Source organism: Helianthus annuus, chromosome 15, assembly GCF_002127325.2.
Source record: "Helianthus annuus cultivar XRQ/B chromosome 15, HanXRQr2.0-SUNRISE, whole genome shotgun sequence".
NCBI classification, from domain to species: Eukaryota; Viridiplantae; Streptophyta; class Magnoliopsida; order Asterales; family Asteraceae; genus Helianthus; species Helianthus annuus.
The window spans coordinates 98,328,938-98,401,026 of NC_035447.2; the positions used below are offsets into that span (position 1 = coordinate 98,328,938).

Here is a 72,089-nt window from a genome sequence, read left to right on the forward strand (position 1 = left end):
TGAGTCGTTTTTGGTTTTTTCGTGTTTTGGTCTTGTCTACTTTGTTTCTTGATGTAAAGTAGGCTAGGTTATGGGTTGTCTTAGAGTTTTTGGTTTTTTGTTTGGTTTACATATACGAGGCATGTTCTGTATATGAATTAGTGTGGAACACATCATCACTACTTGTACTTTATTGCGGTTGTTTTAATAGAATCACCGGGGTAACCCTTTACCCAAAAAAATGGGAAAACCCACTTTGGGAACCCCATGTAATCGGCCATAGGGCCTCATTTTTCAACCAATGAAAAATTTTCCTTTTAAAATTTATGTCTTGTATTAATTTATAACTTATATAAATTAAACATTAAATGTTTACAAGACTTTATTTAACAAATCATAACCTTTTATAATGTTATTTAACCCATTAAATAACATGATAAAATATTCTCTCAAAATAAATTATCCATATAATTTATTAGTTTCTCAAGTGCAATTATTTAGAAACTCAATTTCTAAATATTCTAAGTGTTAATATTTATTTATTTTATCATATCATAAATAAATATTATAGGTGTTTGTCTAGCTTGTTATTGGGTATGACCCGACTTGGATCATAACGTACTAGCCACATCAATTTAATATGTGTCTTGGGCATACAGAGTCCAACAATCTCCCACTTGCACAAGATACATAGAAGATTGATGCAAGTAGTAAATGATGCCCAACAACAGTTTACTACCCCTAATACGTATGACGAAGTGCCATTCAATAACATCATCCCCTTCAAGTCCCTTACTTGAACATGATTTAGGTGAATCTATCATTTATCCTTTCGTTACAGATGTCATGTCAAATCCAGAGACATAGTGTGATCATTCTCTGTTGATTTAACTTTAGCAGGCCTTAGACATCTTACTCTCAACGAATAAGAGGAACAAATCCCTTCTTGACTACATACGTCTCTCACAATCACCTCGTACCACACCTGAGCTTAGCCTTATGTACTGTCTTATTACAGACAGCGAAGAACGAAGTCAAGGTATAATATTTGGTGAATATCAAGACCCAATATGTATCTCAGGTCAGAGGATACTATGATATTCGCCTTTGCTCAAATTTACTTATGATCAATCACAAATGATTCCATGCAGTAACAATTGAGAGCGGGTCAGTCCAATATTTGTGTCCCACAAATATCTATGAACTTTGGCAGCATCACTTTGCTCTATATTCATACCTAATGTGTGACACCTGTGTCACTTCAGCCAACAAACAAATACCAAACCAATGAAAAATTGTATTTCATACTTGGGATTTGTATAAACATGTGTATCATTTGCACATATCAACTCTTGTTCGATTTCAGGCTTTAGATCGCTTTCTGGAGGGTTATAAGCGCACTCTGGCAGACGTCTATCTTAAGGAAGTAGTTTCGAGGCACGGTGTGCCAACTTCCATCATTTCTGATCGTGATCCACGTTTTACATCTGATTTGTGGTAGGCGATGCACAAATCCTTTGGCTCGCGTCTAGACATGAGCACAACCTACCATCCGCAGACGGATGGGCAGATTGAACGCAACATCCAAACCCTTGAAGACATGCTTCAAGCATGTGTAATCGACTTTGGTAATGGCTGGGAAAGGCATCTACCTTTGGTGGAGTTTTCGTACAACAACAGCTACCACTCCAGCATCCAGGTTGCTCCGTTCGAGGCTTTGTACGGACGAAAATGCCGATCACCTCTTTTATCACACCCCCAAAATCCACCTGCGGAGTATCACCGCTTGGGAGCGTGACTGACCAGGATCAAGCCACCAATCATATTGAACATGTAATTAATATATAAAAGTAAATGCCATTCAACCACCAATATGAAAGGTGTTCAAAATATAAGTATGTTATCACTGTTTAGCGGAAGCGTATAAATAAAACCCAACATAATAAAGTATCAAATGTCATAAAGTGTTTAACGAAACAATCACGATCCAAGCCCACAACGACCAGCTCCTCCCTGTGCAAGCTCCATGTACCTAACGACCTGCAAGGCATGTAACAGAGGATCAACAACTAGTTGAGCGAGTTCACAGAAAGTAAATGTGTAATAGTAAGTTCGTTTGTAACATGTGGCTCTACTGGGCCGATAGTACGTTCTATTGGTGGGGGCTTCCCATGTTGTATATCCACTAGACTATTCGTAACCATAAGTGTTCTGCACAACCGAGAACAGTAGTACGTACAAGCTTTACGTAGGTTTTACGTAAGTGTCCTTCCTGACTCCGGAAGACCGTAGCATATTCCTGTTTACGTAGGTTTTACGTAAGTGTCCTGCTTAACCCGAGGACCATGGTAGATAGTCTAGTAACCGTGTATGTACGCGTAATTGTTCAATTCCATCATTCAACCCATTCCCTATCCCCGGGAATCCCATGCCTTGGTAAAGAGTGTGAACTCACCTTGGTTTGCTCGGTATGTTATTGCTTCTAGAGTTAATTAATGTTTAAGTCCGTTACTCACGACCTATGGTACATTGCACATAAATTCAAGATAAGTGTTTACATTCAATTAGGGTTTGCAAGTCATTGATGTCTAAGTAATTGTGATTCGTGTGATGGTTGTGTACAGAATGACATCACATAGAATGTTCATACATACAGTAGCGTGCAGTTTTACGCAGTGATATACAGTATCATGTCATACAGTAACATGCAGTGACATGCATACAGTGGCATACGATGATATATTCAGTAACACGCTTAACATGCAGGGTTAACCACTTAACAGCTTAACATACAACAAAACCTCAGACCTCCATAAGCATAAACTCGGACTACAAACCCTTACCCTTCAAAAGTCGGACATCCCAACCCTAATATAAAACTTGGACATAGCATCATCAACAAAGTCGGACCATGGAACATGAAACTCGGACCAAAGGGACTTTCCCTTACAAAACTCGGACAAAAGGGGCTCCCCTTCAGAAATTCGGACCAAGGGGGGGGGGGGGGGGGAGCTTCCCTGCTTAAAAGTTCGGACAAGGGGGCCGCCCCTTCTAAAACTCGGACCCCCCCCCCCTCTTTTGCTCTCAAAAGATCGGACAGGGCTTCAAGCCCAAAAACTCGGACCCCTTAACACATAAGAAACTCGGACAAGGTGTTAGTGAGGAAGGTCGGACCTATATCCATGCAATAAAAGTCGGACAAGGTTTCAACTTCATAAAATCAGACAACATAGCTTATTAAAGGTCGGACTAGCATGCATGATCAAAACTCGGTCCTTCTTCATTGCATAAAAGTCGGACCCTTTGATCCCTAAAAGAATTCGGACATCATACATATCTAAAGAATTCGGACCTTTTAATATGAATAATATTCGGACATAACATGTTAATAAACTCAGATCAATCAAGCATGGCTAAAGCTCGGACTTTGTTATTTCACAAAAAACCCTGACACAATTCTGAGTTATCGAATATGCGTGAATTTCAAACCCTACTACAGAATCGATGTAACAGTTACACTTACGATCCAGAAACCCTAATCTCATACAATTGTACTGCAATAATCAAATCATCAATCAAGCGTTCTATCATAACAGGCATCTTAACATTCAGCAAGTAATTACACACTGATTATAAACCATTTTACAATAATCAGAATCAATCAAACACAGAACCATTACATGTAGAACTAGGGTTTACATGAATCACACTAATCAAGAATTGATAGAAACAAACAATCATTAACAATTACCTTGGATTGATTCTAAATAAAGTGTGGAATCAAGAGTGAAGGAAAGCTTGTGCCAATGATGAGGATGATGATTGCCAGAGAAAATCAGAGAATATGAAAGTACGTGCTTTGTTTCTTTGGTGATGATTAGTGAAAGGGATTAGGGTTAAGAATGATTTAAGTTTCACTATTAGCACTAAGCACCCCTAAGTATTGTCTATTACATATTACATGCACAAAATACATAATTTACATTTTCATCACCACAATCAAGTATTTGACAATCCATTCATAAACCTTATCAAATCCAAAACGTATACAGTTACAAGGCAAACCAATTGTGCAAGTAAATACTAAACAAGCAGTGAATGTGCAATAAACGTGAAAGTGGAATCTTGGAAACTCGAGTTGTCACATCTTTGTTGGGCAGAAGTTGGCGACAGCCAAATCACTGGCCCAGAACTCGTCATTGACACAACTGAAAAGATTACCCAAATACGTCAACGAATGGCGGCAACTCGTGATCGTCAGAAAAGCTACGCTGATAAGCGCAGGAAACCGCTCGAGTTCCAGGTTAGGGATCGAGTGCTTCTCAGAGTCTCACCTTGGAAAGGTGTGGTTCGCTTTGGTAAGCGGGGTAAGCTGAATCCACGTTATGTTGGACCTTTCCAAATCACTGAGAAAATCGGCAAAGTGGCGTATAGACTGAATCTACCCGAAGAACTCAGTGGAGTTCACAACGTATTCCTTGTGTCAAATCTAAAGAAGTGTCTGTCAGGTGAGACCCTTATAATTCCTTTCAAGGAACTCACTATCGACAGACAGTTGCGATTCGTCGAGGAACTAGTAGAAATTACGGACCGGGAAGTTAAGACTCTCAAGCGTATCGAGATACCCATTGTTCGAGTTCGTTGGAACTCCCGTCGTGGCCCAGAGTTTATCCGGGAACGAGAAGACCAAATGAAACACAAGTATCCCCAGTTCTTCGAGAAAGGTGAAACCATTACTGAGGCTGAAGCTATTGCGGAATTTCGGGACGAAATTTCAAACCAACGGGGGAATGATGTGACACCCCAGGAAAACCAAGAAACCACGCAACCTAACTAGCTTCCTCAGTAACTACGTGCTAAATTTCAGGACGAAATTTCTTTCAACTTGGGGATGATGTGACAACTCGTATTTCAGAACCTATCTTTGTGGTGGATGTAATTTGTATGAACATTATGTGATTATTTGATATGTGATTTTAATGAGATGTTAGGAATTTGAATGTGATGTGTATGTAATTGTATTGTAAGGTGTTTGTATATTACCTAAGTTGGACCGCACAACACACTTGGGCCGCACACCATAAATCCAACTGCACAACATCCTTTCGACCCACACTCTTGTTTATATGATTGACCCAAAGGGGCAGCCCATGAACGGTTCGGCCCACTCTCTTATTTCGAATAACATCAAGGGGTGTGTGACAACTCAAGTTTCCAAGATTCCATCTTCGCATTTAATTGCACGTAATTGTTTAAGTTGTTTGTTTAAACGGCTTCTTTGTTTCACAACGGTACACGTTTATAATATGTTATATCGTATTGTGGTTGTTATGATATATACGGTGTGCCTTATAAGTGAGTATGTTAATATATGGTTTGTATTGATATGGTTGTATAATTAACAAAATGGAACTTTGTCTAATACCCGAAACACCCACCTACTATTCTAAAATTATATGTTTCATAAAGTTAGTTAACGAAATCCCTCTACTCACGAAAACACTTTTGGATGAAAACACTTCATGTGTTTTTGTCCACCATGAGCCCAACGAAAATAACAGTGGGCTTGGCCCAGTATCGATTACATAGGGTTTTGGTTATAACCTGTACGCGTATTGAGTATTCGACAGAAACCCTAATCGCACCTCCTATCTCTCTCGATATCTTGTGTAACCGACGGCAGTTCCACTTCCTGAAGCTTTATCGCCACACACACACAATCCTTGGACTATCCTTTGAATCGGACTTGATTGATAAACGTGAGCACATAACTTAGCATACCGAGCAAACCAAGGTGAGTTCACACTCTTACCAAGGCATGGGATTCCCGGGGTAGGGAATGGGATTGGATGATTATCTGTACTTACGTTGTTATTGGGAATTATGAATTACTGACCTCGGTTGGGAAAGGTCACTTATAGATACTGCTAGACTAGTGATACATGGGGAAGCCCCCACTACTCTTCGCACACATGCCTGTAATGGTCGCGATACTGATACTGATCTTCGCACACATGCCTGGAATGGCCGCGATACTGATGCTAAACTTCGCACACATGCCTGGAGGGCCGCGATACAAATAAAACTAGTCTACAATACATGGGAAACCCCCACTAATCTTCGCAAACATGCCTGAAGGGTCGTGATGTAATTATAAACGATATATGGGTTACTAAACAAGCAAACGTTTTACGAAATGAATACTGTTACTAAACAACCCACTGTGAACTCGCTCAACTAGTTGTTGACTCTCTGTTACATGCCTTGCAGGTCGTTAGGTACACTTGGAGCTTGCACTGGGAGGCGCGGTCGTTGTGGACAAGGATCGTGAATGCGTTGTTAAACGTCTATGACATTTCATACTTATACCTATGTTGGGTTTACTTATATGCTTCCGCTAAACGTTGATACTATACTTATGTTTTGAACACCTTTCATATTGTTGGTTGAATTACATTTACTGTTTACTATTTTACATTGTTCAACATGATTGGTGGCTTGATCCTTGTCAGTCACGCCTCCAAGCGGTGATACTCCGCGGGTGGATTTGGGGGTGTGACAGATTGGTATCAGAGCCATTGGTTATAGAGAACTTGGTTTTAATAAGGGTGAAAACGTTTTTATTAAAAACTAGACTATAACCAGAACAGTGCACAACGATCCACAACGACGCTTCGCTCCACGTGCAAGACTTGACACCATAGGTACTACTATTCATGTTTACATTGCCTACTTGCTAGATTACATAGAACTTTGCTCGTGTTATGCTTAGATTACATTGCCTACTATTCATTATTGCTTGAGAACACTTGTGTGCTTACTCTCTTCTGTCATCGCACTGTTCGCGAACCTCTCTCACTTATGTTACATTTGTTATGAAGATCATGGCTGGACGCATTAACTTGACACAAGCCCAGTTGACGGCTCTCATTAACGAACAAGTTGTTGCGGCACTGGCAACCGCACAAGCATGAGGTATACCCTGCAGTCGTAACTCACACTAAGATCTTTAGATCCTACGCTTCTAGACCAACTCTTGTGTTTAACCTTATCCTGTTCTTATTTATACAACAGGTCAACACGCTCAGCCACCTGTTTGCACTTTCAAGAATTTCATGGACTGTCGTCCTAGCACATTCAGTGGCACGAAGGGAGCAGTTGGACCCCTCCATTGGTTTGAAAAGCTCGAGTCGGTGTTTGAGATGTGTGAATGCCCTGAGGCTCGCAGGGTGAAATATGCCACTGGTACTCTAGAAGGAATTGCGCTGACTTGGTGGAATGCGCAAGTTCAGATATTAGGGCTGGCAGCTGCTAACGCCACCCCTTGGAATGATTTCAAGGAACTGATTAAACGGGAATACTGCACACATGATGACATCCACAAGCTAGAAGTGGAGTTCTTTCATTTGAAAATGACGGGATCGGAAATTGAGGCATATACTAAACGGTCAAACGAACTGGCTGTCCTGTGTCCAACTATGGTGGACCCCCTATCAAGCGTATAGAGTTGTATCTCAGAGGGCTAGCACCAGAAATCCAAAGTCACGTGACATCGGCCAACCTTGATAATATCCAGGATATTCAACGTCTTGCTCATCGCCTCACAGATCAGGCAGTGGAACAGAACAGGTTGTCTAAACGTATCAGTGCTACCGGTACTACTACTACTACTTCCGCTACTCCCAGTGATAACACGCGGAAATGGGATGGGGATTCCAGCAAAGGTTCAGCTACAACTCAGTCTCAGGTTCAGCAGCGCAAGACTGATAACTACCAGAGCCCTGGTCATCAAACTTCGGGTAGTCAGAGACAGGGTGGATATCGAGGAAACCTTCCAAGGTGCAATACTTGTAACAAGCACCACAACGGCCAGTGCAACAAGGGTCGTTGTCAGCGATGCCTCAAGTTTGGTCATGAGGCTAAAGATTGCAGGAGCTCACGACCTGCGAATCAGAATCAACAACAACAACCACCTGCTCCACGAAACCAGCAGCAGCAACAGCAGTGAGGCAACAGGGGATGCTATCAATGTGGCGCTGAAGGCCACTTCAAATGTGACTGCCCCCAGTTAAACCAGAACCAGAACAATAACAACAACAATAATCAGGGCAATGGGAACAACAACGGGGGAAACAATGATGGAAACAACGGCGCTAGGGGTCGTGCATTTGTGTTGGGTCAGGGTGACGCAAGGAACGATCCTAATGTGGTTATGGGTAAGTTTCTTCTCGATGACTTTTATGTTACTGTACTATTTGATTCGGGTGCGGATACCAGTTATATGTCTCTGAAAGTTAGTAAAATGCTCAAGCGCACACCCACACTTCTGAACACTAAACATGTCGTAGAGTTAGCTAACGGTAAAAGCCAAGAGGCCACACACATAGTTCAGGGTTGTAATCTTATCCTCGCTGGTCAGACTTTCTCTATCGATCTCATTCCCATAGCTCTGGGTAGTTTCGACATCGTCATTGGTATGGATTGGTTGTCCCAACAGCAAGCAGAGATCTTATGCAAGGAGAAGATAGTTCGTATTCCCCGTTCTGGTAAAGAACCTCTCGAAGTCCAAGGCGACAAAAGTGGTGCCGTGGTTGGCATCATTTCCTTCCTGAAGGCCCAGAAGTGTTTGCGAAAGGGCCACACTGCCATCTTGGCACTCGTTACAGACGCGTCAACGAAAGAGAAGAGATTAGAAGATATTCTAGTTGTACGCGATTTTCCTCAAGTGTTTCCTGAAGGTTTACCTGGGCTACCGCCTCATCGCCAGGTCGAATTTCAGATTGAACTAGCTCCAAGAGCAGCACCAATAGCTCGTGCACCGTATCGTTTAGCTCCAACTGAACTGGAAGAACTGTTAAAGCAACTACAAGAGCTCTTGGATAAGGGCTTTATTCATCCTAGCTCTTCTCCTTGGGGAGCTCCAGTACTATTTGTGAAGAAGAAAGACGGTACCTTCCGTATGTGCATAGATTACCGCGAACTGAACAAGGTGACCGTGAAGAATTGTTATCCTCTTCCACGTATTGACCGTGAAGAATTGTTACCATCAACTGAGAGTCCGGGATGAGGACGTCTCCAAAACAGCCTTCAGAACTCGCTACGGACGCTACGAGTTTCTTGTCATGCCCTTCGGATTAACGAACGCGCCGGCAGTCTTCATGGATCTTATGAACAGAGTGTGCAAGCCTTACTTAGACAAGTTTGTGATCGTTTTCATCGACGACATCCTGATCTATTCCAAGAGTCAGGAGGAACACGAACAGCACTTGCGACTCATTTTGGAACTTCTTCGAACGGAACAACTGTACGCCAAGTTTTCAAAATGCGACTTCTGGCTTCGTGAAGTCCACTTTCTAGGCCATGTGGTAAACAAGGATGGGATTCATGTTGATCCATCCAAGGTAGACTCGATCAGGAACTGGCCTGCACCACGTACACCAACGGAGATACGCCAATTCTTGGGTTTGGCGGGTTATTACAGACGGTTTATCAAGGATTTCTCAAAGATTGCGCAGCCGCTTACACTGCTGACACAGAAAGGTGTTACTTATCGTTGGGGTAATACACAGGAAACAGCTTTCCAACACTTAAAGGATAGATTATGCAACGCACCTATTCTTTCATTGCCAGAAGGCACAGATGATTTTGTGGTCTACTGCGACGCGTCGATTCAGGGTCTTGGTTGTGTATTGATGCAAAGGGATAAAGTCATTGCCTACGCTTCATGGAAACTTAAAGTTCATGAACGGAACTATACGACACACGATTTAGAGCTGGGAGCTGTTGTTTTCGCGCTTAAGATATGGCGACACTACCTGTACGGTACCAAGTGCACTATCTACACCGATCACAGGAGTCTTGAGCATATCTTCAAGCAGAAGGAATTGAACATGCGACAACGTCGATGGGTTGAGCTACTTAACGATTACGAATGCGCCATTAAGTACCATCCAGGCAAAGCCAATGTTGTGGCTGACGCCCTCAGTCGCAAAGATACTACACCTAGGCGTGTACGAGCATTGCAGCTCACTATTCGGTCTAGTCTCCCTACACAGATACGAAATGCTCAGGTAGAAGCATTGAAACCAGAAAACGTCAGGGCCGAAGCCATACGCGGTTCAAGGCAGCGATTGGAACAAAAGGAAGACGGCGCTTACTATGTAACGGGGCGTATTTGGGTCCCACTATATGGCGGTTTACGAGAACTTGTGATGGATGAAGCACACAAGTCTCGCTACTCGGTACATCCAGGTTCGGATAAAATGTACCACGATATCAGAACAACGTATTGGTGGCCTAGCATGAAAGCTCACATCGCAACTTACGTCGGCAAGTGTATGACCTGCGCGAGGGTCAAGACGGAATATCAGAAACCATCAGGCCTACTTCAGCAACCAAGGATACCACAATGGAAATGGGAGAAAATTTCCATGGATTTCGTTACTGGCCTGCCTAGATCTCAACGTGGGAATGATACCATTTGGGTGATCGTGGATCGACTCACAAAGTCTGCTCACTTCTTGGCTATCAAGGAAACAGACAAATTCTCTACTTTAGCATACGTTTACTTGAAGGAAATTGTTTCGAGACATGGGGTGCCAACCTCTATTATTTCGGATCGTGATGCACGATTCACTTCAGAACTGTGGCAAGCAATGCACAAATCTTTTGGCTCTCGATTAGACATGAGCACAGCTTATCACCCTCAGACGGATGGGCAGTCTGAGCGCACTATTCAGACCCTAGAAGACATGCTTCGGGCATGTGTTATCGACTTCGGCAACAGCTGGGAAAAACATCTCCCGTTAGTGGAGTTCTCGTATAATAACAGTTACCACACCAGCATTCAAGCTGCTCCATTCGAGGCATTGTACGGACGTAAATGCCGGTCACCTCTCTGTTGGGCAGAGGTGGGCGATAGTCAGATCACAGGTCCATAAATGGTTGTTGATGCTACTGAACGGATTGCACAAATACGGCAACGCATGGCGGCGGCTCGTGACCGTCAGAAAAGCTACGCTGATAAGCACAGGAAACCGCTCGAGTTCCAGGTTGGCGATCGAGTGCTACTCAAAGTCTCGCCCTGGAAGGGTGTAGTTCGTTTTGGCAAATGAGGCAAGCTCAATCCACGTTACGTCGGACCATTCGAAATCATAGAAAGAATAGGCAAAGTGGCCCTATAAACTGAACTTACCAGCAGAACTCGGTGCAGTTCACAACGTTTTTCACGTGTCGAATCTGAAGAAGTGTCTATCAGATGAGACCCTCATAGTTCCTTTGAAGGAGCTCATTATCGACGAACAGTTGCATTTCGTCGAGGAACCAGTTGAAATCACGGACCGGGATGTTAAGGTCCTCAAAAACACCAGAATACCTCTTGTTTGAGTTCGTTGGAACTCACGCCGTGGCCCAGAGTATACCTGGGAACGAGAAGACGAAATGGAACTCAAATATCCCCAGTTATTTCAGAACAATGCAACTACTACTGAGGCTGAAGCTACTACAGAATTTCGGGACGAAATTCCAAATCAACGGGGGGATGATGTGACACCCCAGGAAAACCAGTAAACGACACAACACAACTAGCTTCCTCAGTAACTATGTACTAAATTTCAGGACGAAATTTCTTTCAAGTTGGGGATAATGTGACAACTCGAGTTTCCAAGATTCCATCTTCGCATTTAATTGCACGTAATTGTTTAAGATGTTTGTTTAAACGGCTTGTTTGTTTCACAAAGGTACACGTTTATAATACGCTAAATCGTATTGTGGTTGTTATGATATATACGGTGTGCCTTATAAGTGAGTATGTTAATATATGGTTTGTATTGATATGGTTGTATAATTAACAAAATGGAACTTTGTCTAATACCCGAAACACCCATCTACTATTCTAAAATTATATGTTTCATAAAGTTAGTTAACGAAATCCCTCTCCTCACGAAAACACTTTTGGATGAAAACACTTCATGTGTTTTCGTCCACCATGAGCCCAACGAAAATAACAGTGGGCTTGGCCCAGTATCGATTACATAGGGTTTTGGTTATAACTTGTACGTGTATTGAGTATTCGACAGAAACCCTAATCGCACCTCCTATCTCTCTCTCGATATCTTGTGTAACCGACGGCAGTTCCACTTCCTGAAGCTTTATCGCCACATACACACAATCCTTGGACTATCCTTTGAATCGGACTTGATTGATTAACGTGAGCACATTTTGCAATTTCTGGAAAGTCTCAGACCTGCAAGGTCCTTACGGACCGTATGGGAATGGTCTTACGGTCCGTAAGCAGGTCCCAGACATCAGAATGTGTTTTCCAGCTTGTTCCAGCTGTTGCACACCTTTGCACCTGGTTTCTTTGATTCTATGTGCTTGTTTTTTATGCCCATGGTTTCTCAAAACAGTGGGTATGAGGTGTACGGACTAGATCGAAGCTCGTTTCCCGATAAACGATCCTAACGGTTCTAGCATTCCTATAAATACCCACCTTGTCTTGATCATTTTCCTCACATTTGAATCTGATTCTACACTAGTGGAAGTATATGCTTCCTACCTGAGAGTGAATCGGGTTCGAATCTTGCGGGGACCTTCTGTAAGTATTCTTTCGCGTTTTTCGTTCATTTTAGCGTTAAAGTCAAACTGTGTTTGACTTTCTGCATTGACCAGTTTATGGTCAACGTGAAGTTCGTTTGAACTTCATAACGTGAGCGTAATCACGATGGTTATAGTCCCTAGTGACTATACCTACTGATTACCACGTTATCTAGGCTCAGTGACGAGTCGTAGTTTCGGCCAAAATGCGTTTTCTCGCGTATTTTGTAACAAAACTACTCTAAGGTATTAAAACCGTTTGTTTGACTAAACATGTTCTAGCATGTTTAGCTCGTTGCTTTTAGATTTGTGCTTATTTAGGGTCGTAAAGGTAAGCGATCTAATCAATCGCTTATGCTTTCGAACCCGACCCATTTGGTCGATCATTAGGATCCGACCAAACACTTTAGGGTGACCATAGTTGTATAGGGAATAACCTTCCGAGGTTATACCTTATGGTCACGTCGTTTAAATAGTTGTATGATAAGTAGTTCTTATGCCTTAGGAAAATTACCAAAATACCCTTTTGCGCTAAAATCCATTTTAAGCCTATGTAACATAATTTTTGACATCTAAATTGATTTAGCAACAATATTAAGCATGTTAAGGCATATCTTGCTTATCATAGGACTAGTTAGGCATTCCGAACGCGTTTTACGCGAACGACGCGTTAAAGTAGCATAAGCTACCTAAGCGGGTCGTAACGGGTCAAAAGCACTTAGGATAGGTTTCATTTTAGTATGTAGGCTTTGTTAAACCATATTACATAAGTTCCCACACTTATTTGGTTTACGAACCCTCGTACTACCTGATCCTCCGAAAGGTCCGTTTATTAATGTAGATACCTATATTAGGTGCCGTTTGAATCCGTGTTCTTCTAGCTTGCTTGGTGGATATCTAAAAGTCTATTGAACAATCTCAAATGAGTACATAGTCCCCTCTTTTACTGTTTTCAAACCGTTTTGGGGTGAAACACATGTGCCTACTTGTTACTTTTGTGCTTTCTTGTTTTCACATCATATGCTTGCTATGTTCTTTAGTACACTTATAGTACTTGATTTCATTACATTGTTTTGCTACATATGTTTACTTGGCATATTACCACATCGTTTTACATAACGTTTTTGCTATGTATGTTTACTGAGCATGCTAGCACATTGATTTACATGACTTTTCTGCTTTGTATGTTAACTTAGCATACTTAATACATTGTCTTCATATAACATGTTTACATTTGGTATAACATTTGGTCTGTATTAACGGAACTTATATACATTCATTAACATTAGCTACGCCGCTCAGTAGTAAGTAATGGTACCATAGGACTTGACAAATCCCGTTCCTGACATCCTAGGTTTGTTTGGATGAAAGGAATGACTGAATCCGATAACATTTCTTTTGATAACCTTTACTTAGGGTTATCCGTCTATCTCAAGGCTTGAATGTATGCGTTAACTTACCTCATAAATGTTTATATCATTTAAAACATGCTTTTACTTTGCAAAACATAACTTTTTGATATTCTCAAAATACCTTGTTTTGTACATTTTTACATTTGGTTTAAGTGAATACATTTTACTTAACATACATAACATTTGTTACACATACATGACTACATTTTTGGACTTTTAAACATTTGACATTGGTTTATACATGAACATTTAATGATTGGACTAAACATGAACATTATACTTTGGTGGTTTATTTGAGTAACTTAAGTAACGGGACGTGTGTAGTATGATACAAGCATGGTGGATACGCCGCTGGTACTTCCTATATATAAGTGCTTGTATTATATTACATGTCGTAGCGTTACTTAAATCATTTAGTTTGGACTTATACATTTTAAGCAAATAACATATTTTTCTCAAGACTTCGTTTTACAAAAACAGTTTGTTTTATTACAACTTATTTCTACTTGGTTATTTATTTAACCATACTTTATTCTTTATTTATACATATCCACTGATTTTTATCGCTTTTCAATTGATTTACAAAACCAAACAACCTACAAGGTTCATGACTAACTTTTATTAAACATTTTCTTAAACTTAAGTCATGAATCTTATTTTCACAAAACCTATGTTACTCACAGGCATTTTTATGCTGACGTACCAATTTTCACATGTGTTTTCAGGAGTTGTTGCTTAGGATGATGTTCATGACACTAGGGCGGACCTGTGCCTTAGAGACTTAAAATGAAGATAGACTTAGTTTAATTTATGTGATGTACTCTTGTATCTTTTGTTTAAGATAATGAAACTCGTTTGTTTGATGAATAAAATATAACTTTGTATGCCATGGTTGTTAAACAATAATTCTGTTACAACACTCCCCGACGTTTCCGCCACGATTTGATGTTTTACGTGGTCGGGGTGTGACAGAAGAGTTGCTATCAGAGCCAATGGTTATAGGGAATTAGGTTATTAGTAATGCTTTGATCTAGACTATAACCTTTCTAGGACCCCAACACAAGTTGTCTTCTGTTTAGATCTTAAAACATGCACTTCACCTATCCTTAGGTGATCACCAAAACAAGAACCCAGTTTTCTAAAATGATTTTTTGAAAAACAATCTTTTGTTTTTAAATGATTTATTATATGGTTTTGAACCCCTTTTGATTTTTCAAATTGATTTTGAAAATTTTATCATTTGTTTTTGAATGACTCTTTTGGCCTTGTGCCTTCCAAGTTTTCAAAATCTCGTCAAAGTTTTGGGTTCTAAATAGTGTGAACACGTGCGAACTGGAAGGGTGAATGCCTGTACCCTGGGTTTTCTGTCTAAGGCTAGAGTGTTCGTACAAATCCACATAATCGGACCAGTCACTCTTACCTGGGAACTCCTGGGGTGAGTGTTCACTTATAGGCGAGAATGTCTTCGCTAAGCATTATTTTTGGACCCATTTACTTTGATTAATCGTTGTGTGTCGTTTGTTTGCTTTGTGATACAGACAAATGACCACCATCTTTGCCTTTGTTGATTTTGTTCCTCTTGTTCTTTTCATCTAATCATCTCACTCGTTTCCTCTCATGTTTCCCCTTTTAGCATGCCTCCTCGACGTGAAAACCCGTTAACAAATGCCGAAATGGCAGATATTCTGGCACAGCACATGGCTGCCGCACTCCCAAACATTATAGCTCAAGTGAACCAAGCCAACAACAATCAGAATGCCCCTTGTAACTTCAAGAGTTTCAATTCGGCTAAACCACTCATGTTTAGTGGTACCGAAGGGGCAACTGGGCTTCTTCAATGGTTCGAGAGCATTGAGAGTACATTTCGTCACGTTCTGTGTCCAGAAAACCAGAAGGTCGAGTTTGCTTCTAGTGTTTTTCAAAAAAGGGCTTTGACATGGTGGAACGGGGTTATGAGAGATCGTGGTGCTGAAGTTGCTTTAGCACAGACATGGGCTGAACTGAGAACTCTTATGATGAGGGAGTTTTGTCCTCGTCATGAACTGCGAGCATTGGAGAGGGAGTTTGATGATTTGAAACAAGAAAGTGGTGAGCACCGGGCGTATATTGACAGGTATGAGGAGTTAAGCTTACTTTGCCCAACAATGGTTACCCCACTCGATAAGGCTATCGAGAGGTACATCGATGGTCTACCTGACTCCGTGCAAGACATCGTTACTGGTAGTAATCCTACCACTGTCCGTCAGGAAATCGAGTTATCTGCGACGTTGACTGAGTCGCAGATTCGAAAGGGTAAGTTGCACAGAAAGGGTGACAAGAAGGGTAAGAAGCAGGAGTCTGACAAGAAGGATAGCAAGAAAGGTAAAAACAAGAAGGGAAATGATGCGGGTTCCTCAAAGGGTTCTAGGAAGCGAAAGGCTTCCCAAAATTATGCCGTTACTGCACAGGCTCAAGCTGCACAAAATCAGCCTGCGCAACAACCTGCCAAGAGCCTTATCTTGGCAATGCACCTTTGTGCAACAGGTGTAACAGTCATCATCAGCCACACCTCCAATGTCGTCAATGCACCAACTGTGGTAGACCTGGTCATCTTGCTGCCACCTGCCGTATTCCTGCCAATCAGAATCGGGGAGCTCAGAACCCGACTCAACAAGTTGCTCAGCCTCTTGCTCAGCAACAAGGTCAAGCTGCACGACCTCACTTCCCACCAGGCTCTTGCTATAACTGTGGGGATCTGACCCACTACCGTAACCAGTGTCCGAGATTGATGAATGCGAATCCAGTTCAGGCTCAGGCTCGTGGGCGAGCTTTCAACATGAATGCACAAGAGGCGCATGCAGACAATGATGTGGTGAACGGTACGTTCTTTGTTAATAATCAACCTGCGTCTGTTCTTTTTGATAGGGGCCGATAAGAGTTTTGTGTCGTTGTCTTTTGAGCCATTGCTTCGCGTGTCTAGAACGAAACTAGGTAAGTCTTTGACAGTCGAAGTTGCGAATGGTGAACCCGTTGTTCTTGATTCTGTTCTTCGCAACTGCCAGTTGAACCTTAGCGACAATCTTTTTCCTATTGACCTCACGCCTATGCAACTTGGAAGCTTCGACATTATTGTGGGTATGGATTGGTTAGCCAAGCATCACGCAGAGGTAGTTTGTTTTGAGAAGATCGTTCGTGTGCCGCTTTCGTCAGGTGAGATCCTACAGGTTCGTGGTGAGAAACGTGCTAGTAGCCTCAAGCTTATGTCTTGTTTTCAAGCTCCGAAGTATCTGCGAAAGAATTATGTGGCCTTCTTGGCACATCTTACGGCAGGTAAGGGCCAAGGTAAGTCTATTCAAGATATTCGTGTTGTTCGGGATTATCCGGAGCTGTTTCCTGAAGAGTTACCTGGTCTACCTCCAGCACGCCAAGTCGAGTTCCATATTGATCTCGTACCTGGTGCAAATCCTATTGCCAGAGCTCCATATCGTCTTGCACCGTCTGAGATGCAAGAGTTGTCTAAGCAGCTTCAGGAGCTTTCTGACAAAGGTTTTATCCGTCCTAGCTTTTCACCTTGGGGTGCTCCCGTTCTTTTTGTCAAGAAGAAGGATGGATCCTTCAGGATGTGTATCGATTATCGTGAGCTAAATAAGCTTACCATCAAGAATCGATATCTCCTACCTCGCATTGATGATCTCTTTGACCAGTTACAAGGTGGTACTTGCTTTTCGAAGATCGACCTTCGTTCTGGGTATCATCAGCTTCGTGTGCATGAAGAGGATATCCCCAAGACAGCATTCCGCACTCGATATGGGCATTATGAGTTCACAGTCATGCCATTCGGTTTGACCAATGCTCCTGTTGTTTTCATGGACTTAATGAATAGGGTTTGTAAGCCTTATTTGGACAAGTTCATCATCGTTTTTATCGATGACATCTTGATTTACTCTAAGAAGCAAGCTGATCACGAGCAACATCTTCATCTTACTCTGAAACTCCTAAAGAAAGAGCAACTTTTCGCCAAATTCTCCAAGTGCGAATTTTGGCTTAAGGAAGTTCAATTTTTGGGACATGTTGTCAACGAACAAGGTATTCATGTAGATCCCTCCAAGATCAGTGCGATTAAGGATTGGGATACGCCTACTACTCCTACTGAGGTTCGTTCCTTTCTTGGTCTTGCGGGTTATTACCGTCGCTTCATTGAGAACTTCTCGAAGATTGCAGTTCCTCTAACTGCTCTAACTCAGAAGAACAAACCCTTTGAATGGGGTTCTAAGCAAGAAAAAGCATTTCAGACCTTGAAGCAGAAGCTTTATGACGCACCTATTCTAACTTTGCCTGAAGGCAATGATGATTTCGTTGTTTATTGTGATGCATCGAAATTGGGTCTTGGCTGTGTTCTGATGCAAAGGAACAAAGTCATAGCCTACGCATCAAGGAAATTGAAGGTGCATGAGAAAAACTACACCACTCATGATCTTGAGTTGGGTGCAGTTGTTTTCGCTCTAAAAATCTGGAGACACTATTTGTACGGCACAAAATGCGTGGTTTTCACGGACCACAAGAGTCTTCAGCATATCTTCAATCAGAAAGAACTCAACATGAGGCAGAGACGTTGGGTCGAACTCCTAAACGACTATGATTGCGAAATTCGCTACCACCCAGGTAAAGCGAATGTTGTGGCTGACGCATTGAGTCGTAAGAGGTAGTGTAACGAACCAAATTGATACCGACTTAATCCCCGCCACAAAACGCGGGGAAATATCACTAGTTATTATTATTATTATTAACGTTGTTTTTACTATTACTGTTTATATATTCTTATTATTGACTAAGTTTGACTTTTGTTAACGAGTTTTGTTTAACTTTGGTTGATGAAAATAGGTTGATATGAAAATAGGTTGATGAAATATTTTTTTAATTTATAAACATGCATAATTTTACAACAAATAAAAAAAACAAAAAAAAAATAAAAAAGCAAGTCCCCTAAGAGGGGAATGCCGCCATCAAATTGGGGTGCGAGGGGAGTTTAAGAGGGGAGTTGACGTGGCATAACCTGATTGGGTGTGCGTAAGAGAGGGGACTCCCCTAAGAGGGGAGTGCCCCTCTCACCCTTATAACGAGTTACAAATTTCCTTACAAGTCAGGTTGTTCAGTCTTAAGATTCATAAAAGCTCTTAATGGCTCTAATTGAACTCAATTAAGCATTAGTCGCCTGATTGACTATTAATAATCGTACTTGATCATCAGCAACTTTAATTGACCAGCATTTACCATAGTTGACTAACAACGACCCCAATTGATTAAGAATTACCATAACTTTTTTTTTTTTTTTTGAAAGCCAAACTTCATTCAACCAACAAACAAGACGGACATCTCCAAGCTAGAGATGACCCGCCAAAACAAAAGTTACATCACAGGAAAAGAAAATTTACACCAATCCTTCCAAGCTACGTTACCCTTCCTACTTCTACTCCTATACCAAAGAAAACCCAAAGATTTTACATCCGAAACAATTTGAACCACTTCCGTATTAGAACCTGAGAAAGCTTTCTCATTCCTAGCTTTCCAAATTCGTCAACAAGCTAAAATAAGAACACCATATAGCGCCTCTTTCAAAGTATCCGAACCACCCAAATAATTAACTAATTGAAGGATGTCATTAGTTGAGAACACAAAGAAAGGCGAGATCTTACACCAAGTCGATATGCCCATCCAAACTACACACACCACCCCACAAGCCGAAAATAAATGGTCCGAGGTCTCTTCGGCGTCACCACAAAGAGGACATAAGCCATCTCTCACACAAATATTCCTCTTTCGAAGCACACTCTGAATTGGGATCCTATCCATGTTAGCCCTCCACATGAAGATATTACATTTATTAGGTAACCATTTACACCAAGAAAAACCAATACTATCGTTCGTCAATTCATTGCTTCCTAATCATTTCCTTGTCTCCTTAACCGAGAAGTCGACATTGTCCCCTTGGTTCCAAACCCAACTGTCTTCTTTTCGTTGTCAATAAACGGCCGCAAGCTTCCTGTGAACCTCAATGAGGTTATTAACTTCAACAGTTGAGGAAGGATATGTCTTCCATTCCCAAGCAATGATAGGACCATTACTTCCCATAAGAACCCTATCCGCCACCGAGCACCATTTATTAACCTCAAGACGAAACAAATCCGGGTACATTGTCTTTAACGATTCACTTGTTAGCCACGGGTCAATCCAAAACTTCACTTTATTACCATTACCCACAACCCGACGAATCATATTCACAAAACTAATACCTTGAACCTTCAACCGAGAACCAAAGGTCACCAATTTACTCCATGTACCAGAGAAGCGTTTATTACACGAAAACGCTTCCCATCTTCTAGTCGATCCATGCACCGCGTCAATAACCTTCCTCCAAAGTGCATCATGCTCTAACCGACATCTCCATAACCATTTTAATGCTAACGCATTGTTGGTCTCCTCTAGTCTACTAAGACCCAAACCCCCATCTCTTTTAGATTAATTAACCTTATCCCAAGCAACCCAATGTACTTTATTTCGTTCATCATTCCCACCCCATAAAAATCGCTTGACATTCGCTTCAAGCTTATTAATAATGGCTAACGGAGCTTTATACAATGAAAAGTAATATGTCAGGAGACTCTCTAGAATCGCCTTAATAATAATCACCCTTCCACCCATAGGTAAAACATTAGACTTCCACCTCGACAATCTTTTCTTGAACACATCAACCACCAATTCCCAATTGCCAATTCGACTCATATTAGCACCAACTAAAATACCCAAATACTTGAATGGAATTGCGCCCGAAGTACATTTCAACCCACACGCCTTTGAACCCACTTGACATACAATAACCCTAGTTAACTTTCAAAGACTATAGTTGACCATCATTGACTCTATATGACCATCATTGATCATTAACAACACACATTGATCATTAATGACCGTAATTAATCAACAACTTTCAAAGGCCCTAGTTGACCATCCACGACCCACTTGATTATTAACGACCCTAACCGACCTTAATGCACTTTATTGATAAAAATATAACATGAACAACCCCAATTGACCATCACTTGCCCGAATTGGCCTATAAATCATCCCAATAGACCATTGCTTATCTTAAACGCCCTTTGTTGAAAATAATGGGACATGAACAACCCTAGTTGACCATTATTGGCACTAATTAGCCCATCATTATTCATCCAAAACGTCCTTTATTAACGATAATGGAACATGAACAACCTGGTTGAACACCCTGTCCCTACTTGACCTATCAATTATGTAATGGACGATTAATCATCCTAAGCAGCCTTCATTGACACTAATGTAGCATGAACAACCCTAATTTACCATTATTGCCCCTAATTGGTCCATCAATCATCCTAATGGACAATTGATCATCCTTAACACTCTTCATTGACAAAAATGTAGAATAAACAACCACACTTGACCATCACTAGCCCTAATTGGCTCATCAATCATCTTAATAGAACATTGATCATCTTAAGCGCCCTTCATTGATAATAATGGAATATGAACAACCATAGTTGACCATCACTGGCCCTAATTGGCCCATCAATCATCCTAATGGACCATTGATCATCCTACACGCCTTTTATTGACAATCACGAAACATAAACAACACTAATTGAACACCACCGGCCCTAATTGACCTATCAATCATCCTAATGGACCACGAATCATCCTAAACGTCCTTCATTAACAAAAATATGGCATGAACAACCATAGTTGATCATTACTGGCCCTAATTGGCCCATCTATAACAACCCTCAAAATATTTTCGACACCCTTAATATAATTAGAGTGCCCCTATACGTCCTAAAATACACCCCATATACGAAAACCGGTCCCGAATACCTTTATTTTTATAAAAATTAATTAAAAACAAAAATTAATGGTCTCTGGCGGGGCGCGACCCCCTTGTCCATGTTTGTCGCGGGCCGCGACCTAGTGCCACCAGGCTCAACCCGGTTACGACACGTGGCCTATGACTCGACATGGCTAGGGCCTTGACTCAGCCAAGCTACGCCCTATTACACCTAGCTCGCGGGGCGTGAGAGACTCCTTTGTCTCTCTCGTGGGCCGCCAGAAACCATTGATCAGGCCCTATAAATTTGGAACATCGGCCATCAGTTGAAATCGTTCAAAAATCTCCCTCTCTCAAATTTCTATAGTGTAGGCACTATACCCGGGCATTATACCCCCTAAATAGCGAAGCCCTGCCTCGTTGTAAGAATCATAACCCCCGGTTACGTATTAGATACGTTGCCCGATTGATCTAGCGTTCCGTAACGGCTGTCGTGGTTCTGCCCGACGTAGTCATTGGAATGCCGTCTCAGGGAGGGTATTACTAATGTAAATATTGGGTTATTATACTAACGCATGTGCATTATGAAATTAGTAGATAATCACCAGGAAATCCTTAAGGAAAACCCTAAGACAACCATGTGAGTAATCTTCTTTTTGCAAACTGTTTTTACAAAACCTCATATGATTAACATTATATTAAACCGTGATTGAGTATTTGTATTCTACAATTATCGTCGGTATGTTGGGGTTTTGTATACAAAATTTGTTACTACATTGTGAGTAGTAACATGACCACAAGTCGGGTTGACAGTACTTTGTGTGGTAATTAAAGTAGATGGAAACAAATGTAATTGCGCGACCGCCCTCAATACTGTAAAACGGTTTTACATGTCTTGATTAAACTGGGATTCACTCACCAGTATTTCCCACTGACAAAATGTTTTTAAACGCGTTTCAGGTAACAAAATGTGAAAGCCAAATAGAAGCCAGCTGGACAGCACGGAAGGCTTGGAAAAGTGGCTATAAAGTTACCTAAAATAAAGAGATGTTTTATTTAAATAAGATAGGGTTTATCCCTATAAAAATTTGTGTACTTGAAACTTGTGATTTTTCCCATGTGTTTAATATTATAAAAGTGTGGTATTTTACTCTGATAAAATATTTCCTAACTACGGTCCTGATGTAAATTCCGCTACCAAAATGATAAACACCGATACCACTGAAACTGGTCGCGGCCGCCCGTTCCCGGGTAATTAGGGGATGGGGGTTGCGACAGAAGGTGGTATCAGAGCTAAGCCACTAATTCAGCCACAGAAGTGTTCTGCTGACACCAAAATTTATTCAATATGTTAGGAAATTATTTACGAAACTACGTGCATATCTGTATATTATCATTGTGTGTTATTTGATTATTTGTTAGTTTACAGTATGAGCGACCAATGACCTTTCGACGCTTACCGTCAGTTGTCCAGCTCACCTAGGAACGAAGGCACCTCTTCACAGCCTACCCTCTCAAGGTATTCAGCTGACAATGAAGATGGGATATTCGTGTTCAAGGCCCAATCTGAAGAACCATTCCCTCCTAAGAAGAGAGGATGGTTCAGCAGAGGCGCGCATGAACGTAGGAAGAGGATGAAAAAGTTACAACAACAGCGAGCTTTAGCAGCCGTTAAGAGAGAAACAGATGCTCACACCCAGGATATGCTCAATAGGAGTCTAGCAAATTTCCATATTTTACCAACTACAGCTGCAGACCCTAATTTAGAGCAACTCATAGCACCCCATCCCTTACCACTGTTTCCCACACAACCAATGGAAATTGAAGCAAACCCAGAAAACCAAATCAGAATGCCTGACCTAGACCCACCAGAGATACCTAGAGTACCAGCACCCAATCCCTTAGACCCAGACTACGACCCGTGGTTTGACGACCATAGGGATTACCAACAACGCTACCCAATACCAGAGGAACCCATGCCAAACCTAGCAGCCTACCCAGACTTGGACCCTCTAGATCCCTACTATGATAACGACCAATACATCAGGGAGATTCTAGAAAACCTTTATCCTTACCAAGAACCCATGCCCCAGTTCCCAAACCCAGTACCAGCCCATGCACCCCCAATGAGTGCAAAAAATGTGCAAGAACTCCGAACCTTTGGTGAGGAGATTTTAGAAGGAAGCGAGAGGATGAGGCAAATAGGAGAACGACTTGTCTGGAAGTATGACGAGCGTAATATGGAGTTCTGGATGAACCCATACTAGTAAAAATAGTAACAATAATAATAATAATAATAATAATAATAATAATAATAATAATAATAATAATAATAATAATAATAATATGTGTGTATGTTTAAAAAAAACCTAGACAATAGCTACAAATGCCTAATAGTATTTTACTTTCAATTTCAGTTGTATTGTAATATATATGGATGCATAATATAAAATAGAGTAAGTCGCAATGTTCGACGATTTTGACCAATATACGTGTTGTGTGATTGTTTACATTAAATATTATTCTGTGATATTAATATGTGGTAAATGTCTAAAATTCAGATGGACAACGAAGTGAACCAGGAAAACTAGAATAACGATAACCTGAATAACAATAACAATGGAAACCAAGTGGATAACAGTGCCATCCAACATAGTGGCACAAGGAATTATAGACGCGATGCCATATATTATTAAAACGGCTAAGGAAGCGGATAATAATAGAAGTAATCATGACAGTAAACGACCTACTGAACCTGAACACAGCGTAAACAATGGACCCATACTTCAAGTGCCCATTCCCAAAAGAAGAAGAACCATGTCTTATGGTTGTTCTTATAAAGAATTCTGGTCTTGTAAACCAATGGAATTCTCGGGCAATGAAAGGGCCGTTGTAGCCTTACGCTGGATAGAAAAGACTGAGGCAAATAAGCAAGTGTGCGGAAGAGGATAAGATAATTTTTGCCTCCAATCTGTTTAAGAACTCAGCCTTAGAATGGTGGAACACTATCCTCCAATCTAGGGGAAGTGACAGGGTTTACAATAAGGAATAGGAATTTAAGAACATGGTGGAAAGGAAATTTTGCCCTCCCAATGAAAAGGAACAGATAGCAAATAAGTTCTTAAACCTTGGAATGATTGGAGTAAATAGTAAGGGTTACACTACTTTATTCTTTGAATATGCTAGAATAGTGCCAATCCTTGCATCACCTGAACCAGTATTAATCTCCCGTTACATCTAGGGATTAATCAGTGAAATAAGGCATGTAGTCAAGGCGGCTAGACCTCAAACTATAGAAGAAGCCGTAGAACTAGCAAACACCTTGACTGATGAATTAATGCGTACACGAGAAGAGAACCAGAGGAGAAACCTAGGTCAAAGGCTTACCCAAGAATTCCATTATGGAAATTCCAACTGTGGGAAAAATGTAGGTTCCACCTCTGCACCTTATTGTAAGGCTTGCAAGAAAAAGCATTCAGGAAGATGCTCCACCTACTACAATTTCTGCAAGATACCAGGACACAAGGAAGAAGATTGTAGAAAGAAACCTAATAATGGAATGTGCTTCAACTGTGGAGAAAAGGGTCACATTAAGTCGAACTGTCCGAAACTAGCTCCAGCCATGAACAACAAGACTACTAAAAATGCTAGAGCATTTGTTCTGACTGTAGAAGAAGCTATGAAAACTAAAAACATACCAATTTTTTGGAGGTTTAGAATTATGATTAGGTTTTTAGGTAGGTGGGGGGTGGGGGTTTAGGTTTTTGGGGGTGGGGGGTTTAGCTTTTTTTTTTTTGTTTATATTTAGGGTTTAGTTTTAGGTTTTCAGGAGGGGGGGGTTAGGCTTTTGGGGGGTGTTGGTGGGGGTGGGTTAAGTGGTTTTGACTTTCCGTATTATTGCACATGTGCAATACAAAAAAAAATTAATTTTTTATATATAAAAACCTGCGAAAATAAATAGTAAAATTGTAAAAAAAAAAAAATTGGTATGTTTTTTAGGCTTTTTTTTAGGTAGTTTTTTATTTTTTCATTTAAATTTATAAAGTTATAAAACAACTTCTGTTACATATATGAATTAAGGCACAAGTTATATGTTTTAAATGTATAATGTGGAGTAGCGTCAAAATAGGATAATTTGTCAATACACACAAACGTAGTCCGTATAATGTGGACAACCCCAACCCCTACCCCAATTAGCAATCCGTATTTGTACTTTGACCACATTTCCAACCACATTTTAATTAATCAGATTTTGCTCGGAGGTAACATCGAGATGAAGATTTGGTAAGAGTCAAATTTATTCAATCTCCATCTTCATCACAAACAAGTTTCAAATTGCATGTTGCACATCAAATTTTAAGCACCAAAAGAATAACATATATATACATGCTACATAAGAGTTCATGATTAATCTAACAATAATACAATTCATGTTTTTAAATTAAAGATAACTCTTCCAAGATCAAATCGGTCATGTTTTTCTCTCTTTTTCTCAGTTTTACAAATTGTTTTTCTAATTAGTTTCATAATATATTCTTATTTCAATGATCAAATGCATGCATGCAGAATGATAATATGAATAATCATATTCATAATGATAGCAACGAAAGCTCATCATCAACAAGTGTTGCACCGGTTTTAAGACCGCATACTGGAGGCGATGTCCGATGGGAAGCCATAAATTCGGTGATTTCAAGAGACGGAGAAATCGGGCTTAGCCATTTCAGACTGTTGAAAAGAATCGGGTATGGAGACATTGGGAGCGTGTATTTAGTAGAGCTCAGGGGGACGAACGCGTACTTTGCAATGAAAGTGATGGACAAAGCTTCGTTAGCCAGTCGAAACAAACTCCTTCGAGCTCAGACAGAAAGGGAGATTCTTGGTCTTCTTGATCACCCGTTTTTGCCAACTCTTTATTCCTACTTTGAAACCGACAAATTTTATTGTTTGGTGATGGAGTTCTGTGGTGGAGGTAATCTCCACACACTTAGACAAAAGCAACCAAACAAGCATTTTACGGAGGAAGCAACCAGGTATCTAACGATAAAACTATTGTATATCGGGGTTAAGTCCATTAGTGTGGAACACTCGCTTATAGCTCACGAACTCCTTCCTTCGCTCTCCATGATTATATGGTGCGTGGAGGTCCTTGCAAACTATTTTCTCAAAAATGCATGATGTGCGTGGAGGTCTTTGTCCAACTCAGCACCACATCACGTCCGTGGGGTGACCATCTGTAGATGTTCTTAGGGTTTTATCAAAAGAGTTTAGGTTATGTCAATATATAGTCTAACCTCAACCCTAAAGCCTTATATAGACATATAACCTAAGAGCAAACCTACACGGATGTCAATGTAGAGGAGAGAGCAGGAGCGAACCTGTCTTTTTCACGCTACCCCTTGACGCTGCGGCGGTAGTGTAAATTTTTGAAAAATTTGACGTTTTTTCGATTTCGTTACCCTTTTTTTAAACGTTGTATAAGAATTTTCTAGATCCACCACTATGAGAGAGAGGGACGCCTCCAATGTGAAGGAGAGAGAGATACAATCGAGGAGAGAGAAAGTGCGAGGTTGGTGGCATATGAGGATTGGTTATGGGGTAACGCAAGGAAGTAATGATGAGGTCATGAGGATGCTCTAAGCATGATGCAAAAACCCTATAGACTAAACCCTAATTTACAAAGTTTATGATCTACAATGTGTTTATAGTATATACCTTTCCATTATCAATAACATGTGTTGATCCCATATTTTGTTTTTGATTTGGTTTCAGGTTCTTTACATCACAAGTATTGTTGGCACTTGAATACCTACACATGTTAGGGATTGTATACAGGGATCTAAAGCCAGAAAATGTACTAGTTAGAGATGAAGGTCATATCATGCTCTCGGATTTCGACCTATCCCTCCGTTGTTCGGTTAACCCGACTCTAGTTAAGTCAACACCGGGACAAGGAGGCAACAATATAGGGGCAAATGGTAGTGGTATGGTGGAGGATGACAATGTGGTACATACTAGTAGTAGTCAAACATCCAACTTTTTTCCAAGAATCTTACCTTCAAAAAAGAACAGGAAAACAAAATCAGATTTTGGATTCCTTGTAGGAGGGCAACTGCCAGAGTTCATGGCCGAGCCGACAAATGTTCGGTCCATGTCGTTCGTAGGCACCCATGAGTACTTAGCACCCGAAATCATACGAGGCGAAGGTCATGGGAGTGCAGTAGATTGGTGGACATTTGGTGTCTTTTTATACGAGTTGCTTCATGGGACGACACCTTTTAAAGGGCAAGGGAATCGCGCTACATTGTTTAACGTAGTCGGGCAACCTTTACGGTTTCCTGAAAGTCCACAAGTGAGCCATATGGCTCGTGATCTAATGAAGGGTCTTCTCGTGAAGGAACCACATAAGCGAATCGCGTATAGGAGAGGCGCAACTGAGATTAAACAACATCCGTTTTTCGAAGGCGTAAACTGGGCACTTGTTCGGAGTGCTCATCCTCCTCATGTGCCGGAGCCTATTGATTTTAGCCAATTTGCAAGCAAAGACAATCCTGCAGGAGGACCTCAGTCATCTGAAAAGAAGGTCACTGAAAATAACAAGAGTAGCTCTACTGATCCTTGTTATGCTAATTTTGAATACTTTTAGTCATCCAAACAACAAGATGTACATATTATAAAACCAACTTAACACTTTTGATTGGTTGAAATGAATGTATATGCACTAGATCTTCTTCTTTTTGTTTTGACTAGAAAATCTGGAAGCCGAGAAATATCCAATAACCGTAATATATAACTGAAAAAATTGAACAAATTATGACAATGATAGTTCGTTTATGATTTATTTTTTCAATAACAAGTTTTTTAGTACGATTAATTATATATAGGGTAAAGATCAAATAGGAAGTTTCATCTTGCTAGTAACGGGACAGAAGCTTACGGTCCGTATGGGGAGTCCGGGACAGAAGGTTCAGGCCGTAGCCTACGGCCCCAGGCCGTAGCCTACGGCCCCAAGCCGTAGGTTATGGTCCGTAGAAGCATATTTTGTTTCCATTTTTGTCCTTGGTACTAAAACGACCATAACTTCCAATCCGATCATACGTTTAACCTCTCGTTTCTTCCTACGCGATCGTAATTTGATCCTCTATATTATGGACTCAACATCCACTATCCGGATCAACAAATTCTTAATTTATAAGCTTTCGGCTTATAAATCTTTTACGAAATTATTCGACCCGTTTACATTAAACCTCATTTTCACATCTTATGGCAAGGATTAATTCCTTACCATTTTATCCTTTCCTCGGGCTTACTAAGACTTGCGTCTTAAGCTCCTGTTACACGGTTTGCATACCCATTATTGTCCCGCTTGATGAATTCTAATCAAGCATGAGCCTTACTTTTATTTACTTAATGGAAATCCATATCCCCTAAGTTTTAACCCTTTCTAAGATTCATCAATTACAACTCCGCGTTTTCGTTTCTCGATTTACTCTTCCAATCAGTTGGTTAGTTCGCATGACAATCCATCACTTATAAATGAACCAACCAGTTATTTTCTATACTTTGACCCGTTTGGTAGTTTGAGTGAAATCCCTCACTTTATAACTTACCAAACGTATCTTAAATCTTTAACTCCTCATACAACACATATCAATAACTAAACTCATCTAACAAAATACAACAGAGCTAATAAGCTACGTACCTTAAAGCTTTTCCTTCAAACGCGTGTCCGTTCTGACTTGGCCACTTGATGCTTCACCCAATTTGCCTATAGAGTTCAATCAACTTTATCTTTTAGAACTCATATTACAATATATCACACGCAAATTGTCAAACTAGTCAATTGCGTGATTCTTTCATATTTTTCAACATTTCAAGATCACTTAGGCGTTATATCAAGCATCTTGTGGGCGAGATTTTCATACTACAATTATCAAGTTCATGATTTAGCTATTAACCATGTATTAGCATCGTTTTCAAGCCTCTATGTCTAGTATGTGTGATTAACACCTAGAATTCAACATCTTATCATCAAGTTCTACCATTTCTCTACCGCAATTCAAGTGTTCATCATATTTATCAAAAACACATTTAACATAAACATGGTTAGTTATTTAAACACTTAAATTATGGCATTTAATCACTAATTTCTCATCTAGGGCTTGTTCCTAAACTTGTATTCATTTCAATCTTGCCATAATATCTACCATTCATACTTGAATTGCAACTATGAATGTTCATCACAATTTCACAACATCACTAAATATCTAAATATCAAAATTAAACATTCCTTGTCATCTCCTAACTTGGGTGATCACTAATTTAGCTAATACACTTATTTTAGGCTCGATCTCCTCTTTGATTTTGAAGGATTTGTGATTTTAGGGCTTGAGATGTTCTTCACCCTTTGTTCTCTGATTTTGGTCGACCTAAACACACACATTAGTGTGTGTTTTGTGTCTAATTTTATTTTTATTAAAGTTAGTTTCTCAATTGTCCATTTCAGTCCCTCAAGTTCAAAGATTTATAAATAGGGCTAAATTTCATGGTTTTTATTATTTAGCAACATATTATTAACTAGGTCAAATGTTCCTAGTTATATTTCATAAGGTTATAACTGACATATGTTTATATACATATATATAGTTTAATATTTTGTGGTGTTACAAGTCCACCCCCCTTAAAGAGGGATACGTACCAAATAAGGATGGGTAGAGTCGTCTCATTTCTTCTTCGGACTCCAGGTGGTATCCAATCCCTTCCAATGTTCCCATTTGACCTTCACTTGGTCAATTTCCTTATTTGTTAAGTCTTTGACTTTTAGGTCAATAATTGCAATAGGTTTTGCCACGTAGTTAAGTTTATCATCTACCTCTATATCGTCATAGAGGACGTAGGCCGTTTCATCGGCCAAACACTTTCGGAGATGTGAAATGTGAAATGTCTTATGTATTCCACTCAATTCTTCCAACAGTTCAAGTCGTTAAGCTACCTTACCCACTCGTTCAATGATTTTAAAAGACCCAATAAACCTTGGGCTCAACTTCCCTCTTTTTCAAAATTGAATAATTCCCATCCTCGATGACACTTTAAGTATTACTCTATCACCGATCTGAAACTTGATGGGTCTTCGTCTTTTATCCGCATAGGACTTTTATCGGTCTTGGGCTGCTTTCAAATGAGCTCGAACTTTATCAATTTTCTCGTTAGTGGTTCTAACTACATCTTTGTGGGCAAGTTTGCGAGGACCCACTTCACCCCAACATACCGGGGTTCGACATTTCCTGCCATAAAGCATTTCATACGGGGCCATTCCAATGCTCGAATAGTAACTGTTGTTATACGAAAATTCAACTAGCGGTAGATAAGCGTCCCAACTACCGCCAAAATCAATGATGCATGCTCGAAGCATATCTTCTAAAGTTTGAATTGTTAGCTCTCTTTGCACGTTAGTTTGAGGGTGATATGTCGTACTAATAAACAACTTAGTACCCATTTTCTCTTGGAAGTCGCGCCAAAAATTTGAATTGAACCGGGTATCTCTATCGGACACGACGGATACCGGCACCCCATGGCGCGCTACGATTTCATTCGTATACACCTTTGACATCTTCTCAGATGTATATGTCTCACGAATAGGAATAAAGTGAGCGTTCTTCGTCGGTCTATCCACGACTACCCAAATGGTGTTGAATCCGCGAGTCGTTCTCGGTAGTTTGGTTAATAGGTCCATGGTGACCTGTTCCCATTTCCAAACCGGTATGTCTAGCGGTTGGAGTTTTCCGTAAGGTTTTGATGTTCTTCTTTTACTTGTAAACAAGTCAAGCATTTTTCAACATACTTGGTTACATCTCTTTTCATCCCGGGCCACCAATAATTTTGTTTCAAGTCACGATACATCTTGGTCGCCCCCGGGTGAAGAGAATAACGTGATTTATGTGCTTTGTCAAGAAGAAGGTTATTAACACCACACGTGTTTGGAACCCATGTTCTACCGAATCGAGTCTCTACCCGTTATCACCATCTGTTAAATATTTTAGTTGGCCTACTATTCATTCCTTTTCCAATTCTCTTCTTTTACCGCTTCAATTTGTGCCTCTCGAATTCGTCCGAGTAATCCCGAGGTTACCACTAGTTGCATTGACCACACTCAAACGGGAGAGTATTCTTCTTTTCGACTTAGCGCATCTGCCACTACATTGGCTTTTCCTGGATGATAGTGTATTCCACAATCGTGATCTTTTACTGTTTCTAGCCAGCGCCTTTGCCTCATATTCAAGTCCTTTTTGGTCAAAGAAGTATTTAAGGCTTTTATGGTCGGTGAAAATAGTACATTTCACACTATACAGGTAATGCCTTCAAATCTTTAAAGCGAAAACCACCGCCGCCAACTCAAGGTCGTGAGTCGGGTATTTCTTTTCGTGAACTTTTAATTGCCTTGAAGCATATGCAATCACCTTTCCCCTTTGCATGTGTACACATCCGAGACCAAGTTGGGATGCGTCGGACTATACAACCATGTCGTCGGTTCCATCCAGTAAAGTTAATACTGGTGCACTGGTTAATTTGTCCTTGAGTACTTGAAAGGCATTCTCTTGTTAACTTTCCCAAATGAATTTCTCATCCTTGTGGGTCAACTTAGTCAATGGTGACGCGATTTTGGAGAAATCTTAAAATAAATCTCCTCTAGTAACCCACAAGTCCTAAGAAACTCCTAATCTCCGATGGATTCATCGGAGGTTTCCATTTCGACACCGCTTCTATCTTAGATGGGTCTACCAAACCCCATCAGCACTTATAACGTGCCCAAGAAATTGTACCTTGCGTAGCCAAAAGGCACATTTCAAGAACTTTGCGTAAAGCCTTTCCCGCCTAAGCATTTCCAATACTTCACGTAAATGATGCACATGATCCGCCTCGCTTTTTGAATATACGAGAATATCATCGATGAATACTATCACCGACTTGTCTAACATTGGCTTGCAAACCCGGTTCATGAGATCCATGAAGGTCGCGGGGGCATTTGTTAATCTGAAAGACATTACAAGAAATTCGTAATGTGCGTATCGCGTACGGAACGCCGTTTTCGGTATATCTTCATCTTTCACCTTCAACTGGTGATAGCCCGACCTTAAGTTGAACTTCAAAAACCAGCTTGCGCCCTACAACTAATCGAATAGATCATCGATTCTCAAAAGCGGGTATCGATTCTTTACCGTAAGTTTGTTTAACTACCGGTAATCGATACACATTCGCATGCTTCTGTCTTTCTTCTTTACAAATAATACTGGCGCTCCCCACGAAGAGTCACTAGGGAATAAACCCTTTGTCGAGTAAGTCTTGCAGTTGCGACAGTAAAGCTCTGATGGCGCTAGTCTATGCGGTGCCTTAGCTACTGGCTTTGCACCCGAGACTAGCTCGATCCCAAACTCCACCTAACGCTCGGGTGTATCCCTAGTAAATTCTCCGAAAACACATCTTCAAACTCCTGTACAACCGGTACGTCTTTAATTTCTGGTGACTCTTTAGTCGAATCACCTAAGTCAGGTATGCCTTACATTTGTGTTGAATAAACTTACGGGCTTCCATCATCGAACACAATATAGGGTTACAACTCTTCTCCCCATAGACAGTAGCATGCTTTGCGCTCGGAGATGTTAGTTGTATCTCCTTTCGGGAACATATAACCTTAGCGTGATGTCGAGATAACCAATTCATCCCCATTACCACTTGAAATTCTCCCATCGGCATGGGTATCAAATCAACTAAGTATTCTTCATCATCAATACTCAATTTGTAATCCCAGCATATATTACAAACAATAAAACTTTTGTTATTACCTATTTCTACTTCTAGAGGCATAGGTAATTTTGTTAATGTAAATGTAGGGTGCTGAATAAATTGATGTGAAACAAAAGATCTATTTGCACCCGTATCAAATAAAATTATGCTGGAATTGAATTTACGGTAAATGTACCTAAAACCACATCAGGTTCAACCTTGGCCTCGGCCGCCGTTATGTGAAAGGACCTTGCCTTTGATCTTGGAACTTTCGTTTTCGTGTCGGGTGCCTCCTTCTTTCCTACCAACTTCGGGCACTCTGATTTCTTGTGACCTGGTTGGTAACATTTATAGCATACCGACACCTTATCGGGGCAAATTGAAGCCGCATGCCCCATCTTCCCGCATATAACACATGGTTTATCTTTGAAATAACACTCGCCCCTATGGGCTCGGCCACATGTCTTACAGTTAGGTGATCCCCTTTTTACATTCATTTTCTTTGAGGATTCGCTCATCTTTAGTTTCTTCGTGGGGCTTGGATTCGCATCCAACACCCTCCTTTTTCCTCTCTCAACTTGCTTTCTTAACTCTATCTCATGTTCTCGAGGGATGTTAATAATTTCCATGAGAGTTTCATACTTTGAGGGAATCATAAACTCCCGGTATTCCTCACTCAACATATTGTAATAGTAATAGATCTTTTGCTCTTTCGTTTGCACCAGCTCGTCACAAAACCTCAGCTTATCGAGGAATATTCCCATGATCTTGTGAATCGTTTCGCCCTTTTGCCTTAATTGGATGAATTCCTCTTTAATCTTGTTAATGACGCGCTTAGGGCTATGATGTTTAAGGAAAGGCACCTTAAACTCTTCCCATGTCATGTTTCTCGTAACTTCAATCCCTTGTTCTTTCTTATGGTTGTCCCACCAATCCTTCGCTTGCCCCTGAGTTGGCCAGTCCCGTAAGCTACAAAGTCGCTTACGTCACAATGAGTCCGTTCAAAGACTCCTTCTATGTCACTTATCCAATGTTGGTAAATGATTGGGTCAACCTCCCCGTTATAGATCAGAGGTTTACATGCCATAAACTTGTTATATGGACAAGATTTCTTCTTTTTATGCTTGTCTCTTTCTTAATTTAAACTCTTCTTTAGTTCATTTATCCTCCCATCAATTGTTGTGAGTATCGTGTTTTGTAGCCTTTCCATGAATCCCGGTAGGCTATTTTCAAGAGCTTTTCCGACTTCTTCGAAAATCTTTTCTTTTATCTGCTCGGTGATTAAAGCTACTGTGTCATCACCGTTTCCACCCGACATCTTTGTATCTGAAACGTTTACATCAAATTGATAAACATTTCATCTCATTATTCTCGCATTATTATGTGAGAATTTATCCTCTTTATTTATTCCTATACTCGGTGTATCTTTCTACTTCGGTTTGGCCAACTATATAACTTGCCTTAACCGTTTATGTTTTGTGCACTTTCCCGAGTTTAAGGGGTATCAATACACTTCTCCCATGCACTTTGAATCATTCTCTTTTCTAGTATTTCATTTGGAATTCATTGTATAATAAAGTCTTACCGGGTGTCCTGATCAAGCCTCGAACCGAACACATTTTGTCTTTAACCTTGAGCTCTGATTACCAACTTGTAAGACCCATACTAATATACGAATATAACATTTATATAGGTTTGCATTTTATATACAAAAATGCCGATTACAAAACGCCAAACATGATTTGTAGTTAATTCAAACCTAAAGGTGTCCAAAAGTATGTTTTCTAACATTTAACAATGTTTAGATTTAACAAAAGAACTAAACAAGTGCGGAAGCTTCGACTTCTAATGTGTTCGGTTCTTGTACAAGCTTGATCCCATCCATTATACGCATGCTAGAGACCTAAAAAAACATTTAAGAGTCTTAAATGTTAGTAATATAATGATTAATGATAATTTAATAACATAAATCATCTAACAAATCAAAAATAAAAATTTTGAAATTCCCCACCGTAAGCTACGGATTTAACACCCCAACCGCGTAAAACAACAAACCGCGGCGGAAACGTCGAGGAGTCATGTCACAGAACTATTGTTTCAACAACACATGGTACAAAATTTTTTGTATTATTGAATTTAATTGTTTACATTGTCTTGGGAAATAAAACAACAAAGTACAATAATTGTCTTGCAAATTATAAAGTCACTAAGGCCCAAGTCCGCCCTATGTGAAGCATGCTCATAGTCAAACATTCGCTCCTGAAACATATGTGAAAATAAAACGTTAGCATAAAAATGCATGTGAGTAACATAGGTTTTGTGATGAAGATTCATGGCTTTGAATGTTAAAAGAAATGTTTAACTATTACAAAAGTAGCCATGAACCTTTACAAAAATGTTTCTTTTATGAAATCAAATGATTTAAAAGAAATAATGCATGGTTAACTTAATAACCAAAATATGTCATGTCTTGTATAAAATATGTCATGTCTTGTCTATTGTTTGAAGTGGTTTAGATAAAGCTAGGATATATAATATAATAAAAGCACTTATATATAGGAAGTATATACACCATGCTTTTATCATATTACACACGTCTCGTTATCTAAATCACTTACCATAAACCATCAAATGAAATGTCTTGTATAAACCAATGTCTTGTATGGTAAACAAAAGGACTTAGGTTAAACCATATGAAATAATGTCTTGTATAACCAAAATGTCTTGTATAAAACAATGTTTTTGAATGAACAAAAGTCTTGTTTAATCACAGGTTTTGTTTTATAAACCATCGCTTTTTATTGTGTAAACATATATATGGATTATTGGCGAATACATTCAAGCCTTGTTGACTGTCGGATAGACCCTTATAAGGACAAAGGTCTATCAAATATTCATCAGATTCTGTCATTCCCTAAGGTCACTTACAAACAAATCTAGGAAGCGGGAATGAGATTGTCAATCCTATGGTACCAATACATACAACCGGTCGGTGTGATCAATGTTAATGAATGTATCATTGTCGAGTTCAACACACCAAAATGTCCAACACAATGTAAGCATGTCGTGAAAATGTTTTGAAACCATGTACTTGGTATGTTAGGTCAACATACGAAGCAAAAATGTCTTTGAAAACCATGTACTAGGTATGCTAGGTCAACATACGAAGCGAAAAATGTATTTAAAAACCATGTGCTAGGTATGCTAGGTCAAAATACGAAGCAAAAATGTAGTTGAAAACTGTGTGCTATGTATGCTAGGTCAACATACGAAGCAAAAATGTATTTGAAATCATGTAATATATGTACTAGATAAACAAAGCATGTATAATGTCATGAAAACAAGAAAGTAGTGATAGGCACATATGATTCACCCCAAAACTTTTGAAATATAAAAGATGGGACTATATACTCACTTGGGATTGCATAAAGTCTTGTTCAAATGATCAAACAAAGCTCAAGAGATTAAGAGTTCAAGTGTGTCCTAATATCGGATAACTATGTTAGTGTATTGGGACTTTAACCGGAGGATTGGATAGAATGAAGTCTTATAAATCAAACGAGTGTTGGAACTCATATGATATGGTTTAATAAGATTTAACAATCTAATTTGAAAGTGATCCTAAGTGCTTTTGACCCATTATGACTCGTTAAAGTAATTTACGCTACTTTAATGGGTCATTAGCGTAATTATATGATCGGATGGTTAAATATGTCCTATGATAAGTCTTATATGCCAAAACATGTTTGATAATGTTGTAACTTCAGTTTAGATGTCAAAGCTTTGGTTACATATGCTTAAAATCAATTTATGCGCAAAAAAGGCGTTTTGGTCATTTTTAAAGAACATAAAAGCGACTTATCATAAAACTAACCAAACCTTATGACCATAAGGTAAAACCTCATAGGGTTATTCCCTATGCAACTATGGTCACAAAAATGTGTTTGGTCGAATCCTAAGATCGACCAAACGGGTCGGATTCTAAAGTCAAAGCGGTGGTCAAACGCTCGACTTACGACCCAAATAAAGCACTAAACTTGAAGTGACGGGTTAGACATGTTGAAACATGTCTAACTAAGTTATAAAACTGATTTGGTATCAAAACTTGAATTTTTAATACCTGAAAATAGTTTCGTCGTAGAATGCACTTTATGCGCATCTTTGACTAAAACTTTGACTCGTCACTTCGCCTAGTAAACGTGGTAATCAGAAGGTACAATCGCAAGGGATTATAACCTTCGTGATTAGGATCACGTTGCAAAGTTCAGTTGAACTTTGACTTGACCATAAACGGTCAGAACCGGAAGTCAAACAGAAAGTTAAACTGTTTGACTTTTAGCTCAAAAATGACTAAATAAATGAAATAGACTAAGAAGAGTACTTACTTGTGTTGAAGAACACTATAAGAACTCAGTTAGGAGGCCTCTAAAAGATGGAAGCAAGCACCAAAGAGATGGGAGAAGAAAATGAGGAATGAGCAAGGAAAAATGGTGAAATGTGGTTGCTATTTATAGTGTTAGGAAGCTCATAAGATCATCACAAGTGTCCATTGATGTGGCATGATCAGGAGGGGCCTTAACACATGTCAAATGGTGGCAATAACCAGGTAATTTCGTGAACTTGGGCATCAAGCAAAGAAACAAGTGGCTGCCAAAAATCTACTATATGGGCACCCCTTACGGACCGTAAGGGGATGTCTATACGGTCCGCAAGGCATCTTGGTGGCCAAGTTTTGCATTTTGGCAGATTTGGCCCCTGGACTTATTTTATCGCGTTTTGTCACTTTTAGCCCCTTTTAACCTAATATTTAGGTTATATAAAGGTGTTAAGGCATATGTAACTTAGATTTTGCCTGCTAATGTCGTGGATGTCGGTTCCTTTGGTTGTATGATTACGCGTTTCGCAAATAAAGTTTAAAACTTTATTGAACACGAAAATGACCGAAATTTTGCAACGATTGACATTTTTGCATTCTTACCAATGGATTTTATTGAATAAAAATGTATGGATTTATATAATGATTGATAATTATACAATCTCGGAAATAAAGCACAATATTTTATTGATTACGAAAATGTTCAGAATTGTACAAGGACTGAAATGTGCAAATGTCACAACGAATCTCCAGTCGTAGCTTACGGTCCGTATGGGCAGTCCGGGACAGAAGGTTCAGGTCGTAGCCTACAGCCCCAAGCTGTACGTTACGGTCCGTAGCTGCATATTTTGTTTCCATTTTTGTCCTTGGTACTAAAACGACCATAACTTCCAATCCGATCATCCTCGTTTCTTCCTACGCGATTGTAATTTGATCCTCTACATTACGGACTCAACATCCATTATCTGGATCAACAAAATTCTTAACTTATAAGCTTTCGACTTATAAATATTTTACGAAATTATTCGACTCGTTTACATTAAACCTCATTTCACATCTTATGGCAAGGATTAATTCCTTACCATTTTATCCCTTCCTCAGGCTTACTAAAACTTGTGTATTAAGCTCCCGTTACACGGTTTGCATACTCATTATTGTCCCGCTTGATGAATTCTAATCAAGCATGTGCCTTACTTACTTAAAGGAAATCCATATCCCCTAAGTTTTAACCCTTTCTAAGATTCATCAATTACAACCCCATGTTTCTGTTTCTCGGTTTACGCTTTCAATCAGTTGGTTAGTTCGTGTGACAATCCATCACTTATAAACGAACCAACTAGTTATTTTCTTTATTTTGACCCGTTTGGTAGTTTGAGTGAAATCCATCACTTTATAACTTACCAAACGTATCTTAAATTGTTAACTCCTCATACAACATATATCAATAACTAAACTTATCTAACAAAATACAACGAAGCTAATAAGCCGCGTACCTTAAAGCTTTTCCTTCAAACGCGTGTCCGTTCCGGCTTGGCCACTTGATGTTTCACCCAATTTGTCTATGGAGTTGAATCAACTTTATCTTTTAGAACTCATATTACAATATATCACACGCAAATTATCAAACTAGTCAATTACGTGATTCTTTCATATTTTCAACTTTTCAAGATCACTTAGACATTATATCGAGCATCTTGTGGGCGAGATTTTCATACTACAATTATCAAGTTCATGATTTAGCTATTAACCATGTATTAGCATCGTTTTCAAGCCTTTATGCCTAGTGTGTATGATTAACACCTAGAATTCAACATCTTATCATCAAGTTCTACCATTTCTCTACCGCAATTCAAGTGTTCATCATATTTATCAAAAACCCATTTAACACAAACATGGTTAGTTATTCAAACACTTAAATTATGGCATTTAATCACTAATTTCTCATCTAGGGCTTGTTCCTAGACTTGTATTCCTTTTAATCTTGCCATAACATCTACCATTCATACTTGAATTGCAACTATGAATGTTCATCACAATTTCACAACATCACCAAATATCAAATTTAAACTTACCTTGTGATTTCCTAACTTGGGTGATTACGAATTTAGCTAATACAATGATTTTAGGCCCGATTTCCTCTTTGATTTTGAAGGATTTGTGAGTTTAGGGCTTGAGATGTTCTTCACCCTTTGTTCTCTGATTTTGGTTGACCTAAACACACATCAGTGTGTGTTTTGTGTCTTATTTTATTTTTATTAAAGTTAGTTTCTCAATTGTCCATTTCAGTCCCTCAAGTTCAAAGATTTATAAAAATGGCTAAATTTCATGGTTTTTATTATTTAGAAACATATTATTAACTAGGTCAAATGTTCCTAGTTATATTTCATAAGGTTATAACCAACATATGTTTATATATATATATATATATATATATATATATATATATATATATATTTTTAATATCTTGGGGTGTTACAGTACTGGTGCTATTTGGCAAGATTTTAAGCCCCTAGCGCAACACGTGGGGCATAATACTATTTTTTTATAATCATATACTATATTTGTATGCTCATTATACTCTTATACAATTAGTAACTTGGGCTATCTCCTTGGGTTACACCCCTTGCATAAATGAACGTACCGTTTAAAAAAAATGACGTTTAAAAAAATCGTTACTTACTTGATTAGCATTTCCACTTGACAATTAAAGATTATTATATACTAAGGGTCAGGATATACTACTAAGTTTGTTTGGGTAGAAAGGATAGAAAGTAATCTTGACCATCAATTGAGTAATCAAGGGCTTAGATTAAATGGTTTGAATCTGATCAAAATGGGAGGCTCATGAGTTTTCAGTAAGGGTATTCTAGTCCTTCCAAGTCAATAGTTTCTCCCTCCTCTGGTTCCCCCTCGTTTTTAAAACGTTAATAAATCTTTCATGCGACATAATTTTTATTAAAAATTGCACCATGAAAACGCGCGTTTTTTATCTTTAAATCGAGTATACTATTGCTATATTTTTGAAAAAAAAAATCGGAAACCCAGATGCGTAAAACGCAATGAAAAAAACACAAAAAAAATATGTTTTTTTTAAAACACAATGGACTAAAAACTCAAAAGAAAGTGTTTTTTCTAAAAACGTAATGGACTAAAAACTCAAAAAATGTGTTTTTCCTAAAACGCAATGGAGTAAAAATTCAAAAGAAAGTGTTTTTTTCTAAAAACGCAATGGACTAAAAACTCAAAAAAGTGTTTTCCTTAAAATGCAATGGAGTAAAAAGTCAAAAGAAAGTGTTTTTCCTAAAACGTAATAGACTAAAAACTCAAAAGAAAGTATTTTTTATAAAACACAATGGACTAAAAATATTAAAAAATGTGTTTTTTTTCTAAAACACAATGGACTAAAAACGCACAAAAAATGTTTTTAGCATTCTCAGTTCATTGTTTATTACAATTGCTTTTACAAATTCACATAAGCATATAAACATTGAGGTGAAAAACACAGTTGCGTTTTACAAATTGTGCTTTACACTTTTTTTTATAACACTAATCATAGTACTCATGTGGTTTTCTTTATTACTTTCACAAATTCTAGAACCTGATTGCATCTTATGGTATTATATAAGAATATTTTGATCATAAAAAAATCCACTTTCCTTTCCCCAAAATGGTGCCAACGTACTTCAATAAAGGCCATTTAATGTTACTTAACTAACACCACAAATAATTTCATTCCACATAAACCTATTTTGCAAGTACGCACTCTCAGTATATAAAATGCAATGAATATATTCAAGTAGATAAAACGCAATGAAATATTTAGGAATATAAGATGCAATCAAATATTCTACACCATAAAAAGCCACACGGAGGTTGAAGATAATTACATTAGATAAGTGTTGAACTCTTGGTTAATCTGGTTGCTTATGGCAAAGGTTGGCACCCGAGAGGGTGGCAGCGCAAGTGTCACACTCCAACCGATGGCAGAAACATCGGAGTGAGACGGAAACGTGATTGCTAGAGACTTCATAACACTATTTTTGTGACAGTATTTAAATAAATCTGAATTTCATTTCATTGATAAATTGTCAAGTACAACAATGGAAATCAAGGTACATCAGGTTCATAGAACAAATACAACATGATACTCGAAACAAATACAACAACAAAACTAGATTTCTAAAGTGTGTATCTAGTCAACCCTACTAGATTTCATCATCATCGTCCTCGATTTCCTGCAGCACATTTTAAAGTATAGTTCAATACAAAAAGTATTGGTGAGTATACAAGTTTAATACTAGCATAAGTATAAAAGTGTTTAAACAATCAACATGGCGAACTTGTTATCTAAAATTAACATATGGCTGGCATGCAACTATAATTGTCAATCCAAAGATTACCGCTAGCGTAATCCTATCGTAGCAACGATAGGACCGTTTTGTTTTAACTTAACATTACCTCAAGAATACGGGCGGTGTGTTACTCATATAGCGCTATACAAATTAAGGGAGACTTGTACGAAGTTAATGACAAGTATACCACATAAGAATGTTCCAGCACGTATGAATTAAAGCATAACGTATTAAGCATGTATGAATTATTGTTTGTTTTGTGTTAAAGCATAAAATAGATGTGTATGTGTGAGTTTCATAGCATGAATGTGTTGCACACAAAAGTGTAAAAAGCAAACGAGATCGAGTACACTCATGGTTTTGCAAAGCTTCCTTTGTTAATCCGTGAGTTGATGATGAGGAGAGTTGGAATACGAGGTTACCCTACATGGGGTAAATGAAGGTGTGAGTTATCGGATTTGACGGAGGATTCGAAAAGTAAATAAACATGAAAGTATATCTCGTCTAAGCACTCGTCGTGACACTAAGTTTCTTTGATTTCATGGGTCCTGATTTGCCCATTAGAATCAACAGATGAGGAACTTAGAACTGAGATAAATGATAACTGAATTAAATAACACTGTTCGTGCGGATGAAAGTTCTTTCTTGCGAAGGGACCTACTTCGTGCGAACAGGGTCGTTTCATGCAAAGGAGTTCAGTCCGTGCGAACAGAAGTTCTGTTGAATTTTTAACCATCGACCGGTTAACGTTATGAATTCAGTTCAGTGTATTTTATATTTCATATTATATTATATAGTTATAATAGTCCAGTAATGTCAGATAGTTCATAGATGCCAAGCATGGAGGTACTAACACCTCATTGTATTATTCATTAAAGCTCAAAGTTTATTAACATAGTTAACAAACCCGGTTGGTCACGAATATAACATAAATAAATAAATACATATATCCAAACAACCGAGTAAGGATAACTCGGGCATGTTATTCCCAAGATGGCAAGTGTTGAAGGCGAGGCGAGGTTAACTTATTCTGGTTCTAGGAGACTATTTGAGTGTTCGATTACAAGGTACAAGTGAGGTAGTGGAACTAGTTTGGAAAGCCAAGGCTCCCACGGTTCACACTTCACCAGAACACAGGTTCGTCCATATTGAGAATGGGAAATCCTGCATGGTGTCAACACTTGAAAGTTTGCATGAACGGAAACGTAACAGAAAGTCCATTCGCGCGAAGGAACTCAGTTGTGCAAATAGACTGCTTCGTGCGAATGGGTTCCGTTAGTACGAGTGGGTTCTGTTTTGTTTGAACAGACTCGTTTCTTGGCCGAATCCACCTCAACACTAACCCATAGCTATTGACTTAGTTTTGAGCTCGGTGGGTTCAAGATTCACCAAGTTCTAGAACAGAAAGTATTTTATAAAAGCTTGAATAAAACAGAATTGTAAAGTCTTCATTTCGGCTTCAAAGTGGTGAGTTCTCATCTTAGACTACCAAGGCAATTCTATGAAAACATCCAAGAGGTTATCCAAGTTATGAAGATTTGAAGAAAATGTAGAAGAAAGTGGAAGAAATCAAGTAGAAATGATAAAGTTAGTGAGCTGAGACTCACTTAAAAGTTACTGAGATAGTCTGCTGTAGTGTGCGAGTTCAAAGTGCTTGAGAGAGTTTAGAGTGACCGGAAGGTGTGAAGTGAGGGTGAAGTCTCGTATTTATAGGGGCGAATGAGTGTTTGCGCGGATGGACTGGGCCTCTTCGCACAAATGGAAAATTATTAGCACGAAAGGGTTCAGTCGCATGAGATGGGTTAGTTTGGTCGGTTTTCGCGTATTTTAGCCGGTTTTTAGCGTTTTAAGCATATAATTGCAACGTGTAAGTTTAATGCATGTATAAATGATTTTGCAAGTATTCCAAGTATGAGTTTGCGAATATGAGCATGTATCAACGTATAACAAGTATGTACAAAATAATCTATGAAATAATCGAGTTTTATTATGATCAAAGTCTCGGATTACAATGTTTGGAAAGAAAAAAAATGAATACAAGAAGATTTACAAGTTTCCAAAAATAGAAGTACAAACATACTTTCTAAATAAGGAAAGTACAATACTGCAAAGCGTTACAGTCTCCCCTACTTTAGGAAATTTCGTCCCCGAAATTTATTCAAGAGGAAGACTCAATGAACAGGTGCGGATACTTAGTCTTCATTTCACTTTCGAGTTCCCAAGTGAATTCAGTGCCACGTTTTCCTTCCCATCGAACCTTGACTATGGGAATTCGACTGTGCCTTAGTTGCTTGGTTCCTCGGTCCATGATTTTGACCGGTTTTTCCACAAAGTGTAAGGACTCGTTGAATTGAAGATCGTCTAGTGGAACTTGAAGTCCTTCATCAACTAGACACTTCTTCAGGTTTGAAACATGAAACATTGGGTGAACGTTGTTGAGTTTTTGAGGTAGGTCCAGTCGATATGCTACCTTGCCAATCCTTTCGAGAATCTTGAAAGGACCTACATAGCGAGGAGCGAGTTTGTCTTTCTTACCAAAACGAACTACTTCTTTCCAAGGGGATACCTTGAGGAATACGTAGTCACCAACGTTGAATTCCAAAGGCTTGCGTTGCTTGTCGGTGTAACTCTTTTGTCAGCTTCTAGCTTTGAGTATATTGTCACGAATCTGCAGGATCTTGTCCGTTTTCTCTTGTATGAGCTCGGAACCCGTGATTTGAGCTTCTCTGATCTCGTGCCAACAAATAGGCGAACAACACTTACGACCATATAATGCTTCGAATGGTGCCATTTGAATACTCGCGTGATAACTGTTATTGTACGAAAATTCTATCAAAGGAAAGTGCATATCCCAGTTGCCACCAAAATCGATTACGAAGAACGAAGCATATCCTCAAGAGTTTGGATAGTGCGCTCGGTATGACCGTCGAACTGAGGGTGGAAAGCGGTACTAAGGTTGAGATGAGTACCAAGAGCGGTTTGAAAGGTATGCCAGAGACGCGAGGTAAAACGACCATCAAAGTCTGAGATGATGTCAATGGGGATACCATGATGACAAATGTCTTCATTCATGTAAATACGAGCCAATTTCTCGACTCTGTAGTCTTCACGAATGGGGAGGAAGTGATCTGATTTGGTCAAGCGATCGATGATCACCCAAATACTATCATAACCAGAAGAGGTACGAGGGAGTTTGGTGATAAAATCCATGGCAATACTCTCCCATTTTCATACTGGAATTTCTGGTTGTTCGAGTAAACCAGAGGGACGTTGATGTTCAGCTTTCACCTTTGAGCACGTGAGGCAGTTCGAAACGAAGGTAGCGATATCCTTCTTCATGCTAGGCCACCAAAAAGATGTACGAAGGTCGTGGTACATCTTGTCGGCTCCAGGATGAATAGAGTATCGTGACTTGTGTGCTTCCTTCATCAAGAGATCTCAAAGGCCATCACGGTTTGGTACCCAAACACGATTGAGGTAGTAGAGAATACCATCGGATTTGGTCATGAGTTGATCTTTAGCACCACACTTCATCTCGTTATACAAGTTACCCTCATTAACAGATGAGTATTGCGCTTCACGAATGCGGTTTCGAAGATCGTCCACGAGTTGGAAACAACATATACCCTTCACATGAGTTTTACGACTAAAAGCGTCGGCCATGACATTTGCTTTTCCTGGATGTTAGCGAATTTCGACATTGTGGAAAAGCAATATTGTCAAGACATTGTCGACATTTCGTTAGTTGTCTTGGTCAGTATTGTCTTCAACCAAAACTTTAAGACTTGGGGACTTTTGATAAACATTAGTCTCAAACAATTGAACCAAACAACACGAATCGGTTTTGGTACTTTCATTATTTTTTCGCCACCAAACATGTCTCAATATCTATTTTTGACATGTTTCCGTTTTATCTTTTGACTATACAAGGTACCTTTTGTTGTAAATACATTTTTTTGTAATATTCGTATTTTACACCGGAGTACGAGGAGAAAATTACTAGTTTAACCATAAAAGATGCTAATGAGCTATAGCTTATTTGGTATTGTAGGGGAAGTGAAGATTTAGGTTTAGGCTATAGGTCTCAAGTTCGAATCTGATCTCAACTGGGTTTTACCACAGTGGATCTTCGGACGACGGGTTTCTCTGGAGTTGAAGATAGTGAGTTTGGGCAACCCAGCAGCGTTGTATACGATTGCAGACATATGAAGTCGACTTTTGCATGCCGTTAGAAAAAAATACACAAATAATAAATGATAATTAAACACATAGTTGCATGGCCGACCAATCCGCGTCAATCTAGATGACAATTATGGTTATCTTCTGGAAGCTTCAACTTGATGCATATTAAATACGTTACCCCACTTTGCAGTTTACATTACATATTTGAAAATATAACACACAATCTAATTAAATTAAGATTTTTCATTCAATAAATTAAGTTACTACAAAGCCATCACAGCCCACAGATTACATATACTAACAATTTAGAGGTTTCATTTAGTAGTAATGTAGTATAATGATATGGTGCCAGACTGTTTGTTTCTTAAAGAATAATTTAGGATTAAATTTTTGCAATTATAAGATTAGATAATATTTAGTTATAAAAAAGTTATTGTTAAAAATAGAAGAGTAAAATGCCAAAATGATCCTTAATTAAAATGTAAAGAGTATAAGGGTAAATTACACATTTTTCGTCCTTTATGTTTGTAGTGGGTTGTAATGGATGACTTTTAACTTTAATAATTACAATCATAATCCTTTATTTGAAAAACTCATTACACCTTTCGTCCTTTAACACTAACTAGATTAAAAATTTAAGTTAAATCTATTCACTTAATGGTATTATGGTCATTTCACACTTTTATTCTTAATAAATAAAACCAAAAAGTTACATTTATAAAATCTCGCCCAATTCTCTAACCCTAGAATCTCCATCACCACTAATTAATCCAGGCACCACCACCGTATCCCACCTTTCAGCTTACTAATATCCGTCTCACAACCTGTCACCTGAAGCTTGTCACCGCCTGAAGTCATTAATTGTCGTCGGACGCCATTGCCACTGATCGCCGGTGGTGGTGATTTGAGCGTGATTGTCGGCAGTCACCAGTCGTTTTCTCGATTCACCATTGTAGATCTGTTTCAGATATGATTTGCAACCTAACAGAGATAGGGAGACAATCACCGATAAAAGTGAACAGATGGAGAGAGGGTGGGGCAGGTCATGGCTGTCGGGTGGTTGTTTATGGTGGCTGTGGTGGTGATATTGAGACGATGGTGAAATGTTAGGTCGTGAGATGTTGTTAGCAGTGGTTGTTTTGTTTTGTAAAAAAATTAAAGATTGGTAGTGACAGTGGAGGCTTTTGGTTGGGGATGCAGATTGGGTTTTGCAGATTCCTTTATATTCCAATGTAACATTTTACAATTGGCAAACATAAGTATAGGTTAGATTTGATGGTTTCGATTTTGGTGGTTCCAGTGATCTAAAAGGGAAGGGAGTGGTGGTGATTGTTGGCGGCGGGGCGATGGTGGTGGTGGTTTTAATTTAGAGACATTTTAAATAAAAGCATGAAATGACTATAATACCCTTAAGTGAATAGACTTAACTTAAAATTTTAACTTGGTTAGTGCTAAAGGACGAAAGATGTAATGAGTTTTCCATATAAAGGATTGTGACTGTCATTATTGAAGTTAAAGGTTATCCATTGCAACCTGTTACAAACATAAATGACGAAAAGTGTAATTTACCCAGAGTATAATGATATGTAGCCTGACCCATATTACCTTTTGGGGATTATGATCAAATACAAAGGCTCATAAAAATAAGAAGTGTACAAAGGCTCCTAAAAATAAACCCACTACATTAAAAAAAAAAAAACCTAAACGCCCACCACCACCTAAAAACCTAAACCCCCCCCCCCCTAGAGATTTTTTGGTGGTTGTGTGGTGGGTGTAGGTGTTTAGGTTTTTTTGGGGGTGGGGGGGTGTGGTTAGGGTTTTGGGGGTGGGTTGGGGGGTTTAGGTTTTTTGGTGAGGTATAGTTTTTTTTTTTTTTTTTTTTTTTTTTTTGCATGGGAGGGGGTGAGGGTTTAGGTTTTTTGGTGGTGGTGGAGTGAGGTGGGGATGGGTGTTTAGGTTTTGAGGGGGGGGGTTAGGTTTTTTGGTGAGGTATAGGTTTTTTTTTTTTTTTTTTTGTACATGGGAGGGGGTGGGGGTTTAGGTTTTTGGGTGGTGGTGGGGTGGGTGTTTAGGTTTTGGGTAGTGGTGTAGTGGTTTTAGGTTTTTGGACACGTATCACTCTATAAAGCCTTCTTACAATTCTTACTTTTAGAAGCTTTTGTAGAATAACTTAACCCTACCTTTTGGATGAAAATAACATCAAAATTAAAACTTTATTTTTAAACTAAAGTGATAAAAGTGACCTAAAAGACATTTTAACATTTTACCGGATTAAATTTAAAGTTGGTGAATAATAATATAGTGGCACAGGTCAATCAAATTCCCCACCGCATGCTCCATGCTTCCCATAAAGAAAATACCTAAAATACCCTGAGTATGAAATTTACCAAATCAATCTTACCAAAATCCAATCATTCATTTTTTTAGATTTGCTTTTACTAGTCTAAGTATCCGTGTGTAATACACGGGTGGCTTAACACCAACTAAACACATACAAATTCTAAACGTTTAAGCGTTAGACTGTTATTTCGAAACCATAATATTTTAAGATTGTTGACCAAATCCCAATACTACATCTCCCTAATGTTCGTTAGATATTAAGTTTTTGTTAACGAAATCTTCATGATGTTTTCATGCCTTTTGGCCAATAAGACTTGAACCGACAGTGTTTACATCTAAATTTACATTAACACATGAAAGTAGAGTCATAGATAACACACGCCAATACATGTTAGTAAAGCTACTAAGGAACATTGTGCAAAAAAGTTGTACGTGAGCCGAATCCACAAAGTAAACAGTATCAGGGCGAAATCAAAACAATCTTGGCAATAATAAGACTTACACCATTGAAATATGATACCATATAAACAAACTGTTCCAAAAACATAGATAACAAATTACATAGAAGGATCATAATAATGTTGAAACATAAACCAATATTAGTATGCAATTAAGTCAACCGTATAAAACTAAAACAGATTAAAAAATTATTAAAAGAACAAACTTACAAAATGGTTCGTTAAAACCCGATTTCAGTTCATAAAAATCACCCACATGTACAGGGGATTCTACTATACCATCTTCAACATCGTTTGCGGACACATATTGGTTAGCATCAGATTCAACTTCAGAATCTTCAAACTCAACATCAATTTCATAATCAGGATCGTCAACATCAGACGGTACCAAGACCGACAAATGATGTGTTTCATCTTCTAAAATACCATACTCTTGAACTTGAAATACTTTTTGTACTCTTAAAGGCTGTTGATGGATACGATGCAAACCATCTTTGTGGAAAACTGAAATACTGAAATCATTATATCCCAATAATTCAAATATAACAAAATCACCTGTTTCTAGTTGAAGATCATTTGAAATATGTATCCAGTCAACGATACTATAGTTGGTAACAAAACGACGTACGATGTATACCGTCCAGACCAATTTGTTTTGAAAACATATTGTGAAACGACAATCCAAGGGATCATTCTTGAAATAATTTTCCATGAAGGCGGAATGAAGCAACTGAAGAAAAAAATTAGTAAACATAATGAAACAAAATAAATTAAAAAATACAATACAAATAGATAACATATGAGAATAATGCCAGATCTTTTGATTCTGTATCCGTCATCACGGAATAGAACATAGGATTGACATATGTACCGTGGTGGCATTTGATATGTTTCAATTTAAATGTTTTTGTATCCACTTTTTCAAATACTATCAAATCATTCTGCTCAACAGCAAGCATTATAATAACTGTCACCCAACCTTGAATTATAAAAAACCCCCTTGTGTTGGATTCAATAACAACAGACCACTTACAACCACTATCTGTTATTAGATCTACACATCCGACAGGATAATTAGCAACATCTATCAATGAATTATACCCCTTAGGCAATTCCTGAAAACAAATATAACAATATAGTTATAACAGAAGGTAAACAATATAAACATATAACTAAGTAAATTTATAACATCTAACAAAATAAAATTGGCAAAAAAAGTAGAGTTCCTAACCAACTCAGATTTATACGGATCCGTCATATGCACCAGAAACCCAACATCCATATCTTCAAATAAAATAAGAATACACACACAAAAATTGTAATTAGAACAATGTTATATTCAAAAAAACATAAAAAAACACAGTTTTATTAAATTTTGTAAATCTGTAACAACATGGTAACATAAATCTGTCTACATAATCAAAAATACTGATTAGGGTTTATGATGGAATGAATGAACTGAAAAAATAACAAAAGATGAATAACCAGACACAAATAGAAATCCATTACGGTGTCTAAGAACATCAATAAACTGGTAAAAATCTCATATCTAAAAGAATTAGCCAATCCGTTAGCATCAACAACAGCATACAAATCATACAACAAAATGGGGGTTTTCTAATAAAAACTAAAAATTCATATACAGAGTTGGAATCCAACTTACCAATCCTTGTATTTCGAAGTCTGATGATGAACATAAAACAGAGCACGCTTCTTCACAATCCGTTTGAAACATCCGATTAAAAGAAAGAATTTGTATATAGGCGATAGAATTGGAAACGATTCCATAATTTCCTAATAAAACTTTTGATTATTGAATAAGATTTCAACCTTCCATATATATTGTAAACAAAGCGCCTAAAGAATTGAAGGAAACTGAAGGAAATAGAGAGAAAATGAAAATGCCGCCCAAAATCCCAATTCTCTGGCCAAAGAGAATAGCCACATCAAAGTCAAATAGTCAACACTATTTTGCTTTAGTATAAGAGATAAATTTATCTGGTTGTATTTGAAGATTTTTTAATATCGTAGTAATTTTTACATTTATTTATAAAAAACAATTTTATAAACTAGCTTTTTATGACTAAACTAGGGGATTCTTCTGTGCGACACAACGAGAATTCGGTTTCTATGGGTTTGTTTCGTTACGATGCCTGTACAAAGTATATTTTATAAACCCTATTAAGTTTACATTATTTATAATATAAGGGGTGGAATTGAAACTATTGTTCACGTTGACCTAAGGGGAGGGAAGTCAATTAGTATTGATTCACTTTGTTACGATACCGACACTTTTATAGCTAGAGAACGCAAGTTATTAAATATAAGAGTAGGAGCTGGGTGGAAAGTCTATTTTTCCTAGAAAGTCTAGGAAGGAATAAGAATTGGACATGTGTCATTGAGGGATTTTAAGTAGAAGGGCTATCATGTAATTTCACATTTTAATTTTATTTTTGGAATGTATCTTCATTAACTAAAATTCCATGATTTTCAGAATTTTTATTATTTTCGAATTCAAATCTGGAAGTCAATGTGTTCATTAACTAAAATTCCATGTCACATTACATCGCATATTCCATTGTTCAGAAGATTACTGGAATTTATCAGCATGTTCTTGGTGCTGTGTTTTAACAGTTTACAAGGCTAAAGCCAATTTTTTTTATAGATCCCACAATATAAAGATGGTAAAACACAGGTTATGAATTTGATTGCTGTTAAAACACAACTGTATGAATCTGAATGCTAAAACACAACTGTTTGAATCTGATTGCTGTTAAAACACAACTGTATGAATCTGAATGCTAAAACACAAGTGTATGAATCTGCTTGCTGTTAAAACACAACTGTATGAATCTGTTTGCTGTTAAAACACAACTGTATGAATCTGAATGCTAAAACACAACTGTATGAATCTGATTGCTGTTAAAACACATCTGTATGAATCTGCTTGCTGTTAAAACACATCTGTATGAATCTGGATGCTAAAACACAAATGTATGAATCTGAATGCTAAAACACAACTGTATGAATCTGCTTGCTGTTAAAACACATATGTATGAATCTGCTTGCTGTTAAAACACATCTGTATGAATCTGGATGCTAAAACACATCTCTATGAATCTGGATGCTAAAACACAACTGTATGAATCTGAATGCTAAAACACAACTGTATGAATCTGCTTGCTGTTAAAACACAACTGTATGAATCTGTTTGCTGTTAAAACACAACTGTATGAATCTGTTTGCTGTTAAAACACATCTATATGAATCTGAATGCTAAAACACAGCTGTATGATCTGCTTGCTGTTAAAACACATCTGTATGAATCTGGATGCTAAACCACAACTGTATGAATCTGCTTGCTGCTAAAACACAACTGTATTAATTTGCTTGCTGTTAAAACACATCGTCAAGAAAACGGAGATGATAAGAACAATATTTGAATGGTGATGATGAACTCGGAGATGGTGGAGATGGAAAAGTGTTTTAATTTGATCTGGTGCTGTCCATCGTTTCTAAAGTTATCTTCTTCCATGATTGTAGTTATTTTTGGTAGGGATTGGGGTTTCCAAGATGGGTTTGGAGAGAGAGAGAGAGGGAAAATCGCTTGAATTTAGGAACTGGGTGGTTATCTAATTGATTTAAAACACGGCCATTGACAAAATTGCCCCTACTCATTTAAAACAATCAATTAATTAAACTCAAATATTACAAGATTGTCATTGATTTAATCTCAACCCTTAAACATACCAATCGGATGGACCAGATCGCTTCCTAGACTTTCTAGGAAAAACACATTTTCCGTGCGAACCCTAACTAAATGACAACTAAACTGGTTAAATCTGTATATTATTTAGTGTATAATTGGTGAAATTCAAACTTAAAAATATATTTTATAATAAAGTTACTATTTATACTCTATGCAAATTAATAAGTATAATATAGTAGTTTATAAATTAACCTTATACTAGTTTATATGTTTGTTTGTTTTTTTTTTGTTGTGTTATAGTTAGTTTTAGTATTATTCAAAGATTATTTAAGATTTTGGGTTCGAAAAGAGTTGGTTTTGACATTTTTCACTATCGAATCATACCGATCGAACAACATTGGTACAAGTATCGGTATTATCGAAACCCTCTGTATTTGTTTTTTTTTATAGTTTTTGATTGATGTAAAACATGTGCTGATATCATTTTAGGCATATCAAGACTTTACTTTTGTTGTTACACGAGACACCTTTTGTGTAATTAAAATATTGTAAATAATCTTTTTTTTTATTTTGTAATGCACATAGTTTTTTACTCAACCGAACCAAAACAGTATCACCTGAACATCGATATCACTACCAGTATTCATTTTTTAAGGATTTTGGGTTCTATATGATTCAATTTGAATATTTTTCTCTACTGATGCGTGTGTTTATGTAGTGGTTAATCTAATAATTTTGGAACACGGTTATCTCATTTTACATTTATAAAAATGATATTTATTGACATTAAAGAAACACAGTGGGCAGTGTACCCATCGCGTATAGTATAGCTTAGATTAGAACCAACTATCGTCCAATAATACGCTTACCCTGTCTAACCTTCCATTCGTATTTTGACCAATTTCATCTAAGTTCTAATGATTTAACCGAGCCGAACAAACCTTTACAAAACCGATCTAAGCTCAATCTCAAGTTTTCAGCTTAGTCTCGCCTAACCGACACTATGGTCGGTAAAAAACAATGTATATAAGTCCTTGAAAAATAAATTAAAGTACATGATATGCCATTTTATTTTAACATCCAACCTGGTCATCTGGGTACATTCATAGGCAAAAGGTCACCTACGCCCACAATTGCAAAGAACGTTGGTGACTCGACCCGGCACAAATTTTAAAACCTATCGCCCGAATACCCACTACAGTAAAACTCCTGACTCACACATAACATTTTATCACGATCAAAACTCCAACGACACTCGACACTACGATAGAAGTGTAATAATTATGATATTCTTTTGTAGAGGAAAAAAGCAATTAAATAATAATTACTAGGTTGGGCAATCAATCTATCGTGTATCTTGTCTGTAAGGATATCATCCCAACCGCCATTTTGTTTTTTCGGGTTACCACTCATTCATTCATTCATCTTCTTCCACACTTCCCCCAATCTCTCTTTCTCTTTCTCTTTCTAGGGTTTCATCTTCATCTTCCATGGATAATAATACCATCAACCTACACGACGACGATTGGGAGCTGCTAGACCACTCCACTTCCGATCAAACCACCGCCTATCTCCACCGAATCGAACAAGATTACTCCGAAGGTATGATCAAATCCGATTACTTCTCAATTGATTCACATAACTTTTCACAAAATCACGTCGATGACGTCACCGACCATGTTTCTGTTGAGTCTGATAACCCTAGCTGGATTGATCCTGTCTGTGAGGTTAATTATTCGGTTACGAAACCCGCCGGTGAGGTTTCCAGCACCGATAGTGATGATGACGGTAGATATGTTGGTGATATTGTTCGGTTTAACGAATCGATGGATTCGGTCGAAATTGAGTCGAAAACGAGTGAAATTGAGGCGAAAACGAGTGAAATTGAGTCGAAACCGAGTGATTTGGAGAAGGTTGTGAAAGCGAGTGGGGAGGAGGGGGGAAGGGTGGGGGTGTGGTGGAAGATACCGTTGGATTTATTGAAGTATTGTTTGTTTAAGGCGAGTCCGGTGTGGAGTTTGTCTGTGGCGGCTGCGATGATGGGGGTTGTTATTTTGGGGAGGAGGTTGTATAGGATGAAGCAGAAGAGTAGGACCTTGCAGCTTAAGGTTGCGGTGGATGATAAGGTTAGTTTACGGTTTCCTTTGTTGTTGTTGTTGTTTGGTATTTTTATTTTGGTGTATGTGTTATTCCGGTTGCAGATGTTTGTGTTCACATGGGTTTTTAAGTGTTTTGGATTGATGAACTCATCTATAAGGTTATAAATCTAGGTGAACTTAGCAGAATCGTATAACTGTTATATCGTGGGACACCATGACAGTACTTAATTAAGATCTACTAATGGGGTTTCAGTGTTTGTTTCATGGGTAAAAATGCATACTAAAACAGATATACATGTACTTAGAAAAAGTGTAATTTGTGTTATATGATATGTTTAATAGAATAAACGGGTAAAGTTTAAAACTTGGTGAAAAATGGAACTTGTCGGATCGGCGAAATGAGGCGAAACAAATATGCATCTAAATGCTTATAACATTTTAAGTTAGCTTTATTAAAAACTATAGTTTATTTAGTATAGTTTTTGTAATTGTATGTGTCACATTAGGTAATCTTTTAATCAAATTAAATTAGGCAAAAAAGGTGTTGGCGGGTTAACCAAACCTGTCTTGACCCGTATGTCAACCTACCTATATTGAGCCGTTACTCTACTTGATCGTCTCATTTTGCCATCTCTTAACACACACATATGCAGCGTGTATATATGGTGTTTATGTGCATATTACGTATCACCTTATGCATACTGTATATGTGTAGCATATGTATACATACACACATATTTTATAAATGATTAAAAAGCTTCCACAAACGCAAAGATCCGATTGATAACTCGTATCACTATAAACCAAGAAGAAAATAGTGTAACCTCCTTGGCTTTGATCGATTGTTGATTTTTTCTTCCCATTTCCGAAAAATCGAAAACTTTGTTTGTCATAAAAACCGAAAGACGAGCTGGATTCAAATCACACTTAAATATTCTAGACGCATTCAGACATGTTTTACATTAAACTGATAAATGAGTTATGAGTGTTGGTTGGATTCTGGTAGGAACATTTGTCTTAATGCACAATTTTTTAACTGAGAAATACCTTAAGTGTTGGTTGGATTCTGGTGGGAATATTTGTGTTGATGCACAATTTTTTTAACATGTGGACGATGTTTTTATATTGTGATGCAGTCACAAACTTTTATACACGTGTCAGCACCAATATCCTCTCCACACTCTTTATTTTAAGGACCCCTTTTTATTTGAACCAGATTCATGACTTTTTATATACATCTGTTATATGTTATATGTGTCAACATTTGTTGTGTGGATTGTTGTACAGAAGGTATCTCAGGTTATGAGCCGGGCTGCACGACTCAATGAAGCATTCTCAGTAGTGAAGCGAGCTCCCATCATTAGGCCATCACTGCCTGCTGCTGGGATTACACCCTGGCCCGTGATGGCTTTAAGATGAACGTAAATAATGGGAAATACGCAAAAGATATGTGGTTTTCTTCTACTGTAAGTCGTTTGTATGGCGGTGTGTAATATAAAGCTTCACTTTTAAGTGGCCTGGTAACTGTTGTAACATTCCTATACTGCGTGTGATCTCGACTTGATATGTGGTTCTGTAATAGTTTATCATGAGCTGTTGTTAATAAGTTAATTAAAAGACATTGGTTCTGAGGTATGAGCAAGAGTGTTGGATCATGAAATATGATACTATGGGTGGGCGGGTTGGATGACGAGTAGTGTTCCTAGTCAAAATAAGACGGTTTTGGTACAGTTTGAAACGTGTTGGGTTGACTTTATACACTCGCGTGTACACATATATCAATTAGTTTTGGTAGTTAGAGATTTGATGCCTTTGCGTCGTAGAACAAACCTGTTGCTCCATCAAGTCTAAATTTCATGCTTAATTCATGTTTTATGATAGTCAAACTTTCACGTGTATTGTATTTATTATATAGAACATATTTTACCAATCACCTACTTAGCTTTTACAACAATTTTTAACAAAATTAGGCATAACTCAATAAATTGTGCATAAGTCAAGATAGCTTTCGCTATATTGACAAACGGTGTACCTCTTAATTTAGTTGTCAATACCGCTAGGCCTGTTTGGGCTATATGAGTATATGGTATCCGGGCTGTAGCTGACGTGTAAGCGAATGCAAATGCAACACGTATGCGAGGGTAAGGTATTTATATAATAGTTTAGTTTTTTGACGTAAGCGAGGCGTAAGGTATTTATATAACAGTTTCTTTGGTTTTTTGACAGATTTACATCATCATGTACCTAAATCTAGATATGAATAGCCTTTTGTGCACAACCTATATAACTAACTTTATGTATAACATCTCATTGCATAAAATCTACCATGTATAAGAGGTGCACTTGATGTGTGCGCCTCACACAATTTTGACAAGCACCTCATGAGCATTATGGGTGCGTCTCCTGACTAGGCGCTTATTAAAAACAAGCTAGTTTAATAGCCTAACAAACTCAACGTTGCATTTTAGCCAATGGCACAAATAACATAAATACTTCGTCAAAATAGATGTTCATTACATTATAGCGCTATTATGGTAGTCTGCCACTCGTGGTGTCGTGTAATTTATACAAAAGTAATATTGCTTTTATACAACTCTTAGTTTTCACATCGGTAAAGCCAAGGTAGATTCAAACATCAGTTGTGGGGTTTCTACGAAGTGTGCTGTTAAACAATTTGGTTGACACACAGAGTTTTGAAGCAAAGTGTATAACACAATTATCTTTTGGTTTATAATCTAATCTTATTAATCATCAAAATAGTAAAATAATATTTGGCCATGTATTAATACGAGTAATTAATAAAATAGTAAAATACTAGGGTGCTTCTAACTCCCTATCTTTGTATTTCTTTATTTGCTTTTATGATTTGAGTTTAAAAGAAGAGTCGGGATCAATTTGTGGCACTTGTAGCATGATGCCAATTTGTGGCAAAATTTGGCATAAGTCAATAAATTATGCACAAGTCAAGATAGCTTTCACTATATTGACAAATTGTATACCTCTTAATTTAGTTTTTAATATTGCGAGGCCCACTTGGGCTATATTAGTATATGGTGTCTGAGCTATAGCTGAGGTGTAAGTGAATGCAAACACAACACGTATATGAGGCGTAAGGTATTTATATAATTGTTTTTTTTTTTGTTTTTTGACGTAAGCGAGGCGTAAGGTATTTATAAAATTGTTTCTTTAGTTTTTTACAGGTTTACATCATCATGTACCTAAATCTAGATATGAATAACATTTATGTACAACCTATATAACTAACTTTATGTATATCATCTCATTGCATAAAATCTGCCAATGTATAGGAGGTGCACCTGATGTGTGCGCCTCACACAATTTTGACAAGCACCTCATGAGCATTATCTGTGCGCCAAATTGTTTTGGTTAAGAATCAGTTTAAAGATAATGTAACCAAATTTTATTTGTGAGGTAGAGTGCTAATGTGTATGAACAATTGAGTGATCAAAGTATAATGTAAAATATCACAATGAACACGGATATTTATACGAGGAAAAAGCCCTTGATCCTTGATAGATTTTCGGCATAGAAACCTCGGGTGATGGAAACTACCGATCACTAAATGTATAAGAAAAATGAAGAGTGATCCTTGTACAACTTCGAAAAACTATGAGCTCAGTATAATGTAGACTAGTGTGTAGTTTGCGAGAGAGGTGAGAGTTAGCAAAAGTCTGCTGTGTTCGAGTGTTGTGATATTATGTGCCTAAAATGAGATCATAATTCCCTTATAAAAATGGAAACTAATACGTAACAAACAATGCGAAATTCATGCGAGTATCCTATGTTCTCCATAATGGCTACATGCTTCCTACTCGTGCGAAATAGAGAGCATATTCCCTAAAATTCTAGCATTGACTAAGTCCAACTCGTTATGTACCTGCGAATATAGTTTTAAACAAAGGATACAATTATTAGTTAATATAAACAGTAATAAGGATCCGTGATCCTCATACTTCCTTCACCATCTGTTAAGGTTCAGTGATCCAGACTAATCTAAGGATATGTGATCCATAGCTATAAATATTAACCACTAACAATTGCCCCCAAATATGACCGATATTAGTTTAATTTTATCTACGATATTTTAAGTTTCTTTCGAACTAGTCGTTAAGAATTGAACTAGCCGTTACAGCGCTTGTGCCATTGATAGGATAAGCCTGCAACCATCATTGTGTATAGATAGGGGAAAAGATGGGCCAAACAAGAAGAAGTTTAGCCCCAACATCAAATTAATGCATTGATTCAGAAATCCCATTTAAGATCAGTGATCACTAATTTAAAACCCATATCTGAGATTCATTAGGTATTCTTTCCTCCTCTCTTCTCCTTTTCTTCTGTATTCATCCTTTTTCTTCAGCGATTCAATGATGAAAATGGTCACTCGATCCTCTCTGAATAAGGACCAGGATCATGATAGCCCACCAAAAGCCAAGACGTGCTGAAGAATCCTTCTACAGAGCTATGTAGGTTCACCGATCCTGAAGTCGATCAGTTGTATACTCGTTTCCCTCCGGGAACAGTATTTCGACCTTTTGATTCTTCACTTAAAAGTGATTCGGTATCCTCTGTTTGGGTTTGTTTTCCTGCTGCACCATTCCAAATTAGCTATTCCTATCCCTTCCCAGAGTTCACCCAACGATTCTTCACATTGACTGGTCTGTGCTATAGCCAGGCGATGCCGATGCTGTGGAGGGTGTTATGCACTCTTAAGCAAATCATAAGTGAGGAAGGATTGGATTTCAACTTTTGTGAACTCTCGCGCATGTACAATCTTGTGTCTCATGGATCCCACCGATTTCTATTCAAAGCCAAACCTCAGTAGCCACTCCCACTCCTCAAAACCACCAAAAACGATACCTCCTGGAGAAACCAGTTCTTCTTTGTAAAGAGGGATACATTTCCTTTAAAGAATAGTCTTCCAAGAAAGTAGACTTTGAAGGGTAGGATATAGGATCCTTAGGTTAGGACTGCAGAGAGTTCTTTTTTACGTGAGGATAACTGATACTGTTTTATCTACTTGTGCAGTGACCAATTTTTCCTCTCTTGCTGATCAGCCTGGAACTGAACAAAAAATAGCTGCATTCTGGTCATTAGACTCAACGGTTAGAACATTCAAGCCAAAAGCAAAGGATTTAGAAGATACGACATCCACCTGCTTCACAATGTCAAGTAAGTACTCTTGTATAATCAAATAAAATAAAATTAAAGTTAAAGGATCACAAATACTTATCTTTATGTTGGCTGAATAGGTGCTCCTAGGTCCGCGTCAAAGTCTTCCTCAATATTTGATCTGGGCGATATTGACAACATGATCTCCCCTTGTTCAATCAAGAGAGAGCTAGCCAGAGGCCAAATCCAACCAGAGCCCAAGGTCATGACCACCCGTGCTAAAACTGGATCCAAAAGGAAGAAACCATCAGACCCTGAGGAGGATAGCTTCCAAATCGAGTGCCAGTTTCATGACTTCGTCACCGTGGTAAGGATCCTTGATCCTAATTTTTTTTCTGGCTGCTGTTAAGGATCACTGATCCTGAGTTCTTGTAACCTGCAGAGATTTCTTCGTCTCAAAGCCCTCCATGACAAGAGTCTTGCAGATGTAGAGGAGAAGTTGGTTGATCTTTGTTCCATTGCTTCTGCTAAGGACAAGAAGATTGCTCAAGTGGAGAAGGAGAAGTCAGGTTTGGACGACCAGCTGATGTATGCTGAAATCGGGATTCATGAAGCACAAATGAACGCTATAGAAGATGTTAAGGTCTACGCTGCCCGCACTGTTCTTCAGGCTAGGATCAAGATAGCCCAGGAGGCTATGGATCCTGCGTTTGACCGCTCTGCTTGGGACATTGCTGGATGGAAGCAGGCTCTCCTAAACCTAGGTGGTTATGGCGATGTGGATCAGGTGATGGCTCTGGAAGCAGGACCAAGCGGGGTTAAGGATCAGAAGGAGGCTGGTGAAGAGGGTGCAGCTGAAGGTGGTGTTGCTGAAGTGGGTAATGAAGGATGATATAGACGAGGCCTGAGCCCACTTTTTTAGGATATGTGGTTTGGTTTTTTTTTGTTTATGGTGTTTTAATTCTGAACAATTTGGTTTGTAAGTATTTGAACAATAGTTTTTAGGGTGAGGATCCATGATCTTTTAGACAATAGGGGGTGGCAAAGGTGGATGGGTCCTTCTGTTTGTGGAGGATGAAGCCTTTACACCCCTCGCCTTTACTTTCCCGCATCTTAAGAACAACTAGTATGGACACCCTTTATCAACCCAAGTGGACGGGCCACGTTTTGTTGGTAGAAACTTGGGTTGATGATTTTGGTAACCATTTAACGGGGTTTTAATAAAAGTTACAACCTTTTAACTATATCTTGTGTTGTATTTTTATTTCTAAAATGTTGTTTTGATGTGTTTATGTTTATTATTAGCTTTATTTTATAAAACTTAGAGAATTTTGGATTGTAAAAAATATACCAATTCTCCATAATAACTCTACAAAATATGAGAAGTTATATGATCAAGGATCATGTATCCTGAATTAAATGGTCTAGGGTGTAATGAATGATGTAAATAAACTAAGGATAAAACATACCAGAGAATCCAAGTTAGGATCCTATATCCTTAAGACTTACAATTGCATAAACAGACCAGAGAAATCAGTTAAGTTTTAAGGATTCAGGATCCTTATTTGCAAACCTTTAAAGCTTCAAGAACCTGTAAAAAAGTACTTGGGACTAAGCCAAATATCATGGGGATAAACCCATCATAACTGGGGACACGCCCAAATAAACTGGGGACAAGCCCAAATAACCTTGGGCCAAGCCCAAATAACCTTGGGCCAAGCCCAAAAATCCTTGGAATACTGGGGTCCGGCCCAAACTGGCGACTAGCCCAACGTAAGTGATATGAAAATGCCAAAACCTTAACTAACATGAAAACGTTAGAAACCTAAGGATAACGGATGTATAGTACATCTACCATTATACTTGAGATCCTACATATGGCCAACAACAATGAAATGTCAGCCACTAAGCGTGTACTGGTCCCATTGCCTCGAACCATACTTGGATAAACATGCGCTACTGGCGGGGTGTTAAAACCAATTCGTATGAAAGGTGAAAACCTTTAAACCTTAGAAGGTATAAGATACCTTAAACTGGGGATAATCCCAAAAACTTTGGAGAGGTAGCCAACCCCTTAAACCTCGGTATCTTATCAACACTATACTACGTCCACGATGGGTGCATTTGCCCATATGTGTGTTTAGTGTTAGTAAATATCGTGTTTTATAAATTTAAAACTTGGCTAAAAAGTGTAAAAAGGGCTTAAAATATATATCTAAAATATATTACACTACACACGCATCAGGAACCAGCAACATTGGGCGAGTGAGGTCGGGGTACAAGGGTCCATGTGTGGTTGCGTTGAAGGGCCTTAAGTTCATCTTGCATTGTAAGGAGCCAGTGAGGGTGTTTTGAGGCGCTTTTGAACCCTTTAGGATCATGAGACTTGAGTAAAGCAGCATGAAGGCCGAATTGCATGATGTGCACAAGAGAGGCATTGTGCTTGGGATTGGGTTTAAAAGTACCCACTTTAGAGCGGGTGACCATAGGGTGAGATGAAACGGGTTGAGGAGGTGGTGTAGAAGCTGCCATGGATGGAGATGCAGCCGGGGACACCGAGTCCTCAGAAGAAGAAGAAGCACCAGTGGACGGTGCTGAATCAGGGCTGGAAGGTGGTGGCGAAGGGTTGCTGTCATCAGGTGAGGAATTAGAAGATGGGGTGGAGGCAGTGGGTGTAGTAACATGGTCAGGATAGAAGACAGAACTAGGTTGAGTGCTACCAGGCTGTCTTCGACTGTAAGTATGAGTAATGGGAGGTGGATTGGGTTGGGTAGGGGCTGCTGAAGCGGAGGTAGTTGGGACAGGCTGGGTGCTAGTGTTTGGGGCTGTTTGTTGGACAGAATTTGGGCTGTTTGGAGCAGTGTTTTGGGCGATAGAGGCTGTAGAAACGGGCTGCGAGTAAGGCACGGGATAAGTAGAGTCAGATTTACACAATGGACAGGATGTGGGAGCAGGGGAAAAGGGTTGAGGAGTAGGATCGGGTGGAGAGGTGGAGTTCGGTACAGTTGGATCTAAAGCAATGGAGGTTATGGAAGGCTCTTGATTGGTTGTGAGGAACAGATTGGTAATATTCGTGTTGGGAGAGTCACAAACATAAGGAAGAACGGTTTCGTCAAAACGGGCATGACGGGTCACATACATACGAGATGTTTGAGGGTCAAAACATTTGTATCCTTTGTATTGTGGGGCATAACCCATGAAAATACATGGAATGCTTCGAGGAGCTAGCTTATGAGGAACATAGTCTCGAAGATATAGATAAACACAACACCCAAAAACACGAAAGTTGTTGTAGACGGGTGTTGTGGAAAAAAGAACCTTAAACGGGGACTTGTCATTAAGAGGTTTTGAGGGTAAACGATTAATAATATGAGTGGCGGTGCTAAAGGCGTCTACCCAATGAGTAACCGGAATGTGAGCATGAAATAACATTGCGAGACCCGTTTCCACAATGTGACCATGTTTCCTTTCGGCCCGACCGTTCTGAGAGGCGGTGTATGGGCACGAAAGGCGGTGAAAAGTTCCATTTTCATCAAATATTTTCCGCACATGTTGATTGACAAATTCCGTACCTCCATTGCTTTGGAAGATTTTGACCTTGCGTGCAAATTGTGTTTGGACAAACCGTAAAAAGGTTTGCAAAACGGAATAAAATCCATTTTTTGTTTTTAAAGGATACAACCATGAAAAGCGTGAGTGATCATCCACAAAAACCGCATAAAATCTATATCCATCATTACTAGTAACAGGTGAAGGACCCCATAAATCACAATGCACAAGATCTAACGGATGTAAAGCACGTTTAGCATTTAATGCAAATGGTAATTTATGAGACTTAGCAAGTTGACAAGGAGAGCAAACACTAGGTTTAGGCAAAATAGATGTAAAAGATAAACAACCGTGTCTTTTTAAAATGGAAATAATATCAAAGGCAACCTGCCCTAAACGATTATGCCACAATTCAAAAGAGGCTTTATTCGACGAAATGGAAGCAACAAAGGCAAGATTCTTTTCCCGAAGCACGTAGAGACCATTTTCACACCGACCTTGAGCGAGAGGTTGGCTTGTTTTCCGGTCCTGAATAGTAAAAAATGAGTTTGAGAAAAGAACGTCAACAGGATAATCATTAGTCAATTTGCTAATAGAAAGAAGATTTTTGGTTATCTGGGGAACAACCAAAACATCATTTAATTTAACATGGTTGTTTAAAGTAACATGACCCGTATGCGAAATTGGTAAGGATAAACCATTACCAAAGACAACAGTAGAGTTACCGTTGTATGAAGAGGAATCATGGAGATTATCGGTATCATCGGTCATGTGAGAAGTGGCACCGGTGTCTGCTGTCCAATCGGGGTCGTCCGTAGTAACATGGCACTGAGCCTGGAAGGCCTGTGCAATACTTTCAGCACCAGTAGAGGCAGCCGCAAACGAGGAGAGTTTGGGACAATTGCTTGCATAGTGTCCGTTGGTTCTACAGAGTTGGCAGTGAGGCGGTTTGCGAGGAGCCCGATTGTAAGTGTTTGAGGCTGGATTTCGGTTGGTGGAGGCAGACTGGATCTGTTCATACTGGTGTTTCGAGAGTGGGTTTGATTAGCAACAAAGGTAACAGGGGCAGGATTCGGTGGATGAAGGGTTTGGAGAAATCGCTCCTGGCTCTCTGCTTTGGTCAGAAGGTCACAGAAAGAGAGAGGATCCCGGTTGGTTCGAATGGCAGTGGACCAGCTCTCAAAGGTTGGTCCGAGACCGCAAAGAAACCAATGAGTTTTATCAGTTTCGGTGACCGGTTGCCCTATAGCTGCTAACTGGTCACAGATTGCTTTAAACTTCCGGCCGAACTCAGCAACAGAAGAAGAGCTCTTTGACAGTTGACGAAGACTGTCACAGAGCAGGTGCATCCGTTCAAGGGATGTATTGTTGTATGCCGCCTCCAGAGAACGCCAGATCTGACGTGCCGATGTGAGGCCAAGAATCTCTACAACAGCCTCCTCGGTTAAGGAGGAATTAATGATGAGAATTGTTTTCTGATCATTCTCAAGCCAGGTGGTATGGTCAGGGTTTGGGACCTGTTTGGAGTCAACGGATTTGGTAGCCGGAGGAGTAGGAAGAGAACCGTCGACATGACCGACGAGTTTCTGAGATGCAAGAAGAGGGAGAAGCTGATGTTTCCAGTAAAGGTAGTTGGAGGGTGAAAGCTTGAGAGTGATCATGTGAAGGAGGGTAGCCATTGGAAGGGAAGAAGAAGAAGAGGAATCTGAGGTTGCCATGGAAGGAGGGTGGTGGGAGGCAAAAAGAAAACCAGAGAAAGGAAGAGAGAGGATCCGATTTAGGCTCTGATACCATGTGGGAGAATACTTCTCTGCCCAAATGGGGCTAGAGGACCGACTTTATATAATAAATAATTGTTACAACAGAAAAGGAAATGACATAACTATACAAATTAGAATATTTGACCAAGAGAAAATTGAGGAACAGATTACATAATTTACAGCACTAATTGCATAATTTACAGCACTAATTCAGTGGTCAATGTTGTCTAATAAGGTGAACTTAGCAGAATCGTATAACTGTTATATCACGGGACACCATGACAGTACTTAATTAAGATCTACTAATGGGGTTTCAGTGTTTGTTTCATGGGTAAAAATGTATACTAGATATACATGTACTTAGAAAAAGTGTAATTTGTGTTATATGATATGTTTAATAGAATAAAAGGGGGAAGTTTAAAACTTGGTGAAAAACGGAACTTGTCGGATCGGCGAAATGAGGCGAAACAAATATGCATCTAAATGCTTATAACATTTTAAGTTAGCTTTATCAAAAAACTATAGTTAATCTTTTAATCAAATTAAATTAGGCAAAAAAGGTGTTGGCGGGTTAACCAAACCTGTCTTGACCCGTATTGTCGTATTGAAACCTACCTATATTGAGCCGTTACTCTACTTGATCGTCTCATTTTGCCATCTTTTAACACACACATATGTAGCGTGTATGTATGGTGTGTATATGTGTAGCATATGTATACATATACATACACACATATTTTATAAATGATTAAAAAAGCTTCCACAAACGCAAAGATCCGATTGATAACTCGTATCACTATAAACCAATAAGAAAATAGTGTAACCTCCTTGGCTTTGATCGATTGTTGATTTTTACTTCCCATTTCCGAAAAATCGAAAACTTTGTTTGTCATAAAAACCGAAAGACGAGCTGGATTCAAATCACACTGAAATTCTAGACGCATTCACACATGTTTTACATTAAACTGATAAATGAGTTATGAGTGTTGGTTGGATTCTGGTAGGAACATTTGTCTTAATGCACAATTTTTTAACTGAGAAATACCTTAAGTGTTGGTTGGATTCTGGTGGGAATTTTTGTGTTGATGCACAATTTTTTTAACATGTGGACGATGTTTTTATATTGTGATGCAGTCACAAACTTTTATACACGTGTCAGCACCAATATCCTCTCCACACTCTTTATTTTAAGGACCCCTTTTTATTTGAACCAGATTCATGACTTTTTATATACATCTGTTATATGTTATATGTGTCAACATTTGTTGTGTGGATTGTTGTACAGAAGGTATCTCAGGTTATGAGCCGGGCTGCACGACTCAATGAAGCATTCTCAGTAGTGAAGCGAGCTCCCATCATTAGGCCATCACTGCCTGCTGCTGGGATTACACCCTGGCCCGTGATGGCTTTAAGATGAACGTAAATAATGGGAAATACGCAAAAGATATGTGGTTTTCTTCTACTGTAAGTCGTTTGTATGGCGGTGTGTAATATAAAGCTTCACTTTTAAGTGGCCTGGTAACTGTTGTAACATTCCTATACTGCGTGTGATCTCGACTTGATATGTGGTTCTGTAATAGTTTATCATGAGCTGTTGTTAATAAGTTAATTAAAAGACATTGGTTCTGAGGTATGAGCAAGAGTGTTGGATCATGAAATATAAGGCTAGTGGGTATGGTGATGGACCAACCTTGGAGGATGATCCGCCACGTAGGCGTCACGTCATATTCCTCCCAAAGATGGTCCATCCTCCAAAACTAGAGGTAATGGTAGGATGATCCTAGTCATAGTCCTCCACCACTTTTTATGTTTTTTTTTATTTTTTTTAGTGTTCTATTTTTTTAATATTTAACAAATATACTAACAAAATATTTTCATTAATATTAAACCCACATTACATAAACATAAAAAAAACATAAACTTAAAAAAAAAACATACACTTAATAAAAAAAACCAAAGACTTAATAAAAATAAACATAGAGTTAAATAATTTGATGTTTTTTCATGATGTCGTGTTGTAATTTTTTCAACATCGAACGTTTCGGCTCGGGTTCGTCCTCGACATTCATCGATATTATTTCCCATTCCTTGAGCCGAATTTTTAATCGGAAATTCGGATTTTCTCATTCGACAATCGGACCTTCTCGCGTAACTTTTCTTCCGATACACGAGTTTTTTCTTCGACGGCCCGCTCCTTCGCCTTCGTCTTTTGGGCCGAGACGTCGTTGTACATTTTTAAGTGTTTCATAAACTCAACCATGTTCGGGTCCACCTTTTCCTTTTCTTTCCCCTTGGCCCGCTCCTTCAATTCTTTGATTTGTCTCGGCCCGGTGGACGCTCCGGTTCATGTACGGCGTACTCCTCTTCGTCAAAGTCGGCGTCATCATTTAAGTTTATGTTACACCTCGCGTCCGATCCACCGGCGCTAAAACTACCCGTTTCCGATGTGATGTTTTTTGGCGTTTCGCCATCGCCACCTCGTTGGGAATAGGCGCCCATTTTGGTTCGTCTTTTACAACCATCCACGCGCGAACGTGAGGAAAGTTGGTATTACCATTGTTTTGCTTATACTTGTCCAACGCTTTTTTGAACACATCGTCGTCGCTCCACCCGCTACGACGGTCACTTGTATATAATTTATTATATTCCTCGCAAAACCTATTGATGGACGAGTTCATTTTCCGCCACTTTTAGGAGACCGAATCGACATCTCGATACGGGCCTTGGTCCATAAGGACGAGAAACTTCGCCAATACCTTGGACCAAAACCCCTCACCCGATTGGTTATTACCTATAAAAAACAAACAAAATATATAAAGTGTTGACAAAATAATAAACAAAAAAAATTAAACTGTTAACAAAATAATAAACAAAAAAATTAAACTTTAAAACTAATAAACTAAAAAAGCAACTGTTAACAAAAAAAAAAAAAAACTTAAAAAAAAAAACAAACTGTTTAGGCTTGGCTAAGAAAAAAAAAATTAAACTTTAAAAAAAAAATTTAACTTTAAAAAATTTAAACTTTAAAAAAAATACGAACCTTTTGTTGGGTGGTCAGACATGCTAATGAAAGCCTTGGCTAAGGCTTCTTCTTCGATTGGTGTCCACTTAGTCGCCTTCGGTTTTGGACGGTTGATCACCCACCACTTGCTTGCCTTTGTTTCGTTTTCCTTTTCCTTTAGGCGGTTGGGTTTCGGGAACAACCTCCACATCGTCTTCGGGTTCGGATTGTTGAAATGGTTGCGTCGGGATCGGTTGAGGTTGAACGGGTGGTGTGGGGATCGGTTGAGGTTGAACGGGTGGGAAATTATAAGCACCCCGCATCATCATTTGTTGAAGGGCTTGATTTTGGGAGAATTGAGCGAATTGGTTTGGCGAGTGTTGGAATGAAGCAAACGCATTTGATGAATATTGCGAGAATTGGTTCGGTTCTAGCGTCGGATAATATCCCGGAACCGAGAAAACATTAGGTTGGGTCGGATTGTTGGGATTGTTCGGGTTGTTCGGATTGTTCGGGTTGTCCGGGTTGTTGAAGGGATCCATGAAAGAGTGTAAGGTTTATAAAAGTGGAAGAAGGTTTATAAAAATTATGTGAGAAAGAGATGAAATTTTGAGGTTAATTTTGTGATTGAAAGTGAAAATGGAATGTAAATATATATATTTTTAAAATATGACCGTTTGTTTGTTTGTAAAAAAATGGATTTTTTTTAATAACGGTCACTTTCTTGGAATTGGGCCCACTTTTTGGAACGTCGCAAACGGCGAGAATCGAACGAGGACGACGGGACCGCGGGGGGGGGGGGGGGGGGGCACGGTGTTTGGGTTGGATGACGAGTTGTAATGAAGTCGCCCTGCCGTTAACATTTTTTTTGTGCTTGGCCATCCAAGCTCTCCACATAGCCGCAAACATCACTGCTGTCAACACCTTCTTACACTTCTGATGTGTACTCCAGTTGGCCAGTTATTTACCCCGTGAAACCAATCAACTACGCCTTCCCCAACTAACAAAACCAGGAGCCGCACCCAACAAAAAAGCTACAATGAGATAACCAATATTCTTTTTTATTTATGAATCGTGAACCAAATAAAGGGAAAAGACATTTGGAATAAGAGCCCAACCATAAACCATACAGTGTCCACATCTGAACCTTTGCTTCGGCCCCTTCACAAACAATCAATTTGAGGGGGTTGGACCAGTTATTTTATGTATACAACAAATTTAAAACATAAAGACTACCTATAGGCTATAGCTACCCAAACATCCTACAAATCTCACCAAAGGGTAACTTCTAATGTCTGCACATAAGTAAATTGGTCAAAGTTGATATTAACACATTATGGAACAACCTTGATATTAAGATATGGTTTAAAATAACTAAGTATGACAACATTATGGAACATGGATTCATTATTGATGTTAAAAAAAGAGTTTTACACACAGGGCCAGAAGCTATTAGAAGCTATTAGCTGAAAAGTAAAAAAACACATTTTTCTAATTTTTTGGTCGAAGTATAAAAACAGTTTGCACCTCTTGACCCGTTTAACCAATTTAATCTGTTTGACACGTTTACATGATATGAATTGGTTAAAACTTAAAAATATAACCTATATAGTTGATAGGTTTTAAACCATTCGAAGGAATCCGAAAAAATAAGGAAAACGACCTGGGTGAGTTTACCATTATCTTATAACAAATCCCCCTTTTAATGAACAAACTAAAATTCACAAACAAAATGAAGAACTTGATTAAACCTATAAGCGAAGACCCAAACCTGAATTAACGGGTGAGAACAAAGGGTTAAACCTAAAAGCTGCATCAACGGCGAACACTACAAAACAAAGGCAATTCCATCAGCGACGAACACTACATAACATAATGAATGTCTGATGTGAACTCCAAAGTAAAGCATATTCCATTTACAACGATTGATTATTATTTTTTATTTTTTTGAGTCAACTTTATTAACCACCAAACACAATTACATCTTGGGCATGACCCACCAACCACATATACCATTACAATTTAATTACTGAAACACAAATTTACTCCATTCATGAGTCCACTCCAATGATGCCGACTTTGAGAGTTTTTTTACCCAAAGAAAGCCAAAGTCTTTTATTTCATCCAGCAGGTTGCCGATCTCCATCTTCTCTGATCTAAACATGACCTCATTTCTTAATTTCCATAGTACTCAGCATGCCGTTAAGATGACCGACTACAACATTATTTTCTCTGTTTCTGATTCCACTGCCACCTCAAGATACTTCAGCAAATCCGAAATGTGGAAGGTAAGCGCATTTGGAATGGAGCACCAAGCTACATCGCATGAAATGAATAAGTGCTCTGTTGTTTCTTACTCGTCGTTGCAAAGAGGGCATATAGAAGAATTAACATTAATTCCCCTGCCAATTAGTGTCATTCGAGTCTGTAAGCGATTCTGATTAAGACGCCACCCAAAAATATTACCTTTTTGGGTAATAGTTAGTTCCACATAAAGGGATTCGCATCCATTTGTAGCCCCTGCCAAGCAAGGAGAGCTCGAATGGATTTAACCGAAAAGGCGCCATCCGAGCTCCCGACCTAGCTCCAACTTCCCTGCTCCTAAATTGAACGCCTTCCAGAATCGTTATACATTCCTGAAGTTCATCTCTTTCTTGATTAGTAGAGGGTGCAACACTTCAGTTCCAAGAAAAGGATAGAACTTTGCCTTCCCTCCTCTATCTAACGAACAATTAAACAGAAATCAATAAGTTGATAAGGTCAAGATTAGATCAGTGTGTGTCACCGCTGCCATAGATCCGTTGCAGCTCAATCGTGCCGCCGCCGGGTGCAGTGGTTGGCTATCTCATTCTCTCCAAACTATATGAGATCAACATGAGTCGTCGGACTAAGGTTCATGGAAAACCAACTTAACCAAATAGAGAACATACAATAGAAAAAAGCTTACCAAAAAAGTGTCGGAAGTGGATCGGAACCATAGCTACTTGCCCGCCGGCATCCACCATAACAATCACCATCATCAACGATTAACAAAGCCACATCAGAACCATATGAGAATGTCTTCATCACCCTAAATAGCATAAGTTAGCTAAAATACCCATTTTACCCCAAACCACGAAAGTGTACATGAGCTTAATAAATCCTCATTTTACTAACCTTAAATTTAAGCAGAGCAACCACAGGTCCATATGTTAAGCACATATAAACATTACTTGATAGTAAGCATAAAATACAAATATGGTGAGGTTAGGTATGAAAGAAGCCCAAGAAGTATACAAACCCTTACTTAAGCCATTTTTGTATATGAACCTTAAATCAAAATAGCCACTTGTGAAATAAAGAAATTTATGACTTAAAAGAACAAAGAGTAAAGTAAAACCTTATCATTGTAAATGCAAAGATAAGAAAACTCACACTAACAACAAATGACCAGGTGTAGTGTTTCGCATGAGATTTGTACAACATCCGACTCATCTATCTCATTACAGGAATATTGGCCAGTCTCCAAATGCAGCCCAACACAATTTTGTAATCCTT

The 72,089-nt window shown here is 38.6% G+C and overlaps 3 protein-coding genes across 3 annotated transcripts; 2 read left to right on the top strand and 1 right to left on the bottom strand.

The window, feature by feature from the left end:
* Positions 1-24,117: 24,117 nt before the first annotated feature.
* On the top strand, positions 24,118-28,462 carry LOC110912035 (serine/threonine-protein kinase AGC1-7; the record flags this gene model as incomplete). The annotated part of the gene is made up of 3 exons (XM_035984384.1): positions 24,118-24,164; positions 26,418-26,849; positions 27,589-28,462. Coding segments are annotated over 3 exons (1,353 nt in total), but the record flags the coding sequence as incomplete, so codon positions are not given.
* A 5,299-nt stretch (positions 28,463-33,761) lies between these two features.
* Positions 33,762-45,987, bottom strand: LOC110913944. The gene is made up of 3 exons (XM_022158760.1): positions 45,816-45,987; positions 34,800-34,923; positions 33,762-34,566 (listed from the first exon to the last, which is right to left on the bottom strand). Exons 1-3 carry the CDS (start codon positions 45,985-45,987, stop codon positions 33,762-33,764), a joined length of 1,101 nt encoding a protein of 366 aa, XP_022014452.1.
* Positions 45,988-54,317: 8,330 nt separating this feature from the next.
* On the top strand, positions 54,318-56,747 carry LOC110912033. Its single transcript, XM_022156704.2, has 2 exons — positions 54,318-55,139; positions 56,400-56,747. The coding sequence occupies exons 1-2, from the start codon at positions 54,504-54,506 to the stop codon at positions 56,529-56,531; spliced, it is 768 nt and encodes a 255-aa protein (XP_022012396.1). The 5' UTR covers positions 54,318-54,503; the 3' UTR covers positions 56,532-56,747.
* Positions 56,748-72,089: the final 15,342 nt, after the last annotated feature.

Excerpts from the sequence above, each read along its gene's own strand:
- LOC110913944 (XM_022158760.1), bottom strand. The coding sequence starts at position 45,987 with ATGGCCGACGCTTTTAGTCGTAAAACTCATGTGAAGGGTATATGTTGT. Across the intron at positions 34,924-45,815 it reads ACTCATGACCAAATCCGATG|ATACAAAGATGTCGGGTGGA; the intron begins GTATTCTCTACT and ends TAAACGTTTCAG. Across the intron at positions 34,567-34,799 it reads CTACCGGGATTCATGGAAAG|CTTACGGGACTGGCCAACTC; the intron begins GCTACAAAACAC and ends GCGACTTTGTAG.
- LOC110912033 (XM_022156704.2), top strand. The coding sequence starts at position 54,504 with ATGGATAATAATACCATCAACCTACACGACGACGATTGGGAGCTGCTA. Across the intron at positions 55,140-56,399 it reads AGGTTGCGGTGGATGATAAG|AAGGTATCTCAGGTTATGAG; the intron begins GTTAGTTTACGG and ends ATTGTTGTACAG.